General features: G+C 43.0%; 1 protein-coding gene across 1 annotated transcript; it reads left to right on the top strand.

The window, feature by feature from the left end:
- Positions 1 to 15,186: 15,186 nt before the first annotated feature.
- LOC137374513 (vang-like protein 1) lies at positions 15,187 to 64,783 on the top strand. The gene is made up of 8 exons (XM_068040708.1): positions 15,187 to 15,354; positions 31,062 to 31,332; positions 40,730 to 40,862; positions 46,738 to 47,342; positions 55,772 to 55,905; positions 58,195 to 58,327; positions 59,908 to 60,142; positions 60,873 to 64,783. Exons 2-8 carry the CDS (start codon positions 31,262 to 31,264, stop codon positions 61,131 to 61,133), a joined length of 1,572 nt encoding a protein of 523 aa, XP_067896809.1. The 5' UTR covers positions 15,187 to 15,354; positions 31,062 to 31,261; the 3' UTR covers positions 61,134 to 64,783.
- Positions 64,784 to 72,089: the final 7,306 nt, after the last annotated feature.

Raw genomic sequence — 72,089 nt, 5'->3', positions numbered from 1 at the left:
GCATCACTTGCAATGGCTTATCTTCCTGCTTCCACACTGTTATCGTCTTATGTCCCCCAAGAATCTATCCTTGGTCCCCTCCTATTTCTCATCTACATGCTGCCCATTGGTGACATCATCTGAAAGCAGTGTTAGTTTTCACATGTACGCTGATGACACCCAGCTCTACCTCACCACCACCTCTCTCAGCTCTTCCACTGTTGCTAAATTATCCGGCTGGCTTTCCAACATCCAGTACTGAATGAGAAGAAATTTCCTCCAATTAAATATTGCGAAGACTGAAACCATTGTTTTCAGTCCCTGATCTAAACTCCATTCCCTAGCTACCGATTCCATCCCTCTCCCCAGCATCAGTCTGAGACTAAACCAGTCTGTTCACAGTCTTGGTGTCATATTTGACCCCCAGATGAGCTTCCGACACAAATCTGCGCAATCATAAAGATCACCTATTTCCACCTCTGTAACATCGTCCGACTTCACCACTGCCTCAGTTCATCTGCTGCTGAAACCTTCATCCATGCCTTTGTTACCTCAACACTTGACTACTCAAACGAAGTCCTGGCTGGCCTCCCAAATTCTACCCTCTGTAAACTTCATCCAAAACATTGCTGCCCATGTTCTTACTCACATAAAGTCCCATTCACCCATTACCCTTGTGCCCACAGACCTACATTGGCTTCTGGTTAAGCAAGACCTTGATTTTAAAATTCTCATCTTCATTTTCAAATGCATTGCCTCATCCCCTCCCTATTTCTGTAACTCCTCCAGCCCTACAACCCTCCGAGATATCTGTGCTCTTCCAATTCCAGCCTCTGGAGTATTCCGATTTTAATCACTCCACCATTGGTGGCTGTGCCTTCAGCTGCCAAGGCCACAAGCTCTGGATTCCCTCCCTAAATGTCTTCACTTATCTTCCTCTCTTTCCTTTTTTAAGATGCTCCTTAAAACCTACCTCTTTGTCCAAGCTTTTTGTCATTAGCTCTATCTCCTTATGTGACTCGGTGTCAAATTTTGTTTGATAAAGTTCCCATGCAACACCTTGAGATCTTTTACTATGTTAAAGGCACTATATAAATACAAGCTGTTGTTGGTAATACACCAAATTCTTCATTGCTTACTAACCAGAGAGAAAACTCAAGTGCAAATGAGCTTACAGGACTTACTGCTGACTGTGGCACCACCAACTGAATGGCCCACAAGTCTGTTGTGTACGGGTGGCAGGTGTAACAAATCCTTCTCTTGTTCATTTCTTCCAATTTTGACATCAGCAATCCCAAGAAGCATAAAAGGGGATCTAGAAAACTAACAAAAGCTGACTAACAGCTTCAATGAAACTGGCACAACCTCCAAAATACTGACAACTCAAGAATAGGCTCTGATTACAGGCCTCTGATATAACAAAACAAAATAGCTTTGTAACTTAAGCTGCAAGTTATATGAAAGCATAAGAACATGAAAGCTTAAATGAGGAAATCCATATGTGGAAGGCACAAAATTGCAGAAAATTCCTACAGAAGGATCATAATTTTTTTTACATTAAAATGTTGCCAATCTGGGCCATTTTGAACACGTCTATATTTCACAATTGATAGATTTTTAATCTAATTAAAAAGGGAAAACAAATCAGATGATCTCTTTCCCAATAGTTAACTCAATAGTCTCTCTTCCAAATCCACATCCCAAACCCAGTTCCAAGAGATATGGGGTGGAATCTTCTGCTGGGGTCAGAGGTGTGCCGACATAGTGCATCTTGTGGGAGGTGGCCAATTACGAGGCCGCCTCCAGGTTCGCTGTCCAATTAAGGATGGCAGGTAGGAGCAGTGGGCGGGACATGAAAGTCGGGTAGCCTACTTAAAAAGCGCCCACCAATCTGAAGTTGTATTGCATGTAGTTTTCCACTGCTGACTGAGTGGATCGAAAGAGAGGAGCAGAATGGAGGACCGGCATGGAAGAGCAGCCCCAGGATTCACCAACAACATGAGATCATGGTGGAGGTGGTGACAGCCTGCAGCCAAATATTGTTTCCAGAGAGCAGAAGGAGGAGGCCAGCTGCTATGATGAAGCAGGCATGGCTGGAGGTGCATCAGGAGGTCTCCAGTTGCAGAACCATTAGATGGACCTGGATTCAGTGCTGCAAGTGGTTCAATGACCTGTTGACGTCTGGCAAGTTGAGTGGCAAGAGCGTCACAGGTGCCAAACATGAAGGATTTTTGAGCGCAGCTGGCCTCAGGCAACAGGTGCAACCAATTCTGAGCCTTGTGCGTCCTGGTCCACTCAGTGACCAAAGGAGGGTGTAGCAGCACTGCAACCCATGGAAGAAGTGAGGATGGAACCATGTCAGAAGTATTGTTTGGCGCAATGCCTTCTCAGGTGCTGATGGGAACCCTAGCATTCATGGTATTCCTGTCCTTCGCCTTGTGGGAAAAGAGAGTATGCAAGGTCTGGAAGAGGGGGCACACCAGGGTGGAGTTGCCGTCATCTCAGTCCTGACACCAACGGAAATGGAGGCCCTGGTGATTGGAAGACTATCAACAGGGCGTGCCATAGCCAACAGCAAGGTGGGGGTGCGCCTGAAACATGGCACTGTTTTGGACCAGATACCGCAGATTTGTTATTATATCCAGTGTTACGGCCACGGCGGGACCAATGCACTGTCAATTCAGTCCTGTCATTCCACAGGTCGCAGCATATTATTTTAGTTGTCACACGCAATCAGAAAAATAGCCAAATTAAACACTCTAGTAACCCCAAAATGAAACAGACCAAACCAGATATCTTTAGACAACAACAAATTAGCTATTTATTAAAAAAAACTAAATCTTAAACACTATTAAGATAAACCTATGTCAAAAGACCTTATAACTTCTTATTTTAATCTAACTCCCCCATTCACACACACATATTCAAAAACTAACAGTTAACTGGTTTTAGAAGTGGAGTTTTTAAAAATTAGCTGTCTCTTAAGAATAAATAAAATAAGAAAGTCTTCGTAGGTTACGTTCCTGATGGATGAGGTCGTCTAATGTGGATTTGATGAAAATAGTCCTTCAGAAGATAGGCATTCAACTCTTCGGCTGCAGCAAGCAATTAAACAGTTCTTTGAATGATGAGCACAGGAATTGAAACGGTGCCTTGGAAAAAAAGGCTTTTCTTCTTTACTCAGGGAATTAACTTGGCTTGTAGCTCGCTGTAGAATTTCTGCTGAGATAGAATAAAATAGCTCCATTTTTCTTCAGTTCGCCTCGCTGGAAAGTCTCTCCAAATGAACTGGTTTCAGTCGGCTTCTGCCAGTTTCACACAAAGCCAAGTGGAAACATTGCCTCATGTGAGCTCTCTCTCTTGCTGTTGCCCAGGGTAACAAAATGCAGCTGGTACACTGTGTCTCCAGAAATTCCAGAAATTTCTCCTTTAAAGGTGCACTGTTTTTAACAAAGTCTTAAAGGCACAAAAACTATTTTTATTCTGAGGAGAAAAAAGAATTACAGGTGCGTGAAGCCAGACTTTGAAAATTGTTACAATTTCACAACTCTGCAGATGCAGGCACAGAAAGATGATACCTTCATTATTAGTTGAGTCCACTATCAGATCAACCATGATCTTATAGAATGGCAAAGCAGGCTCGAGGGATCGAATGGCCTACTCTTGCTCCTAGTTCGCATGTTCGAATGTTTATGTTTACTTTAAACTGCAGCGGCTATGCTGGAGGAAGAGCAGGAGGTGGCAGCACAGGCCTCAGAGGATGAACAGCGCTCTAAGGATGCACTGTCACGCGACTTAAGTATATCGTCCACCAGCGCAGATACGAGCACCTCGATGGGACTTCCACCCCACACATAGAATGTTTGTCACAGGGTGAGGAGCACGTCACAAGTGAGCAGGTGACGGAGGTAGTGGAGGCTGGTTGCAGTCCCCATCAGGGGGCAGAGGATAGCACCAGCCTAGCTCAGCTCACTGGAGATGCTGAGTCTCAGAGATCATTCACAAAGAGGGTGCTAGAGAGCAGCAAAGGGACATGTGTGAACATCTAGCAGAGGTCCCTGAGGCGGTGTGCACCATTAGGCAGAGGATGGAGGAGTCCATCCACCCTATGAGTGCCACCATTTTAGTCATAGAGTTATACAGCACAATGGTGCAGTGGTTAGCACTGCTGCCTCACAGTTCAGTTCTGGGTACTGCCTGTGCGGAGTTTGCAAGTTCTCCCTGTGACCGCTTGGGTTTCCGCCGGGTGCTCCGGTTTCCTCCCACAGCCAAAGACTTGCAGGTTGTTAGGTAAATTGGCCATTGTAAATTGTCCCTAGTGTAGGTAGGTGGTAGGAGAATGGTGGGGATGTGGTAGGGAATATGGGGTTAATGTAGGATTAGTATAAATGGGTGGTTGTTGGTCAGCACAGACTCGGTGGGCCGAAGGGCCTGTTTCAGTGCTGCATCTCTAAATAAATAAAAAATGAAAGCACATAAACAGGCCCTTCAGTCCAATGAGTGCATTAGTACCGCCACTGAAAGAGTGATCACCCTCACGGAGATTCATATACGCCAGGTAAATGAACGGACACAGATACAGCAAAGTGGCCTTCACAATGTGGCTGCAATGTTCAATAGCCATGATAGTTCAGTTGCGGTGATGGAACACAGATGCACGGAAGCGCTGCCAAGTGCTCTCCCACTACTGCACAGCATCCCGCTCCAGTTGTGCCCTAAAAAGGCTCAGGCAGGCAGGCCTACTGGTGATGGGGTTCTTCCTCAAGGCACCCCACGGTCACCAGCCACCCCCATAGCTCCTTTGACAGAGACATACACGCTCTTTCCTGCCTCTATGACCAAAGCTTCCCCTACACAGACACAGGTGTGGCAGTCTATTGTTGAGCCCTCATGGGCACAGCAACCCAGAGAACAGTGACCATGGGCATCTCCTTTGCCAGAGCAGGGAAAGGAGCAGGCTGCCTCCACATTGGCCTCAGCCACAGCGGGAGGATCACGTAGAAGTTCATGGAGGAGAGCATATAAATTGCTTTAGTGTCACTAAGGGGAACATATGGGTAACTTTTTGAATGTATGTGTAAGTTGCATATGCTTAAAATGAATGAAGGATCCTATGCTGACAAGCTCATAAGGGTAATGTAGTTAATTTTGCATCGGTGAATACACAGGAGTGCAAGTAAGTTAAAGTTGTGGGATTAGGTCTGGCCGTGAGTCTGGTGTAGGCAATGGGAAATGTGTTTCCAGGTGAACTGGTCATTTTGAAGGAGTCTTGGCAGAAAGCAATTAAGGTGTCAAATGGGGTAAGTATGAAAACATCCAATGCCGCTGGAGCCTTTCTCATGAAAGCCTGACACGAATGAGGGCACCCCATGCGTCCCTGCCAGGCAGATCTATCTGCTGGTGCCTTAGATGCACCTAAACATGGGCCACCTGCTCCGAATGCTTGTGCTCCTCATTCGCCTCTTCCTCCTCCGAGGATGGCCAGTGCTCCTGTCCTTCAGGTGTCTCTGGTTTCTCTCTTTGCTGCATCGCCATACTGTGCAAGGTGCAGCACACCAGCACTATGTGCGATACCACTGAAGGTCTGTATTGGAGGGCACCTCCAGAGTGATCAAGGCACCGGAACCATATTTTCTGAAGACCGCTGACCTGCACAAAGGTTGCCCTGGTGGAGCCATAGCAGCTGTTGTACTGTTTCTCTGCATTTGTCTTCGGGTTTCACATTGGCATCATGAACCATGCCTCCAAAGGATATTCCTTTCTACACAGGATCCAACCCCAAAAGCTATGTGGTGGAGTGAACAGTTGAGGCACCTGAGACTGTGGAAGAACGAATGAGTTGTGGCAGCTGCCAAGGTACCTTGTGCACACTTGCATGAAGCGTTTACAGTCGTTGCAGATGAGCTGTACACTGAGGGAATGGAAGCCGTTCCTATTAATGTGTGTCCCGTCTGCTCCGACAATCTCTTAATGGCCACATGGGTGCAGTCTACCGCCACCTGAACCTGAGGCAATCCTGCCATTGAGGCAAAACCAACAGCCCTCTTAGCCTGATTAGATGCACCATGGAAAAGTCAGATGCCCTCGCGCATCTGTCACCTGTGTTATGCAGACATGGGTGACCGATTGAGAAATTCTACAAATGTCTCCAGCCAATGGAATAGAAATTCAGGGTGACTATCACCTTCACGGTCACAGGCACTGGATATCTGCCTGCTCCTTGGGGTCTGAGGTCCTCGTCCAGAAATGCGCAGATGTCCGCAACCACCTGCCATGAGAGATGCAGCTTTCTACAGCACTGCTGCTCACTAGGTCTATGAAGCTCAGCCTTTGCCTATGAATAACAACAACTTATATTTATGCAGCACCTTTAACGCAATAAAACATCCCAAGGTGCTTCACAGGAGCATTATAAAACAAAATATGACACCAAACCACTTAAGGAGATATTAGGTCAGATGACCAAATGTTTAGTCAAAGGGGTAGGTTTTAAGGCATGTCTTAAAGATGGAAAATGAATTAGAGAGGCGGAGAGGTCTAGGGAGGGAATTCCAGATCTTAGGGCCTAGTCAACTGAAAGCACGGCCACCAACAGTGCAGCGATTAAAATCAGGGATCCTCAGGAGACCAGAATTAGATGAGTGCAGAAATCTTGGAGGGTTGTGGGGCTGGAGGAAACTACAGAGATAGGGAGAGGTGAGGCCATAGGGAGATTTGTAAACAAGGATGAAAATTTTGAAATCAAGATGTTGCTTGACCCAAAGCCAATATAGGTCAGTGAGCACAGGGGTGATAGGTGAACGAGACTTGGTGTGAGTTAGGATATGCAAAGCAGAGTTTTAAATGAACTCAAATTTACAGAGCGTAGAATGTAGGAGACCAGCCAGGAATGTGTTGGAACAGTCAACCCTAGAGGCAACAGAGAAATGAATGAGGGTTTCAGTAGCTGATGAGCTGAGATAGGGGTGAAGTCAGTTGATGTTACAGAGATGGAAAAAGCCGGCTTAGTGACGGTGCAAAAATGCGGTCGGAAGCTCATCTCGAGATCAAATATGACACCAAGGTTGCAAACCATCTGGTTTAGTCTCAGAGTGTTGCCAGAAAAAGGGATGGAGTCGGTTCCTAGAGAACCGAGTTTGGAGCAGGGACCAAAAACGATGGCTTCAGTCTTCCCAATATTTAATTGGAGGAAATTGCTGCTGATCCAGTATTGGATGTTGGATAAGTTTGATAACTTAGCAACATTGGAGGAGTCAAGAGTGCTGGTGGTGAGGTAGAGCTGGGTGTCATTAGCGTACATATAAAAACTAATGTTATGCTTCCAGATGATGCCGCTGAGGGGCAGCATGTCGATGAGAAATAGGAGGGAGCCAAGGATAAATCCTATGGGGACACCAAAGTAACGGTTCAGGAGCAGGAAGAGAAGCCGTTACAAGTGATATTCCAGCTACAGTTAGATAATGAGAATGGAATCAGTCGAGAGCAGTCTCACCAAGCTGGATGACAGTGGAGAGACCTCTGCTGAGTGTTGCGCCCTGTTCTATGTCCTGGCCCCCAACCCGTCTGTGGCACGCTGCTGCCTGTGGCTGCCTCTGCCGCTCTCCAGGCTGCTCCTCTTCCGTGATCCAGCCGACTACTGAATAAGTGGCCCCCATGTCTGCTAGCACAATTCAGCACTGTGGTCTGCTGACCCCAGTTTTCCTGTCAGATTATGTTGGCCCAAGACTACCTAACTCATCTGCTCCAACAATTGTTATAGCAGCAGCATCAGAACGATCATTCCTCCATGGCAGGTCTCTTCCAATGCAACAGGTGATCCCTGCTGCCTCTCCTCTTTATAGTGAGGACTGCATGTAACTTTCATTGAACAATGACTTCCCGCTGTGCAGCCGCCTCTGCTGAGCTGCCGAGATGCTGACATAGCGTGGGACCCCATGCAAAGTTTGCAAGATCTCATTGCATTCTTTATGCTGCCTAATTGCCACTTTATTAATCCTAATTACCTACCCACTGGTGCCAGGCGGGTAGACGCTGCCATGTCGACCCCGCCTCCAGCAAGATGGCTCAGAGGTGGGAACATGTCGGGGAGCCGACCCATTGTGCAATTTTCAAATTTTTCTCCTGGTCACGCCTCCAAAGTCGCCTCCACAGGGCTGAGAAGATTTTTCTCACGGTCTCCAATTGAATTCCGCACCCTTGCACAGAAACACTCTCCTCTTCCGATCCTTCCAGTTCAAGTTGGCATTTTTTCTCTCCCCACCCCCTCAGTTCCTGGCAGTTTTCTTCCATCCCACATTCAAGCTGAGATTGTTCTCACTTCCAACCCAGTTCAAACTAGCTCTCTTCTTCCACACCCCCACCCTCAATCGAACTGGCATTATTCAAGATGGTACTGTTCACGCTCCACAACGACTGCTGGCTTCCACTCTCTCTCCCTGCTTCATTTCAGTTAATGCAGGCACGCTCCTTCATCCATCCCCCAAGCATACACTAAGCTTCTCCTTTCTTCTCCCCCAAAGCACCATTTTGAACACCAGCCTCCTACCCTCTCCTATTCATTGCCATCTATTTTATTCAGTCCCTCTTTTCTCACAGCTGTTGATATCACACTGGACATAAATAAGCCCTTGACACCTCACCACATTTTCCCAAATTGACCAGCCCCTAATAGACCAGCTCCGATCATCTCAGTGTTGCCATTAGTGGAAGAAGTGAAATGGACAACAAATGGTTATTTATTGAGTTGGTTGAATGTGGGGAGTGGGAGCTGGCCTAGTGACCATCTAATGAAAATTCTGTTGACCACTAATCTCCATGATCAGATTCCCGATATTCACTTCCAGCAAGCAAAGCAGCACACAACGGGTGCAAATTTGAACAATTTGCCCTGTTATTCCTCTATTGGAATGGTAGCATTAACAGATACGTTGTGCATTCACTTAAATTACTACGTTGTCTTTTAGTGTAAGATTCTACTCTTAGCACCAGTGGAAATAATTACACATAAACTTGTTACCTTTGCAGTTTATTAGGGTAACACTTTAATGGCGATTCTGACTTGCATTTTCACTTGCAACATAATTTTGGTCTGAGGCTTGCAGAATATCTTTTCCACAATTTATAAGGTGTTACTTCATAAATCTGGAACATCTTTTCTCTCCAGACGTTAGGTTAATCACTTCAAAGTGTGATTAATAATTGCTTCACATTTCTACTGTACAGTGTCGGAAAAAATACGTAACAGCAGAATTTGATTGGGTCAGGATAAATCATCCCAGTGTGTATTTCTGGAGTAGTCACAGGTCTTAAATAGATGGCATTTTAGCAATTATATAATAGCTGATCTGTATGAGGAGCTCCAAGAGGAGTCCTTCAGCTAGGGGCTGTGGATAACCTGCAGCGATCAAGATGCCCTCATATTCTTAGCACATGCAACTTTCTGACTCCAACTGGTAACGTATCTGGAATATGCTGTTCCTGCAATGTCCAAATGTGTCACTCAGATTATTAGTCATAAAACCAATATGTTACATCTGCTTTCAAATGTCTCAAGCACAGTAGCAGCATTTCAAGCAGGAGTTTTCTGTGGTGGCCAGAATCCCCCATTATCCTGGCAGCATTCTGCATTTGAACACATTCACTGTTACCAGAAACTTATCACTCAGTGAATGTGTGGGTTGCATGTGGTGTTAAATGCCATCTAAGCAGAAGTCATTGTCAAGTTCTCTCACACTTACCACTGACTCATATATTTCAATAAAGCTGGGCCTAACCAGTATATATAAGAACTAATTAATCTCTCACAGGGAACTTCATAAAAACTTTATAAAGTTGGCTCATTTTTATTGTAACTGCTTCACTGCTCTTCTCCCTTCTCTCACTGTTTGATTCCCGGTCTCCACCTTTCCTTCCAATCATCTGTCATCTTTGACCTCTGTCCCTTGTTGTTTTATGCCCATCACAGTCTCTGCATGTCTCTTCTGCATGTTCCTTTATTTAACTACCTCAGTTTTTATATTCTACCCTTATAAGGCATAGAGCAAGATATACTATGTTGGAGTGATTACAAAGTCTAAATGGGGAGACAGTGCAGAAGCTGCGGCAGCATGCATAGATACAAACTTGCTGGAGCTTGGAGCCTAGGCTGGGAGGGAGAAGGAGGTTCAGGTCATGAGGAAGTAGGGGCTGAGTTCTGGTCTAGGAGGAAATGGGTCTGAAGGATGTGAGGTATAGTGCCTGGTTTTGGAAAAGAACAGAGTGCAAGCACCGAACGATTTGTTTATTTTGTAATAGTTTTGTGGTGGCTGAGACATGCTCTTTCTTTTTAATCTTAATTTTTTGTTGTGTTTTGCTTTGGTTTTCATTTATTCTGGTCATGGAAGATGGGCACAGAGCTGTTTTATGATGCTGGGATAAAAAGGGAAAGTGGCAGCAAAAAATAGTGCCAACTGAGGAATGCAAAATGATAACAAGCAAAAAAAATGAAACAGGTTGCCAGAAATAAAAAACAGATTGGGGAGAATCTCTTGGGTCTTTGTCATGTGCATTGAAACACCTGAGCAGCATATTGGAAGACTGGTCAACTTGGAGTGCATGTCTATAAAAGATCCACCAACTTTTCCTCCATTAAATAGTAGAAAATCATATGGGTTTGTTTATCTGCATGCACTCTGACCCACATGGATACAGGCCCAAGAAAATCTCACCTTATATAATAAAGTTCAAGCCAAAAGGTGAAAAAATATAAGAAAAGCAGAGCTACACATGGTAGGCCCAAGAATGAGGCAGGGAGGAAGCTGGAAAAGAAATCAACAATGAGAAGAACGCTGTGGCAAGACAAGAAAAACATTGCTAGCTGCAGGCAGGGTAACGAAGTCAGACAATTACATAGAAGCATTAAAACACACAACAACCTACGAACACACAGTAATAGACTCAGACAGTATATAAAATATCTCATTCATAGGAACATAGGAAATAGGAGCAGGAGAAGGCCATAAATAAATTAAATAAACAGACACTGCCGCACCTACCCTCTGCCTTTACCAATCTGACACTTTACTCCTCTGCCCAAGTTCAGAGACATTGGTTGCGAAATTGGATGGGGCCTAAAAACTGCTGCCAGTTAATTTAAATGAATGTAGCGTACAGATGATGTAAGCATGTACTTCTTTCTTTACTCCCCCCTCCCTTACGGCGGCGCAGTGATTAGCACCGCAGCCTCACAGCTCCAGGGACCCGGGTTCGATTCCGGGTACTGCCTGTGTGGAGTTTGCAAGTTCTCCCTGTGTCTGCGTGGGTTTTCTCCGGGTGCTCCGGTTTCCTCCCACAAGCCAAAAGACTTGCAGGTTGATAGGTAAATTGGCCATTATAAATTGTCACTAGTGTAGGTAGGTGGTAGGGAAATATAGGGATAGGTGGGGATGTTTGGTAGGAATATGGGGTTAGTGTAGGATTAGTATAAATGGGTGGTTGATGTTCGGCACAGACTCGGTGGGCCGAAGGGCCTGTTTCAGTGCTGTATCTCTAATCTCTTACCATCCCCTCACCACAACCCAACGCTTGTGCCTTTCTCTTTCAGATACCCAAGAACTGCAACTTGCCCAGGCAGTGCAAGAAGAACAAGAGGCGGAAGAGTAGAAACACCATCACTTTCACACTTGCAGCCACCAGCTTAGAAATTAACTGCACGCCCTTTAGAAGATAGCTTAAAGGTGGGATCTACACATAGTGACATAGTGAGACACCGGGCACAAGTGGCCTGCAGCCAGGGGAGGGCACAAAAGTAGCGCATGTATTAGCTTGCCGGAGGGCGAGGCCACACACGAGTTCTGCAGAGGACCCAGATGAGGACTTTCATGGAACAGCTACAGAAGAGGGCTGGTAGGCATGCACAATGAAATGCTTGCTAGACCACCTGCGGTCACTTTGAAGGAATATGGAGGAGTCCAGCACTAGCCTGGCATAGGGCATTGCACACAGATTGAAGCCCATACTTTCCAGTGTGGAAGTGACGGTCAACTCTGTTAGAAAACTTGTGGGCCCAACCATGATGCAATGGCTGATGACTGATGTCTCGGTTTCCATTACAGCATAAGCAGAAGCCACCCAATGTCTATATGCTCCAGAGGAAGCTCAAACTGAAGTCGTGCAAGATCAGATTGCTGCCATGGAAGCTCAGACTGCTCTCATGCAAGCTCAGCTTGCAGCCACTCAAACTTGGAATTGTCCATGCAAAATCGTTGAAACCAGGACAAAGTCCTTCAGCATATGCCGCACCAATCCCTGTAGACTTTAGCAACTTTAAAGAATACGAGAAACCACCAAACATTTCTAAAATCACAATAACAGCCAGTAGAAATCAATCAGCATTTAACCTGCAAGTATTTGATAATCCTTTTACATTGTTCACCCTCTGGGTGAAATATCTTTTCCTCATCTCCCTTCTAATCTTTCTACCAATTACTTTAAATGTATGGCCCCTAGTCACTCACCTCTCTGCTAAGGTAAACAGGGTCTTCACCTCTACTCTATCCAGGCCCCTCAAAATTTTGTACATTTCAATCAGATCTCCCCTCAGCCTTCTCTCTTCCAAGGAGAACAACCCCAGCCTATCCAACCTTTCCTCTTGGCTGCATTTTTCCAGTCCCAGCAACATCCTTGTAAATCTCCCCTGTACTCTCTCTAGTGCAATTACATCCATTCTGTAATGAGACGGACAGAACTGCACACAGTACAAAAGTTGTGGCCTAAACAATGATTTATACAGTACCAGTATAACCTCCCTGCTCCTATATTCTATACCTCAGCTAATAAAGGAAAGGATTCCATATGCCTTCTTAACCACCTTATCGACCTGTCCTGCTACCTTCAGGGATCTGTGGACATTCACTCCAAGATCCCTCACGTCCTCTAAACTTCTCAGTATTTTCCCATTAATCGTGTATTCCATGCCTTGTATGACTTCCCCAAATGCATCACCTCACACTTCTCTGAGTTGAATTCCATTTTGCCACTTTTCTGCCCATCTGACCAGACCATCAATATCTTCCTGCAGCCTACAGCTATCCTCCCCGCTATCTACCACACGGCCAATCTTTATGTCGTCTGTATGCTTCTTAATCATGCCCTCTACATTTACATCCAAATCATTAATATACCACAAAAAGCAGGAGACCCAGTACTGAGCCCTGCGGAACACCACTGGGAATAGCCCTCCAGTCGCAAAAACACCCGCCAACAATCACCCATTGTTTCCTGCCACAATTTTGTATCCAGCTTGGTACATTTCCCTGGATCATATGGGATTCTGTTTTTTTGACCAGTCTGCCATGTGGGACCTTGTCAAAAAGCCTTGCTAAAATCCATGTAGACCACATCAACTGTACTACCCTCATTTATCTTGTTAATTCTTCAAAAAATTCAATCAAGTTTGTCAGACAAGATCTTCCTTTAACAAATCCATGCTGACTGTCCTTGATTAATCTGTGCCTTTCTAAGTGACAGTTTATCCTCTCTCAGAATTGCTCCAATAATTTGCCCACTATTGAGGATAGACTGCCTGGCCTGTAATTATTCGGTCTATCCTCGCTTCCTTTTTAAACAAAGGTACAACGTTAGCAGTTCTCTAATGCTCTGGCACCACACCTGGATCCAGTAAGGACTGGAAAATGATGGTCAGACCTCCGCTATTTCCTCTCTTGCTTCTTTTAACAGCCTGGGGTACATTTCATCCAGCTCTGGTGATTTATCAACTTTCAAGGATGCTAATCCCATTAATACTTACTCTCTCCCTATGTTTATCACATCCAATACTTCACACCTCTCTTCCTGAACTACAATATCTGCATCATCCCCCTCTTTTGTGAAGACAGACACAAAGTATTCATTAATAACAATACCAACATCTTCCACCCCTACACATAGGATACCTTTTTGGTCTTTTATGGGCCCTACTCTTTCCTTAGTTATTCTCTTGCTCTTAATGTATTGATAAAACATCTTTGGGTTCACCTTGATTTTGCTTGCCAACATTCTTTCATGCTCTCTTAGTTTTCCTCATTTCCTTTTTGATTTCACCCCTCTAATTTCTATACTCCTCTTAGCTTTCTGTAGTATTGAGTTCTTGGTGTCGGACCTTTTCTGCCCTGTAAGCTCCGTGACATCCATGGGGTTCTAGATTTGGCTATCCCACCCATTTTCTTTGTGGGAACATGTTTACTCTAAACCCCTTGAATCTCCCCTTTGAATGCCTCCCACTGCTCTGACACTGATGTACCTTCAAGTAGCTGTTTCCTGTTCACTTTCACTAAATCACTCCTCAGTTTAGTAAAATTGGCCTTTCCCCAAATGAGAACTCTAACTCCTGTTCTATCCTTGTCCTTTTCCATAATTATGTTAAAACTGACTGAATTATGATCACTACCACCAAAATGCTCTCCCACTGCCACTCCTTCCACCTGCCCATTTTTTCCCAACACTAAGTCTAAAACTGCACCCTCTCTTGTTGGACTTGCTACATACTGGGCAAAAAAGTTCTCCTGAATGCACCTCAAGAATTCAGCTCCCTCAATTCCTTTCACACTAAAACTATCCCAGTTAATATTGGGGGAGTTAAAATCCCCTACTATTACTTCCCTATTGTTCTTGCACTTCTCAGAGATTTGCCTACATATCTGCTCTTCTATCTCCCTCTGACTGGGGGTCTATAGTACACTTCCCAGCAGTGTGATTGCCCTTTTTTGCTCCTTAGTTCAATCCGTATGGCTTCATTTGATGAACCTTCCAACACATCATCCCTCCTCACAGATGTAATAGTTTCTTTGATCAAAATTGCCACTCCCTCTCCTTTCTTATCGCCCTCTCTATCGCATCTGAAAACCCTGTAACCAAGAATGTGCAGCTGCCATTCCTGTCCCTCCTTAAGTCATGTTTCCGTTACAGCTATATCATGTTGGTAGATAAATGCAATTTCTTCTTGTATACGCGACACGCCTTCCAGTACACCCGGAGTTTGGGCACTGTGCGGTGAAATGAGATATCAAACAGACCACCCCACCCGTTTCCTCCGCTGACAGAAAATGACTCGGCCCCTCCCTCACAGGCGGCGCCGCAGAGGAAAAGTGCGGGAGAGGAGGCATAAGCCCAGACACGTGACAGGAGACAGTCCACCCAGGCTCAGCTGCACGTCCTGCGCATGCGTGGTATGGTCTACGGCGGCCGACTGGGCCAGCGTTTTGACGGGAGTGATTTTTTTCCCCCCTCTTGGATTTGTTTCCATCTCGATGCCGATTCCCCCCTCCCCCCGTCCCTGAATCCGGGTGTTTTGCGATTGCTGGCGAGGAGCGAGATCGTTTCCATAGGACCCCGGGCCAGGTTAGTGTGTGTGATCAGTGTGCTGCTCCTTGCGCTTCGGTTACTGTGGGAGCTCGGGGATCAGTGGGTGATTTCACTGGCGGTTATCCGAGATCGGGGCAGCCAGGAGAAAGCGCCCATCGCCGCGGCCTAGCGCGCAGGCTCGGATCCCGCGGCTCTGTTCGGCCCGCGCGCTCGGGCAATACGCGGGCACAGGGGAGGGGAACGGCCGCTGCTTCCTGGGCTCCTGCATCCGCCAAAAGAGAACTGGGGAGGGAGAAGCCGCAGCAATCCGCAGACCTCCATACCCGGGGCTGTCGACCCCCACCTGGGAGTCAGCCCAGGGCCCCCGCCCCGCTAAACCGGCCGGAGTGTGTGTTCCTTCCCACAAAACAATAATGTTAGATCGAGAAAAAGTTTCAGGTTCTCAACATCCAGCGCAACTCCCTGGGCGGGGATGGGGTTCGGCAGGAAGCTCAGTGGTGAGTGGGGTGGGGGGACAGACAGGAGGAGTCCCTCACTGGGGGAGGGGGAACAGGAAGGTGCCCCTCACTGGGGGAGGGAGTCAGACTGGAGGATTTCCCTCACTGGGGGAGGGGGAACAGGAGGATTTCCCTCACTGGGGGAGGGGGAACAGGAGGATTTCCCTCACTGGGGGAGGGGGAACAGGAGGGTGCTCTTCACTGAGGGAGGGGGTCAGACAGGAGGATGCTCCTCACTGGGGGGGGGGAACAGGAGGATGCTCTTCACTGAGGGAGGGGGTCAGACAGGAGGATGCTCCTCACTGGGGGGAGGGGGAACGGGAGGATGTTCCTCACTTTGGGAGGGAGTCAGACAAGATGTCCCTCACTGGGGGAGGGGGGAACAGAAGGATGTCCCTCACTGGGGGAAGGAGTCAGACAAGATGCCCCTCACTGGGGGAGGGGGTCTGACAGGAGGAGTTGCTCACTGGGGAGGGGGTGTGAATGATACACATTTAAAAAGAAAAAAAAATTACAGTCCTGTGGAGGGTGGGGAGAAAACAAGGGAACAAACTGAATTGGATTATTCTTTGAAAGAGCAGGCACAGTAGGCATGATTCTATGTGGTTTGGTTAAATATTGATTCTGGTGCCTAAATTCAGTATCGTCCCAACCTGCGTCCATGTTGGTGACAACATTGTAGTAAAGTAGCTGCAAAGGAGATGAGACTCAAGGTCTTCATACCAGTAAGAAATGTCATTTTTGCTAAAACATAAAAGAAAATATGCTCATCTTCTATAATAAAATGGGGAAATGTTTTGAAGGTAAGATTCTTCCTCTCCCACACACCCACTCTCCCTCCTCTCTCACTATAAACCTGGTGAAGCTACAACACAGGACTGCAAACATGCTAAACAGAAGAAGCAGCATGCTATAGACAGAGCTGAGCGATCCCACAACCAAGGGATCAAATCACACAAGTGCCAGGCAATGACCATCTCCAATAAGAGAGAGTCTAACCATCTTACCTTGACATTCAATGGAATTATCACCGCTAAATCCCTCCGCATCAAAGCCTTGCAGTCCTGTCACATCCAGTTGTGAACGGTGATGGACGAACAACTAACAGGAGGAGGCTCCACAAATAGCACCATCCTCAATGATGGTGGACCCCAGCCCGTTAGTGCAAAAGACAAGGCTGAAGTGTTTGTAGCCATCTTCAGCCAGAAGTGCCAAGTGGATGATCCATCTTGGTCTCCTCCCAAGGTCTCCAGCAGCACAGATGCCAGTCTTCAGCCAATTCGATTCATTCCCTGTGATATCAGGAAACTGCACTGGACATAGCAAAGGCTATGGGTCCCAACAACATTCTGGCTGTAGTACTGAAGATTTGTGCTCCACTGCACTTAACAGCTGCACTGTTAAGCTGTTGCAGTACACCTACAGCACTGGGATCTACCTGACAATGTGGAAATTGCCCAGGTATGTCCTGTCCACAAAAGCAGGACAGATCCGATCCAGTCAATTAGCGCCCCTTCCCTCAATCATCAGCAAAATGATGGAAGGTGTCGTTGACGGCACTCACTTGCCAATAACCTGCTCAACCATGCCATTTTGGGTTCCACCAGGATCATTGGGTTCCAGATCTCATTATGGCCTTGGTGCAGACATGGAAAAAAGAGTTGAATTCCAGAGGTGAGGTGAGACTATCTGCTGTTAACATCAAGACAGCATTTGACCAAGGGTGGCACCAAGGAGTCCTCGTAAAATTGAAGTCAATGGGAATCAGGTAGAAAACTCTTCACTGGTTGGAGTTTTACCAAGCACATGGGAAGATGGTTATGATTGTTGAAGGAGTTCCTCAGGATAGTGTCCCAGGCCGAACCATCTTCAGCTGCTTCATTAATGACCTTCCCTCCAACATAAGATCAGAAGTGGGGATGTTCACTGATGATTGCATAGTGTTCAATACCATTCACAACTCCTCAGATACTGAAGCAGCCCGTGTCTACATGCAGCTTGGGCTGAAAAGTGACAAGTAATATTCACCTACACAAATGACAGGCAATGACCTTCTCCAACAAAAGAGAATTTAACCATCTCCCGTAGACATTCAAAAATATTACCATCGTTGAATATCCCACCATCAACATCTTGGGGATTACCATTGACCAGAAACTTAACTGGGCTAGCCATATAAATACTGTGTCTGCAGGAGCAGGTCAGAGACTGGGAATTCTGCGGCGAGTAACTCATCTCCTGACTCCCCAAAGCCTGTCCACCATCTACAAGGCACAAGTCAGGAGTGTGATAGAATACTCTCCAAATGCTTGGATGAGTGCAGCTCCAACTATACTCAAGATGCTGAACACTATCCAGGACAAAGCAGCCTATTTGATTGGCTGAATCAACCATCCACCACCTTCAACATTCAGTCCCTGGACCACTGGCGCTCAGTGCCAGCAGTGTGTACCATCTACAAGATGCACTGCAGCAACTCGCCAAGACTTCTTCAACAGTCCCTTCCAAACCCATGACCTCTACCACCAAGATGATCAAAGGCAGCGGACACATGGGAACACCACAAACTGCAATTTCCCCTCCAAGCTACACACCATCCTGACTTGGAACTATATTGCCGTTCCTTGACTGTTGCTGGGTCAAAATCTTGGAACCTCTTTCCTAACAGCACTGTGGTCTACCTATACCACAAGGACTGCAGCAGTTCAAGAAGACGGCTCACCACCATCTGGTAAACCATGAACGATAAAAAAACTCACTGCTTTCTGTTAAATCTGCTGTTTCACTGCAGTTAATTATTACCTAAAAGTCACTGCTGACCAGTGTGTTTGAGCATACCTTTTTAAAAAAAATCACAATCCTGCCTACTTGAGAACACTTTTTTATATATATTTGACATAATATCAAATCCAGGACTGTTGCAAACAGTGCAAGTCATTGTGGCCTATGACCCCTGGGGTGCCTGCCTGTCATGTCACTAATGCAGGTTTAGTTGGCCGCGATGACTGAAAGTCACTGATGCAGTTTAAAATTTTTGTGTTGCTATACGTGTCTTTGGATGTATTGGACTTTATATTTCTCATGTCTGGAGCAATGAATTATTCCATAAACTGGAATTTATCTTTAATCTGAACTAGCATGTTTCAAAAAAAATGCCTTGGGTTTTCATTCTTTATGCTGAACTCTATCTCACTTCTGTTACTGTCTGGAAAAGCCAAGCTGAGGGCTAGATGCTTCCCCAGAGGCAAGGAATATCACGCTAGTGTCATCTATAGAAATTCCAGTTCCTAGTGCCTATGTTCAACCTACCATTGCTAGACACCTGAAAGTAAACTCATTACCCTCCTGGCTGCAATGTTGCGAATTGCATAGTATTTCAGTTGAGGAAAATAAATTAACTTTCTTACTAAAAGAGTGAGTTACCTTCTCTGCAAATATGCATGCTTTTTAACTGTATATTGTTTAAGCAATAATGACATAAGGGTGCATGGAAAATTAACCATATGAAATTAGACCTTTGTAAGTACACTCAGGCTCACTCAGCTTCCCAGTCCCATTTGGTGAAATTTTGATTTTGTGTTTCAGTTGCTGTTATTTACTGTACTGTTGTAGTTTACTGAGATTTTCCTCAATTATTCTCGCTCCAGTTTTTTCTTCTGTTTTTCTGTTTAAATATATGCATTGGGTGTGTCAGGATTTCTAACGCATCTGTTGGGGAACTGGAGATATTTTTCATACTTCACTCATGGGCTCTCATTAAGAACATTAGAGGCTTACAATGACATTGTAATTTGTGAATGTGTGCTGGTGCGATGTAAGTTTTAAGATTGAGCCTTTGACTATTTTGCAGCTAGCCTTTATATGCCATAAACTGACCCTATTATTTTCTGGTAATTAAATATTGTTCCCTAATAAACTTATGACAGTTACATGATATTAATCCTTCAATGTGGATGTCATGCATCAGCTGCCATGGATTGAACAGGGTGATAGATTGTTGGTGCCTGATACGTCATCTGCTTGTATATTTCACAGACCCAAAACAAAGTAAAAAATCAATCCCACAACTCTATAGCATCTATGTATTAATTTAAAAAATGACTGGATGAGATAACATTTTGAGGTTCAAACAATGTCTTGTTTCTTCTTTCATTCCTGTAGTTTGATGTTTGGACTCAGCAATGAGGTACCCAACATATCTTGGACTTCATAAACTGCGACAGGCTGCTTTTCTGTTGAGGCTACAATCATATTGTAGAATTTAATTCTCTTCCGCGAATGTCACCCAAACTCAGGGACATTAGTGCACTATTATGCTCATGGCACAAAAACTGACGGAAAGCAGACTTGAAAATCCACATAGAAATGGGCACAGTTTCAATTAGTATAATAAACCATAGTGATTTTACAGCTGTAATTTCATCTTGAGTTCAGATTATTGTAAACTGCAGGAGGTTCACCCTTGAGGTTATTTGTGATATCCCAATCCCTTTAATTATTAAAAATAAAAACAATATGCTACAAATATTCAGTGGTATCTGTGGAGAGAGAAACAGCATTAACATTTGAGGTCAATGGCTGTTCATTATTTTCTGGTGATTGTTCATGGTGTATAAGAATTTATTCCGTACTGATGTGTATTATAGTACTTAAGACTTTAGAAGGACTTTCAGAATTTGTTTCTGCAGTTCTAAATGGTTCATATAACAGCAAACATATACTTATGGAAGGTAAAAGATTGAATTTCAGAACAAGTATATTTTTGCTGTCTTAAACTGATTGTTAGATTCTGCTTTCTTATCTGATGTGAGGTGGACTGGACTGGCTCCTATTTATACCAAGTGCCCTGTTTATACTTTTAAACGGAAGAAAATCTGCCAAGATTTTTGTTGGACCAGTGATAGTTCATCCATTTATCTTGAACACCACAGGTGCGATTGGCATGATTGGCCAATGACAAGATTTGCCCTCTTTGTCATCTTAGTCTCATTTGTGAGGATAGAAATTTACTGAAGTTCCATTCCTCTGGTTCTTGCTTTGTGTTGATACTCTACTACTAATGTACTATCCTTTGAATTACTGGATTTACTTTGACGTGAAAAGTCCAAAATTTATGACTACTATAACCAAATTGGACTCAAAGGTTTTTGAGTGTTTTTGATATCAAGGAATGGAACAAGAGACGAGCTTCTGAGGTGGACTGAATATTGACTAAACCAGAAAAATTAAAGGGTGGTTGTGAATGCAGCTGTGTCAACAAGGGAAGGAGTCACTTGCTGGGTGCAAAGAGATCAGAATAGATTGGGAAGGTAGACTCATGAGTGGCAGATGGCATTTTACTGGGAAGCGAAATAAATAGTAATACTAAAATAAATGACCCTGAGCTACAAGACATAGCACAGCAGAGGGATCTGGGAGTATTGTGGAAACCTCACTGAAACTGAACAGTGTAGCATGAGATAGCAGTAAGGAAAGCTCACAAAATCTTGGAATGAAATGTCAGATTACTGTTTATTTGCAGAGGGAGTGCAACAAAGGTTCACTAGACTGGTTCCTAGGCTGAGGGGATTAGCCTATGAGGGGAGATAGAGTAGACTGGGCCTATGATTCCCTGGAGTTTAGAAGAATGAGAGGTGATCTCTTAGAAACATATTCAATTCTTAAGGGGCTTGACAGGGTATACTCTGAAAAAATGTTTCCCCAGGATGAGGAATCTAGCATAAGGGGTTACACTCTCAAAATAAGTGCTCGGCTATTTAGGACTGACATTAGGAGAAATTTCTTCACTCAAAGGGTTGTGAATCTTTGGAATTCTCTACCCCAGAGAGGATTGGATGCTCAGTCATTGAGTATATTCAAGACAGAGGTCGATAGATTTTTAGGTACTAAGGAAATTAAGGGATATGGAGATAGTGCAGGAAAGTGGAGTTTAGATAGATCAGCCATAATCTTGTTGAATTGTGAAGCAAGCTTGAAGGGCCAAATGGTCTACTCCAGCTCCTATTAATGTACTTCCAAGTTTGGTGACAAAATTATATCCAGAATTTCAAGGCATAGGAGGCAGTGCAGAAAAGGCCAATTTAGCTGGTAACCTAGCTTAAGGGATCTGAGTAATGAAAAGATGGTGAAGAGTATGTGATTGTCAACACCGAAGAGAAGGCTCAGGGGAAAAAATTCAAGATCCTCTAGGGAATAGATAGTACAATGTGTCTAGTTACAAATTGTGTAGTAAGATATTATCTTAGTTGCCGCAAGTTCTAGAACCTGGAGAAATTGGCTCAAAGTTGGAAGAGGGAAGTTGCATGTTGGGCTGGTTTTGGGGGGGGGCGGTGGGGGTCTGTAAAATGGGAGTGGAGTGCCTATCACCTTCACATCGCCATGGCATTGCATCAGCAGAAGGAAAAGCAAAGACAGCTCTCCCGCTCGGAGGCCAATTGTGCCACTTAAGTGGCTAATTAAGGACCTCTTCCAGCATTTTACCAGTAGCGGGTAGGCCACCTGCCGTGTTGGGAGATTGCCTAGTAAACCCTGACAGTCTCCCTGCGGGTTCGGGGCGGGGGGATTGTGGGGGGCTTCTAATCAGGTGCTTTGTGGCCCATGGAGGGGCCCCCAGCAGCAATGGCTGCTTCGCAGCAACATCCCCCTGCCCTCATCAATCCTTTCCTTCACCGGGGCCTGCCTGTTTGGCCCAGCATCCCCGACCCCGCTCACCTTATTGCGAGGGTGCGTCCATTGCTGCATTCTTTCAGCTGGGTGCCGTCCTAGCAGTGGCCTCTGTTCCTGATGACCTCTTTGCAACAGTCTTTCCCGTACAGCCTGAGAAGGAGGATGAGAAGTTTGTTCCTATAATTATTTAGTATTGGATTTATGAACAGCTTATCTGCGTGTCGCTGGCAAGGCCCGTCCCTAATTGCCCTTGAGAAGGCGGTGGTATGCCAGCTACTTGAACCGTCACAGTCCACATAGTCTAGGTACACCTACAGTGCTGTTAGGGAGGGAGTTCCAGGATTTTGATCCAGCAACACCGAAGGAACGGCGATATATTTTCAAGTGAAGATGGTATGTAGCTTGGAGGGAAACTTGCAGATGGTGGTGTTCCCATGCATCTAGGTGGAAGAGGCTGCAGGTTTGGAAGGTGCTGTCGAAGGAAGTGTGGAGAATTGCTGCAGTGCACACTAGATGGTACACACTGCTGCCACTGTGTGCTGGTGGTGGAGGGAGTGAATGTTCAAAATGGTGGGTGGGGCCCCAATCAAGTGGTATGGATGATGTCGAGCTTCCTGAGTGGTGTTGAAGCTGCACTCATCTAGGTAAGTGGCAAGTATTCCATCACACTCCTAACCTCTGCCTTGTGGATGGTGGACAAGCACTGGGGAGTCAGGGGGTGAGTTACTCACCGCAGAATTCCCAGTCTCTAACCTCTTGCAGCCGTAGTATTTATCTGGCTGCTCCAGTTCAGTTTCTGATCAATGGTAACCCCCAGGGTGATGTTAGTGGGGGATTCAGTGATGGTAATGCCGTTGAATGTCTAGGGGAGATGGTTAGATTCTCTCATGTTGGAGATGGTTATTGCCCGGCACTTGTGTGGTGTGAATGTTACTTGCCATTCTACCAGCCCAAGCCTGAATGTTGTCCAGGTCTTGCTGCATGTGGGCACGAACTGCTTCAGTATCTGAGAAGTAGTTGCGAATGGTACTGGACATCAATCATCAGCGAACATCCCCACGTCTGACCTTATGATGGAGGGAAGGTTATTGGTGATGCAGCTGGAGATGGTTGGGCCTAAAACATTACCCTGAGGAACTCCTACAGAAATGTCCTGGGGCTGAGATCATTGGCCTCCAACAACCACAATCATCATCTTTTGTGCTAGGTTTGGCTCCAACCAGAGGAGAGTTTTCCCCGATTCCCATTGACTTAAAAATGCTGGTTTCCTGAATGATGTTGATGTTTACATTTCTCAATTATAATCTTGGCAATTTTCAGCTCTAGACCTACATTGTTTGTCGAAATATGCATTGTAATGAAAATAGGATCTCATAACTACATTTTATACCTACCTATAATTTATGTAAATAAAAGCAAAATACTGCAGATGCTGAAAATCAGAAACCCTGGTCCACTCCTCTATCACCCCAGACATCTCGTCCCCTTCCCACGGTACCTTCCGATGCAATCGCAGGTGGTATAATACCTGCCCTTTTACCTCCTCTTTCCTCATCATCCAAAGCCTCAAACACTCCTACCAGGTGAAGCAGCGATTTACTTGTACTTCCTTCAATTTAATATACTGTATTCGCCACTCAAAATGCGGTCGCCTCTACATTGGGGAGACCAAATCCAGATTGGGTGACCGCTTTGCGGAACACCTCCGCTCAGTCCGAAAGCATGACCCCAGGCTTCTGGTTGCTTGCCATTTCAATACACCACCCTGCTCTCATGCTCACATTTCTATCCTTGGCCAGCTGTAGTGTTCCAGTGAACATCAATGCAAGCTCAAGGAGCAGCATCTGATCTTTCGATTAGGCATTCTACAGCCTTGCGAACGCCACCTTGAGTTGAACAATTTCAGAGCATGTCTGGCCTTTTTTTATATTTTTCAATTTTTTAAAAATTGTTTAACCATGTACCTGTTTTTCATGTGGATAGAGATGCTCATCATTCTGCCATTAACATTCTCTCTGGACTAATGCTTTGTCTTTCATCACAAGCATTAACATGCTCTTTGCCTTTGCCCCATGATAGCTTTGTTATTTAATCTCTCCTGCCCTCTGCTCTATCACACACGTTCTCTTTTGTTTTCTTCCCCACCAAACCCCTGCCCCCCCCCCCGCCTTCATTTGCTTAACATCTAATTCTTTTCTAACCTTTGCCAGTTCTGATGAAAGGTCACAGACCTGAAACGTTAACTCTGCTTCGGTCTCCACAGATGCTGCCTGACCTGCTGAGTATTTCCAGCATTTTCTGTTTTTATTTATAATTTATGTAATGTTGAGGTCAGGCATTTCAGAAATTTCTTGTCTTTTTCAGCACCAAGAAAATGCCACAATAATATTTGATAGTTAATACCTTGTACAGAATAGAGTTGTTAATGTTACTTTTGTAGAAAAGTGGATTCACACAGTTAGTTAACCATATGCAACATAATGTTTTAGTCTAAAATGTTATCTAGTATTAGTGCTAATATATTTTTACAGTTCAGTGACTCCTTTAGTATGCCCTTAAAAAAAATTCTATGGGGCTTGATGTGGTTTCTTATTGCCAATGTCTACTTCTGTAATGTTCTTCTGTCAAAAGATGACATTTGAAGTTTGCTGCATGGTCTTATTTTGTGCTATGTGAATCCAACCTTAATACTCAGTAAAAATCTACTCATGATGCCCATATTTTTTCTAAAGCTTTTGGAGTATTTAGCAGGAATTTGTTGAATATATATTGATGCCATTGAAATTGCATTGTGATTTTCAAATCCATCCTGGGTATAGGGTTGAGTAATAAAGGTCATAACTCAAGGAGGAGATCCTACAGACAGCCAGCCTGTGTCCAGTATGCTGATGAATTTTCTTCTTGCATGGCTATTACCAGGAGGCTGAAGATCAACTTCAGGGTTCACAGATTTAGGTTCCCCCATATCTGAAACAGCACTTTGGAAAGTTTTTTTACAAATTAAAATGCTGCATTTAATGTGTATGTTGCTAACATAAACACAACTAATGCTTTCTGTGATTGAAAATACAATTGTTCTGAAAATGAACAATGCGGAAAGCATCTTTGACAAAAGCTTTATTGAACTCAGACTAGCCCTCCCACCTCAGTTACCCCAGCTACAAATTAGAATGGATGAGATTGGAGAGAATGTGCTAAATGAGGTTGTTGCTAATGTTACAGACACTTGAATGGAAATAACATTTAGCAGCAGTGGGCGTTGATTTATTAACCACTGAATTTCTTTTGGGAACTCCTTGCAATGGATGTATGTAATATACAATGTCTTTTTTTTAAAGTGTGTTTTTAGATGTGGATGGGAAGGAATTGCCAATACTGCATGGAAATTAAAGAAATATGTTTGCAGCTGCTGCGTATGAGAAGTAACCAAGTAGCCACTCTAATCATACGTACTTGTTTTCCCCCTTGTGCATTGACAGTCTAAGGTATCTGTTGGTCATTGTTACTAGTAATTTCATAAGCATATTAATAACTACTAACCTTGCAGTAACAGTAGTTTTGTTATTTAGTAACTAATGGGTATTTAGCTGGTACTAACTTATTTCATGTCTACCAAGTTCTCAGCAAGTATTGAGTTATTTAGGGACTGACAAGGAACTCCACAGTATACAGTACGTAGCTGAACTGACTTATTTAAAGGGAAATGTTACATCAGCACTTAAAATCAGCAGCAGTCCATAACTAACATTCAGAGAGGTTGATGTGGGAAATGGAAATATTCACACTGGTGCTATCAGAGGTGATGTCTGAAGTTGGGACAAAGTATCTAGTGCTGTATTCTGTATCAGACTATGCTGCAGACAATGTAAGTTTTCAATATCAAGTGCCAAAAATTGTGAGGGGGTAAGTTCCACTTGCCAGAAAATCCATAAACAAATCAACATTTAAAAAGGACAAATTGCATTTGGGTTGCATCGTGGTGAAGTCAGTGAAGCACTGTCACTGAACAGTAGAAGGTAAATTTGTATCCAGAATTCACAATCCCAACCATACCTTTCTAGAGAGAGAAAATCAGACAATCAATTATCCTGCTGTGGTGGGAAGCAAATCTCGCACCTTGTGTTCCAAAAATTTAATATGGAGAGTACATTTTGAAATAAACATTGGAGTGAAGTATTGTTAGTCACAGGTCTGTCCCTCAACCAGTGCCACTAAAATAGATTATCTAGTCATTTACATCATTGCTGCTTGTAAGATCTTGCTATGTGCAAATTGACTGCCACCACCTTTCCCTACAATAACAACTTGTACTGGGGAGAGGTGGTAGTGAGGTAGAGCTGGGTGTCATCAGCATACATGTGGAACTTGACATGTTTCTGGATGATGTCACCAAGGGACAGCATGTAGATGAGAAATAGGAGAAGGCCAAGGATCGATCCTGTGAGATAAAGGTACAAGGATGAGAAGAGAAACCATTGCAAGAGATTCTCTGACTACAACTGTATAGATCAGAATGGAACCAGGTAAGGGCCGGTCACTCAGCTGGACAGCAGAGGAGGATGGTGCAATTACTCTCAATAGCTCCAAATAGATCACGAGGGATGAGGAGTGATAATAGTGCACCACTGTCATACTCGTGCAAGATGTCATTTGTGACTCTGATGAGCTCCAATTCAGTACTGTGATGGGCAGAAATCTTGACTGGAGTAGTTCAAATATGGAATTGCAGATACTGATGTGGGATCCAACAGCATGTTCAAGGGCTTTGGAAAGAAAAGGGAGGTTGGAGACGGGGATGGTAGTTTGCAAGGACTGAGGAGTTAAGGGTGCATTGTTTGAGGAGGGAGCACATTTGAAAGAGACTGGGACAGTACCAAGGGAACTGTTTACAAAATGAGTTAGCCTGGAAACCAGAAAGGGAATATGACAACCGTGACTACACTTCAAAAGTGCTCCATTAACTGTGAAGTGCTTTGGGATCTCCTGAAATTGTGAATGTTTGGTTCTTTCTTATTAATTATTGTACCAATACTTTGATTTTATTGTGTTACTACATAGATTTCACTTTTAGGTCAGCAGGCAAGTTCGAAATAGGATCTTGGGTGGCAACAATTTCCAACAAAATAAAACTCCGTTTAATTGCCTGAAATTTAGCATGCTTCACTATAAAGAACTGCAAGTGTGGTTTTGACATTCTTTTTGTTTGCTTATAGAATACATATTTGTTGAACAAGTCCCACCTTTTCTTTGTTGAGTTGAAAAGTTACAATTGAAAGGCCTATAGATGGTTGTCATTTCATTTGTAATACAATATAAACACAGAAAATGCTGGAAATACTCATCAGATCTGGCAGCATCTGTAGACGGAGAAACAGAGCTGTGTTTCAGGTCATTTCATTCGGTAGTTTTATTTCTTTCTAAACCTGCAATGTTATTACTTTTTTTAAAAATCTTAACGTTTGTTCCTACCATTATCACCCACATTAACACAACAGACCTCCAATAATTTTTTTTACCATACTCTTTTCATTTTACTACGGAATCGGTTTAAAATGCTTCAGCTGAACCATTGCTAGGGAAGTTAAAAGATTTTTATCTAAAGTCTTTAAATAGTCATTTAGCAGTACAGAACTGGAGTATTGCTGAAAATAGAGACATGGTGTCGAAGCTTTTCATCTTGCATTCATCAGGACAATCGCAAGAATAACCAATGTAAGGGAAAACAACTACTACTGCATGAGAAGAGAGTGCTGATTGGTTGGCAAGCAAACTCTGGTAGTGGCATTGCCATGGCGAATGCACCAGTTTACGATGACTGTCAGTTAACTGCCAAGCTTTGTTTAAAATTTAAACCAAGCCTCTACCAATCAGTTCACTTACCAACCAATCTCTTCGCATGCAGTATAAGTTGTTGTTTTCCCTTGCATTGGTTATTCTTATGATTATCTTGATGAGTGCAAGACGAAAAATTTCATGTCTCTATTTTCAGCAATACTAAAGTCTTTAAGCTTATCATGAGCTTCTGTTAGGTGTCCTAGTTTTAGAAACGTTTAAAAAGTCACTTGTTTCGATGGTAATGCTGCCTCTTTCAATTTAATATTTAGAATTACATTTACACAGAAGCAAAGGAAACATAGTAAGATACTGCTAATATGAATATTCATAAAATAACAAGAAGGCTCTTAAAATAACAACCCACAAGACCAAAAATATTTCTTATAAGTCCAGTAAACATCTAAACTTACAAAGGGCACTGACTAGTAAACTAGTGAGACATTTGTAAATGAATATGTTGACATCGTCTTCGCACAGAGTCCAGTTAGTGTAAAAGCAATCCAATTACCCAATATATTGCTAAACCCATAAAGAATATCCATATAACACTGAAATTATAATTTGAAGCAGGATGGAGCTCTGCTTCTGTCATTGCTATATTGATTTGATTAATGTTGTGGCAGCTACTAAAAGCTGAATTGCCTATATGAATAAATCTATGTGTAGTTGGAACACAATATTATTACTGATTTGATTTGATCAGTACTATGAATAATTTTAGTTCAGCACCATCTACAGTAGTAAAGGGGTAGTGAAGTTTCAGGGTTTATTTTAAGTTATATCTGACAACCTGATATTTTGCTATAATGTATTAGATCTTGATAGGTTTTGAATGCCAGTGGCAGCATACTTTATTTTTCCTTTCTAATATTTATACCTAGGATTTTCTACAATTTTCTGATACCGTATCATTTAAATCTACAAAAGTTCGTCAAAGGATGCATTCAGTTTCTATCAAAGATAATATAGGTCATTCAAACTGAGCAATAGGCCTCCACTGATGAATATAACTATTATTCTGCTTGTGCAATCCTAGTTACAAATATAATCTTACCATTAATTCAGGCCATGAATTTAATATAGCACATATTGTTTCTTATCATTCATTTGCTGTTTCACCAAAGACTCCTTGTATGATTGCTCTAACATTACAATGAGATACATGTTCACAACCCCATAATCTGATACTTTGTTGCAATTTTAGCCTTGCTGACAACAGTGGTACTGTTGCCATGTTACTTGTCACTCTCAAACAAATTGGTTTTGACATTGCATGCAATATAACTCCAATATGGTGTCAAACTCGGTTTAAAAGGTAATCACGGGCTCCATTAGAGCCCGGAACACTTGTTGAACTTAACTGAGGTCAGTTTAAATGTTTTAAATTCTCTTCCGTATAGTGCCAAAACGTTTAGATTTTATTCACTGCCATAGTAGCACTGTGGTTGCATGGCAGTCCACACATGCAGTGTTCTCTTGGAGAATTCTAATCATTACTGGCACTAAAAGTGAGGGACTGGCATGCTGGAAGCAATGCTGTAAATGTCTGATGTTTCAGACTGGTAGCTGCTATATAAATAGATACTATATAAATGTACAATTAAATTTTAGGGGCTCTGTAACCAAGGGAATGTGACTTAGTACTTTAGCTGAACAGTTCACGTCAATTTGGTGTAAACACATCAACGAGCAATATTTTGGATATTTTCAATTTTATGGTAACCACAAAATAGGGGTGACTTGTACAACAGAGGGCTGGATTTTACCAAGCCCATGGATGCGGGCTTCACGGTGAGAGGCGCCAGAAGATGGTTGCAGCAGAGGCCGACACCGTGAGGGCCTGGCCCAATCCTCCCAGCAGCAGCGAGGCTCCATGGTGGCTTCCCCCCTCCCCCCGGCCGGTGGGCGACGGGACCTGGATTTAAATATTTAAATTAGTGAGATGAATAAATTTAAATCAACTTAGCTTGAATCTTCCAGGCCTGCCACGATCTTCAGCGCAGCGGCCGGAACTCTTGCGCCTTCAATTTCCCATCTGGGGAAAGCAGGCGTGACGCTGGTGGGGAAGGGGGAGGAGCTAAGATTTTACTGCGGGTGGGAAGGGTCAAATAAGCATCAGTGTAGGGGATGGTGGGAAGGGGTGCACTTTCAACTTTGTCCAGTCTGAGGGGGTGGGGGAAGGGCAAAATCTTACTGTAATTTTTATTGGGGGGTTGGAAAGGGGCGTTACAATGTTAAAAATTCAAATTTGCCAGAAGGGCTGGCTGCCCTTTAAAAACGGTGCCAGCGCACAGCCAGCTGACGCCATTGCCGGGGTTGGACAGCTCTTCCCCTCCACGTAATTGGGAGGATGGGGGAGGGGCGGGCCGCCTGGGCCATTTATATGAGCCACCACGCAGTCATATTTTGAGCACGACAGCAGGTTCTTAAAATCCAGCCCAAAATGTATGGTCTGTAGTTCTGATCTAAACTGAATCCCTGTCTGTGGTTTCTGGTTTGCTCTCTGTTCAGAGAATGTTTCCTGCTGTGCCCAGTAAGACTTAAGTATGGATGTGTTTTTGTTTAATAGTTAGGTTTAAACCTTCATTTACAAAAGTAATTGGTCTCCTTATTACTCTGCAGCAAAATATATGTAATTAACAAATATTTGTCAGTGGGTTACCTGCAGTGCAGTAATCACTTAAGTAGGAGTGTGAAATATTCTGCTTGAAAAGTATTTTACATATGTGTGTGTTCTTGCTGCAGGTTAATGTTTCTTCACAAAAGACCCCTGATTTGCTTCCAAAATAGACCAGTTAAAGAACCATGCTGCCGACCTACTGACCATCTCATCTAGCCTGGACAAGACCATTCACAAACCACTGTTTGGCTCCCAGAAAGCCAGACCAAAAACCATTAACTGTTGGAAATCAATCTATCTTCCAGTCAGCAAGGAATCTGCAACAATGGACACAGAATCCACATACTCTGGATATTCCTATTATTCAGGCCGCTCCAAGAGCTCTCACAGACATGGGTAGGTGCTGAGGTTTTTTTTTAAGAGTAATTTGTATTATCCTCAATGTAATTGCAGCTTAGATAGTAACTAAGAGGTGAACCAATGTAGATTCATCTGAAAAAGAGTTGGAGGGAGGAGAAAGAGCTGTTCTTTGGAACTTCTCTGACCTTGTTCAAAGTTCAGTGCCAAGTTTTTCTGCTCCAAAGATTTCCACTGAGATAAATACACTATAAATTTGGTAATTCAACATTCAGACCCTGTGTGAACAATTGAAGCTTATTTTAAAAACTTAAACATAATAAAGAAAATCTTGTAGTCAAGCAATAACAACTAATTCATGTTAAAAAATGTACAATTTGTCCCCTTACACAAATCCAATCCCCAATAAGAGAAACTCCACAAAATTTGTAAACTCATATATCTTAGTGGATTCCTGCCACATGTCTCCTTACTTGTGCAGAAAATTCATTGTCTTCTCATTTGCACTCTGCTGTTTGTTTGCGTTCCTCCTCCTCCTAATGCTCTGTACTGTTTGTTTCTTGGCTACTTCCTCTTGGTGACAATGTATCGCATGTGTTTTCTACCTAATCTAATGCTCTTAGTACCAGCTCAGTGTGTGGAGTGAAGTTGGAGCAGTCTGCTGCTTGTTTATGGAGATTTTGGAGATTCCTGTGACTATATCCCTTTTAGTACAGAGTCATGAATGGCCCTACAAGTACTGCTGCACTTAACTAGCTGCTGCTAGCCAGTCACACTTTTCAAATCTCTCAAGGGGTCTGACTGGGTTGGACAATGTGATACAGTCCTTAGAGGTAGCCTCTCACCATGCCTCCTGCTGCTGTGCCCTGTCATCTTGCAAGCCCCCTATATACGGAGAAAAAGAGTACGTGTTACCAGGTGGCTGTACACAGAGTTCTAAAGCAAATGCATTCACTGCCTTGCTGCTGTTATGCAAACTGAGCCTGTATCTTAATGAGTGAACTTTTAAGAGATGGCCGGATGATAAAATAAAAGGACATGCTTTTTTGGGCTGGTGCGAAGCTGCCAAATGCTTTCCAACGCACATACCCAAACACCTTCACTCACAACTATTGACAGAGCTGTTTCCTCATCATGTCAAAGAAGTCTTTAGGGTGGCAGGAACCACTGATCCTTCTTGTCTCCCCCTTGCTTTGGACATTCTCCTTTAAAACAAACAAAACATACCTCTTTGCATGTTGATGACCAGGATGTGTCACCACAGTCTCCACCCTGCATCCCGTCTTGTAGGAATGCTTGACCAAGCAACAAAGGTAATTATTTTCATGTTCCAGTTTGATTTGATACACAATCAATGCTGTCTTCATCGGCTTAGCTCCCGACAAACCACGTAGTGCATTTAGCAAATAAGTAATACAATTTGAGCATTTGGCATTGAGAAACATTAGCAATATGTGTTTTTCATGAGAGGATGTGGTATGTTACATCAATTTAGCAGCAATGACACTTTAGCATTCTGAAGCTGTTCTGTTTCATAGCTAACTTTAATGCCAGAATGCTGTCATTATGGATGTAGATGGGAGTGTCACTGGCAAGGCAGCATTTGCTGCCCATCCCTAATTGCCCTTCAGAAGGTGGTGGTGAGCTGGCTTCTTGAACAGCTGAAGTCTATGTGGTGTACATACATCCACAATGCTGTTCAGGAGGGAGTTCCAGGATTTTGGCCCAGCGACTGAAGGAGCAGCAGTATAGTTCCAAGTCAGGATGGTGTGTGACTTGGAGGGGAACTTGCAGGCGGTGGTGTTCCCATGCGTCTGCTGCCTTGTTCTTCTAGGTGGTCGAGGTCGTGGAATTGGAAGGTGCTGTCGAAGGAGCCTTGGCGAGTTGCTGTATTGCATCCTGTAGATGGTACACACTGCTGCCACTGTGTGCCTGTGGATGGGGGGTGGATGGTCAAATGTCTTGTCTTGAATGGTGTCGAGCTTCTTGAATGTTGGTGCTGCGCTCATCCAGGTAAGTGGCGAGTATTATATCACACTCCTGACTTGTGCCTTGTAGATGGTGGGCAGTCTTTGGGGAGTCAGGATGTGAGTTACTCGCTTCAGAATTTCCAATCTCTGAGCTGCTCTTCGAGCCACAGTATTTATATGGCTGGTCATGTTCAGTTTCTGGTCAATGGTGACCCCAAGGATGTTGATGTTGGGGGGCTCAACGATGGTTATGCGATTGAATGGTTACCGGAGATGGTTAGAATCTTTCTTATTAGAGATGGTCATTACCCGGCACTTGTGTGGCGTGGATGTCATTTGCCATTTATCAGCCCAAGCCTGAATCCTGCCCATGTTTTGCTGTATGTGGGCACTGAATGCTTCAGTTTCTGAGGAGTTTGAGTTGTACTCATAGAAACATAGAAAATAGGAGCAGGAGTAGGCCATTCGGCCCTTCAAGCCTGCTCCGCTATTCATTATGATCATGGCTGATCATCCAACTCAGTAACCTGTTCCCGCTTTCCCCCCAAATCCTTTGGTCCCTTTTGCCCCAAGAGCTATTATCTAACTCCTTGAAAACATGCAATGTTTTGGCCTCAACTGCTTTCTGTGGTAGCGAATTCCACAGGCTCACCACTCTCTGGGTGAAGAAATTTCTTCTCATCTCAGTCCTGAAAAGTTTACCTCGTATCCTTAGACTATGACTCCTGGTTCTGGACTCCCCCACCATAGGGAGCATCCTTCCTGCATCTACCCTGTCAAGTCCTGTTAGAATTTTATAGGTTTCTATGAAATTACCCCCCTCACTCTTCAGCACTCCAGCGAATATAATCCTAACCGACTCAATCTCTCCTCATACGTCAGTTCTGCCATCCCAGGAATCAGTCTGGTAAACCTTTGCTGCACTCCCTCTATAGCAAGAACATCCTCCTCAGATAAGGAGACCAAAACTGCACACAATATTCCAGATGTGGCCTCACCAAGGCTCTGTATAATTGCAGCAAGACATCCCTGCTCCTGAACTTGAATCCTCTCGCTACGAAGGCCAACATACCATTTGCCCTTTTTACCGCCTGTTGCACCTGCATGCTTACCTTCAGCGACTTGTGTACGAGAACACCCAGGTCTCGTTGCGTATTCCCCTCTCTCAGTTTATAGCCATTCAGATAATAATCTGCCTTCCTGTTTTTGCTACCGAAGTGGATAACCTCACATTTATCCACATTATACTGCATCTGCCATGCATTTGCCCACTCACTCAAGTTGTCCAAATCGCCCTGAAGCCTCTCTGCATCCTCCTCACAACTTGCCCCCTCACCCAGTTTTGTGTCATCTGCAAATTTGGAGATTTTACATTTAGTTCCCTCGTCTAACTCATTAATATATATTGTAATAGCTGGGGTCCGAGCACCGATCCCTGCGGTACCCCACTAGTTACTGCCTGCCGTTCGGAAAAAGATCCGTTTATTCCTACTCTTTGTTTCCTGTCTGCCAACCAATTTTCTATCCATCACAATACACTACCCCCAATCCCATGCGCTTTAATTTTACATGCTAATCTCTTGTGTGGGACTTTGTCGAAAGCCTTCTGAAAGTCCAAATAAACTACATCCACTGGCTCCCCCTCATCAACTCTACTAGTTACATCCTCGAAGAATTCTAGTAGATTTGTCAAGCATGATTTCCCTCTTGTAAATCCATGCTGACTTTGCCCAATTCTACCACAGTTCTCCAAGTGCTCTGCTATAAAATCTTTGATAATGGACTCTAGAATTTTCCCCACTACCGACGTCAGGCTGACTGGTCTATAATTCCCTGTTTTCTCTCTACCTCCCTTTTTAAATAGTGGGGTTACATTAGCTACCCTCCAATCTGTAGGAGTTGTTCCAGAGTCTATAGAATCTTGAAAGCTGACCACCAATGCATCCACTATTTCTAGGGCCACTTCCTTAAGTACTCTGGGATGTAGATTATCAGGCCCTGGGGATTTATCGGCCTTCAATCCCATCAATTTCCCCAACACCATTTCTCGACTAATAGTGATTTCCTTCAGTTCCTCCCTCTCACTAAACCCTGTGTTCCCTAACATGTCTGGTATGTTATTTGTGTCCTCCTTTGTGAAGACAGAACCAAAGTATGCATTTAGTTGGTCAGCCATTTCTTTGTTCCCCATAATAAATTCCCTTGTCTCTGACTGTAAAGGACGTACATTTGTTTTCACCAATCTTTCTCTCTTCACATACCTATAGAAACTTTTACAGTCAGTTTTTATACTCCCCGCAAGCTTGCTCTCATACTCTATTTTCCCCTTCTTAATCAATCCCTTGGTCCTCCTTTACTGAGTTCTAAACTCCTCCCAATCCTCAGGTTTGTTGTTTTTTCTGGTGAATCTGTATGCCTCTTCCTTGGATCTAATGCTATCTCTAATTTCCCTTGTAAGCCATGGTTTGGCTACCTTTCCCGTTTCACTTTTGCGCCAGACAGGAATGAATAATTAAAACAAGAAATGCTGGAAATACTCAGCAGGTCTGGCAGCATCTGTGGAGAGCGAAGCAGAGTTAACGTTTTGGGTCAGTCACCCTTCTTCGGAACGGTCACTGACCCGAAACGTTAACTCTGCTTCTCTCTCTACAGATGCTGCCAGACCTGCTGAGTATTTCCAGCATTTCTTGTTTTTATTTCAGATTTCCAGCATCTGCAGTATTTTGCTTTTATTATAGGAATGAACAATTGTTGCAGTTCATCCATGCGCTCTTTGAATGTTTGCCATTGCCTATCCATGGTCATCCCTTTAAGTAACGTTTCCCAATCCATCGTAACCAACACGCGCCTCATACCTTCGTAGTTTCTTTTATTAAGATTCAGGACCCTAGTCTCAGAATCAACTACGTCACTCTCCATCTTGATGAAGAATTCTGTCATATTATGGTTCCTTATCCGCAAGGGGTCTCGCACAACTAGATTGCCAATTATTCCTCTATCATTACACAATTCCCAGTCTAGGATGGCCTGTTCTCTAGTTGGTTCCTCAGTTGGTCCTGGAAACCATCCCGTATACACTCCATGAATTCCTCCTCTACGGTATTGTGACTAATTTGATTTGCCCATTCTATATACAGATTAAATTTACCCATAATTACAGATGTTCCTTTATCGCATGCGTCTCTAATTTCCTGTGTAATACCATTCCCAACATCACCACTACAGTTTGGGGGTCTATATACAACCCCCACTAACGTTTTTTGCCCCTTAGTGTTTCTCAGCTCTACCCATAACAGATTCCACATCGTCAGAGCTAATATCCTTCCTCACTATTGCATTAATTTCCTCTTTATCCAGCAATGAAACTCCACCGCCTTTTGCTTTTTGTCTGTCCTTCCTAAATACTGAATGCCCCTGAATGTTCATTTCCCATCCCTGGTCACCCTGCAGCCATGTCTCCGTAATCCCGACTATATCATACCCATTTACATCTATTTGCATGATTAATTCATCCACTTTATTACGACTGCTCCACACGTTAAGGCACGAAGCCTTAAGGCTTGCCCTTTTAACATTACCTTCCCACTATTTTTCACTGTGGCCCTGTTTGATTCAGGCCCTTGATTTCTCTGTCTATCACTTCTCTTATTCCCCTTGCTGTCTTTTGTTCTTGTCTTTGATCTCCCCCCCCTTCCTCTGACTCCTTGCAAAGGTTCCCATCCCCCTGCCATTTTAGTTTAAACCCTCCCCAACCACTGCAGCAAATACTCCTGCTAGGACATCAGTCCCGGTCCTGCCCAGGTATAACACGTCCAGTTTGTTCAGGTCCCACCTCCCCTAGAACCGGTGCCAATGTCCCAGGAATCTAAAACCCTTCCTCTCACACCATCTCTTCAGCCACGTGTTCATCCGATCTATCCTGCTATTTCTGCTCTGACTAGCACATGGCACTGGTAGTAATCCTGAGATCACTACCTTTGAGGTCCTACTTTTCAATTTAATTCCTATCTGCCTGCATTCTGCTTTTCGGACCTCATCCCTTTTTTTTTTTACCTACGTCGTTTGTATCAATGTGTACCACGACCACTGGCTGTTCACCCTCCCCCTTCAGAATGTCCTGTAACTGCTCTGAGACATCCTTGACCCTAGCACCAGGGAGACAACACACCAATCCTGGTGTCTCGTTTGCGGCCACAGAAATGCCTCTCTATTCCCTTAACAATTGACTCCCCCATAACTATTGCATTCCTACACTTTTTACTCCTCCCCTGTGCAGCAGAGCCAACAGTGGTGCAACGAATTGGGCTGTTGCTGCTTTCCCCTGAGAGGCCAGTCCCCCGAAAAGTATCCAGAGCAGTATATCTGTTTTTTTAGGAAAATAGATACTGGAGATTCCAGCACTGCCTGCCTAGTCCTCTTGCTCTGCCTGGTGGTCACCCATTCCCTTCCTGCCTGTGGAGTCTGAGCCTGCGGTGTGACCACCTCTCTATACGTGCAATCCACGATACTCTCCGCCTTACGGATGCTCCACAGAATCCCCAGCTCCAGCCTCAATTCTGTGCAATCATCAGTGAGCATTCCCGCTTATGATGGAGGGAAGGTCATTGATGTAGCAGCTGAAGATGGTTGTGCCTAAAACACTGCTCTGAAGAACTCCTGCAGTGATGTCCTGGGCTGAGATGATTGGCCTCCAGCAACCACAACCATCTTGCTTTGTGCAAGGTATGAATAACCAGTGAACAGTTTCCCCCAGTTCCCATTGACTTCAATTTTGTGAGGGCTCCTTGATGTCACACTCGGTCAAGTGCTACCTTGATGTTGAGTGCAGTCACTCTTGCCTCACATCTGGAATTCAGTTCTTTTGTCCATGTTTGGACAAAGGCTATAATGAGGTCTGGAGCCCAGTGGCCCTGGCAGAAGCCAAGCTGAGCAGGTTATTGCTAAGTAGTGGACGACAACCACTTCCATCACTTTGCTGGTGATTGCGAGTAGACTGATGGGGCAGTAATTAGCCAGATTCGATCTGCTCCTTTTCTTTTGTGCGCAGGGCGTACCTGGACAATTTTCCACATTGTCGGGTTGATGCCAGTGTTGTAGCTGTGCTGCAACGAGTTGGCTGGGGGTGTTCTAGAGCATAAGTCTTCAGTTTTTGGGCCGGGATGTTGTTAGGGCTCATAGCCTTTGCTATGTCCAGTGCCTTCAGCTGTTTCTTGATATCGCATCAAGTGAATCAAATTGGCTGAAGTCTGGCATCTGTGATGGTGGGGTTCTCAGGAGGAGACTGAGATGGATCATCCACTTGGCACTTCTGGCTGAAGATGGTTGCAAGTGCTTCAGCCTTGTCTTTTGTACTGATGTGCTGGGCTCCCCCATCTTTGGGGGGTGGGGATGTTTGTGGCGCCTCTTCTTCGATGTGATTGTTTAATTGTTACTCCACCATTCACAACTGGATGTTGCAGGACTGCAGAGCTTAGATCTGATCCGTTGGTTGTGGGATTGCTTAGTCCTATCTGCTTTTGCTTCTTAGCACACATTTGGTCCTGTGTTCTAGCTTCATCAGGTTGGCTCCTCATTTTTAGGCATGCCTGGTGCTGCCCCTGGCATGCTCTGGTAAATTTCTTATTGAACCAGGATTGGTCCCATGACTTGATAGTAATAGTAGAATCAGAGATATCTTGGGCCATGAGCTTACAGATTGTGGTTGAATACAATTCTGCTGCTGCTGATGGCCCACAGTGTCTCGTGGATGCCCAGTTTTAATGTGCTAGATCTGTTCAGAATCTATCCTATTTAACATGGTGGTACTGCCACACAACATGATGGAGCATGTCCTCAGTGTAAAGATGGGACTTCGTCTCCACAAGGACAGTGTGGTGGTCACTCCTACCAATACTATCATGGACAGATGCATCTGCGACAGGTAGACTGGTGAGGACGAAGTCAAGTAGGTTTTCTTCTTCTTATTGGTTCTCTCACCACCTACTGCAGGCCCAATCTGGACTGAATGACTGGATTTGGGCAAGATTAACACCATTGTTTTTCCCAGTCTTAGAAATACAAAATAAAGCATTTTTGGTGGCATGATGCATTGGATCAACAAATTTCATGGTAGTAGAACTTGGGTGTGTGCTCATAATTGCCATTGTTGAGGATTCAGTCAATATGAGCATAAGCACATAAGAAATAGGAGCAGGAGTAGGCCATTCAGCCCTTCCAGCCTGCTCCACCATTCAGTGAGATCATGGCTGATCTCCTTTAACACCATTCCCCTGCACTATCCCATATCCCTTGATGTTTTTAATATGTAGAAATCTGTCAATCTTAGCCTTGAACTTGCTCAACGACTGAGCCTCCACAGCCCTCTGGGACAGAGAATTCCAAAGTTCACCATCCTCTGAGTGAAGAAATTCCTCCTCATCTCAGTCCTAAATGGCCTACCTCTTATCCTGAGACTGTGTCCCTGGTTCTAGATTCCCCAGCCGAGGAAAACACCCTTCCTGCATCTACCCTGCCGAGCCCCGTAAGAAATTTGTATGTTTGAATGAGATCACCTCTCATTCTTCTAAACTCCAGAGAATAAAGGTCCAGTCTATTTAATCTTTCCTCATAGGACAATCTCTCCATCCCAGGAATTAGTTTATTGAACTTTTGTTGCACTTCCTCTATGGCAAGTATATATTTCCTTAGGTAAGGAGACCAAACCTGTACACAATACTCCAGCTGCCGTCTCACCAAGGCTGTATATAATTGCAGCAAGATGGTGACTAGAGTTAAATACCACTATCAACATGTGTAGGGTAGAGGGAAAGGGGAAGTTGAGATAGAAGAGGGACGAAAATCACTATTCTTACCCTCTCTTGTGCTGATTACTAGAATACACAGACTAATTTCCTATATATTCCACTGGACATTGTGTCGGAGACCTAGAAAAAGGAAAAGCAAAATATAAAATAACTTGATTTGAAAAAAAAACTAATCCTACTCTTTCCTTTCATTCATGTATGTTATTTTTTTAACTGTGTTTCTCTCATTACTTTACCTTTACTGAAGTTTTTACTTATTGCTTATGTTCCAAATTGATTGTCTCATTTACATTCTGTTGTGCTGCATCTGGCCACTCTGTCAGTCTGTCTAACTCGAAACTTGGTTCACAAGATAGAAAGTAGTATACTTTTTAACGCTTGCTTAAAACCCCCTCTGTCCCAACTTTGGAGGAATTTTTGAGTGCAAATTGCTTTTGTAGTTCAATTTATTGCATTAAAATGGGAGATGGGCCTAATGTCCACACGTGTTTAAGAGCATGAGTTTCAGATCGGGAGAACACATTGCTATTTTAGCAGAATTGTATTCTGCACTTCATTTGAATTGTAGTACATTGGTGTAGATTGTGATCTGAAGTTGTCTAATATAGATTCTGTAGCAGCATTCCCTGAGAATGAATAAATCCCTGTTTTTGCCTCTTTCAGTGAAAGGAGCCGGGATCGGCAAAGATCCAGGAACAAAGACAGCAGCCGGTCCGAGAAATCTGTTACCATCCAGACACCACCAGCAGAACCACTGCTTGGCAATGAGTCAACTCGTGGAGATGAGACAGTCCAGGTGAGGGCTTGAACATATTTATCAAATTTCAAAATGAGGACTACACCATTGGACATTGCTGGTAGAAGATTATTAAGATTATACTGTAACTATTTTATTCTTGAATTAGGGCTGTGAAACCAGGCACCAGAAAGGCAACAAACATTGATATTTGTATTTCGAAAATTCTAGAAGTCAGAAGTGTATCTGATGTAGCCCCGTTTGTTAATTTGCTTTATTCGATAGCTTTACAGCAGCTAACTTGCCATTTTGCTAGCCCTAAAAGTTTTCTCATTTGTCTTTTTTCCTTTTGCTCTATATATGAGAGAAAACTGAGGTGAATTGATACAGCAAAGGCAATGGGCCCTGACAACATCCCAGCTGTTGTACTGAATACTTGTGCTCCAGAGCTAGCCTTGCACCTAGCCAAGCATGTCCAGTACAGCTACAACACTGGGATCTACCTGACAATGTTGAAAATTGCCCAGCTATATCTTGTCCACAAAAGGCAGGACAAATCCCATCTGGCCAATTAGTGCCCCTTCAGTCTAATCTCAATCATCACCACAGTGATGGAAGGGGTCATCAAAAGTGCTATCAAACGCAGTTACTCAGCAATAACCTACTCACCGATGCTCAGCTTAGCTTCTGCCAGGACCACTCTGCTGCAGGCCCCATTACAACCTTTGTCCAAACACGGACAAAAGAGATGAATTCCAGAGGTGAGGTGAGAGGGACTGCCCTCGACATCGAGGCCACATTTGCCCAAGTGTGGCATCAATGGAAATCAGGCAAAAAATACTCTCCAGTGGTTGGAGTCATACCTAGCACAAAGGAAGATGGTTGTGGTTGTTGGAGGTCAATCATCTCCGCTCCAGGACATCACAGCAAGAGTTCCTCAGGGTAGTGTCCTAGGCCCAACCATCTTCAGCTGCTTCATCAATGACCTCCCTTCTATCATAAGGTCAGAAGTGGTGATGTTCGCTGATAGTTGCATAGAATTCAGTACCATTTGCAACTCCTCAGAAACTGAAGTAGTCCATGTCCTCATGCAACAAGACCTGCACAACTTTCAGGCTTGGGCTGATAAGTGTTGAGTAATATTCATGCCATGCAAGTGCCAAGCAATGACCATCTTCAACAAGAGAGAATCTAACCATCTCCCCATGACATTCAACGGCATTACCATCGCTGGATCCCTTACCGTCCATATTCTGGGCTTTACTGCTTGGACCAGGAGCCTGGTGACCGAGATTCGGTCGCCGCCTTAACAGCATTAGTTCGCAGATTTTCAAGTTAGAAAACTTACTTTAACAGGAGGACCACCTGAAGGTTGCTGTCTCCCCCAGGGAAGAACTTCACGTCCAGTTCTGCGGCTGACCATTTACCCATGACCCAACACCAAAATACCTTGGCATCACTCTTGCCCGTACATTGACCTACTGGCAACACCTCCAGAACACCAGAACCAAGGACGAGAGTGAATCTCATAACGAAACTGACAGGTACCGCCTGGGGCAGCAGAGCCAACACACTACGCACTGCTTCACTCGCCCTGGTCTACTCAACAGCAGAGTACTGCTGCTCAACCTGGATCAGAAGCCGCCACACAAACCTAGATATACACGTCTGGGCAATCATGAAGATTATTTCTGGAACATTAAGACCGACTCAACTTGAGTGGCTTCCTCTGTTAGCATACACTGAACCTCCTGATGTCCGCAGAGAAAATATACTCCTCAAAGAACACCATTGGCTGTCAACTAACGAAGCACTCCCATTGATACAGGACCTCAAAAAAAATGCCACGCACTCGCCTGAAATCTCGTAGCCCCTACTGAAACACATTGCACACCCTACAAACCGATGACAGCCCCACCTCTCGATGGCGCACCTTCTGATTGACTGCTAATTTCGCCTGCCGCAACCTGGTAACTGACCCGAGTGGTGAAATCCCAGGTTTCAACCTCCCGCGGAAAGTCTGAACAACCCTCAACTGCTTGAGAATGAGCCAGGGAAGATGTGGCCACTTGCTGCACAAGTGGAACATGAGGACCAGCTCAAATTGTGACTGTGCATCCAGATCAGACCATCACCCACATGTTGAACTGAGAGATCCATTCTTGGTGGCATCACAACCATTCACACTGCATCAGTTAAAGTCGTTGAATGGATTGTTGACCTCAACATCGAGCTGTAACTGCTTCACCAGCCATTCGTATAAAACATCCTGGGGGTTACCATTGACCAGAAGCTTAACTGGACCAGCCATATAAATACTGCGGCTACAAGAGCAGGTCAGAGGCTAGGAATTCTGTGGTTAGTAACTCATCTCCTGACTCCTCAAAGCCTGTCCACCATCTGCAAGGCACAAGTCAAGAGTGTAATGAAATATTCTCCATTTGCCTGGATGAGTGCAGCTCTAACAACACTCAACAAGCACGACACCTTCCGGAATAAAGTAGCCTGCTTAATCGGCACGCCATTCACCACCGTAAGCATTCACTCCCTCCAGCACTGGCGCACAGTGAAAGCAGTGTGTACCATGTACAAGATCCACTGCAGCAACTCACCAAGGCTCCTTCTGCAGCAGCTTTCAAACCCATAACCTCTACCACCTAGAAGGACAAGGGCAGCAGACGCTGGGAACACCACCACCTGCAAGGTCCCCTCCAAGTCACATCATCCTGACTTGGAACTATACCGCTGTTCCTTCACTGTCACTGAGTCAAAATCCTGTAACTCCCTCCCCAGCAGCACTGTGAGTATACCTACACCACATGGACTGCAGTGGTTCAAGAAGATGGCTCACTACCACCTTCTCGGGGATAGATTTGCTGTCAGGTATGCTGCGTAGGGAATTGTTGCATGCACCTGTGACATAGAAACAAGAGTAGGCATTCAGCCTCTCAAGCCTTTGCTGCATTTCAGTTAGATCGTGGCTGATCTATACCTAATTCCATTTACCCATCTTTGATCTATATCCCTTAATTTAGTTTAGTTTAGAGATACAGCACTGAAACAGGCCCTTCGGCCCACCGAGTCTGTGCCGACCATCAACCACCCACTTACACTAACCCTACACTAATTCCATATTCTTACCACATCCCCACCTGTCCCTGTACTTCCCTACCACCTACCTATACTAGGGGCAATTTATAATGGCCAATTAACCTATCAACCTGCAAGTCTTTGGCATGTGGGAGGAAACCGGAGCACCCGGAGGAAACCCACGCAGACACAGAGAGAACTTGCAAACTCCACACAGGCTGTACCCAGAATTGAACCCGGGTCACTGGAGCTGTGAGGCTGCAGTGCTAACCACTGCGCCGCCTAATATCCTTACCTAATAAACAAAAAAGACTGTTGATCTTAGTCTTGAGGATTTAAATTGGTCCAGCATTCACAGCCTTCTGGGGGACTGAATTCCAGATATCCTGTACCCATTGTGTGAAAAACTGCTTCCTGATTTCACTTCTAAATGTCCTAACTCTAATTTTACCATTCTACTAGTTCTAATTTTTCCTTTGTGTCTGCTTGTTCTGGATTCCCCCACCAGAGGAAATAGCTTATCTGTATCTACTCTGTTGAATCCTTTTATCATTTCAAACCCACAGTGACACAGCACTGGAACTTCCCTAGCTTTGTAGCATTGTAATGTTCTGTTTTTTAATAATGAATATATTTGCTATGTATAATTGTCACTTTGTAAGATTCATTAAATAGTAGCAGTTCCATTCCACATGTAATTACTGTGGCATACATGTGCCCTTGTCCACATTGCTCAAAACTCAATGGCCTATGATGCACTAGGTCTTAGTTGCCCATTAACCCTGTACTTGATGACCTACACTTAGTCCTTACCCTATATACATTAAACTTAGAATCCTTTCCCTTGTCTTCCAATGTCTACATGGCCTCGCCCATCTTGTGTTTGCAATTTCCTCTCCTTACTCTTAAAAGCCCTTTTGCTTCCTTTGATCCTCCAACTCTTAGCCTTATGTAGACCATCTCCTCCCTTCACTCAATTGTTGGTGGCAGAGTCATCGCCTCAGCTCAATTCTCCAGTCATTCTTCCATCTCTTTACTTTTAAAAATCTAATTAATAATCATCATCTTGGTTACCTCTCCGAACTCCAAAGTATGCCTCAGTGCCCTTTCCTTTATCTATTCCTATTATGTTTTCTTTCCCTGTTTAAAACGCCTTGGGGATTTTATAGATTATATTAATGCAAATTGTTCTTATCAGTGGTTGAAGTAGAATTTGTTAGGACAGGCAGTTTATGCGTGCACTGCGGGTCTGTGTAACCTTTGCTCCACCCTGTAACCTTTTCTGCCTACAACTTTTTTGTCTCAGTTTTAGTCTCTGTGTTCAATCGTATTGTTTGTCATCGTGGGAGTTCTTTTTTTAATGGAATAAGAATGTATTCGCTAAAGTTCATGGCTGCAGTCATTTTTTAAAAAAGAACTGTATTTGTTCGGTAAATTTTATGATGTTTTTAAAAGGCAATTGGTGAGCTTGTGTAAATTTCCTCAGTGAGGAGGTAACAAAAATGCCAAGCAATCCTGTACCGTACTTATCTACCACAAATTAGCTAAATGTTATCGAGCCCAGAGTAACTTGCACACCCATTGCAGCACTGAAGGTTTGGACTTTGGTTAATCAGGCCACGGGTTTAGCAAATCAATGCGATTCAGTCCTGTTGCAGTTCAACAGTTTGGGCAGCTGAGGGGAGTTAAGAGGATGACTTGGAACTGTGTACAATGCCATTTACGTAGAGTTATTGTACAGAGATTCGTTTCTGCTAGTGTCCTCTGAGGTAGAGCACCGCGGATAGAGCATGTGCGAGGCAGGAAAGGTATTGGTTACAACAGTGATAGATTTAACAGAAAATTCTATTAGCCAGGATCTACACCTTTTCAGATGTGCTGAAATCCATTCTCCTCTTCATCCTGAGGTCTTTGCACGATGTCCAAGCATAAAAGCAAAACTGTAGTGTGTGTTCAAGGTGGAAAGGCAGCAAGGACATTCTTTAAAAAGCTGTTGCAGCAGCTGCCTCAGAATCTCACCTGGTTAAAAAAGGGATTTGATTTCAATTATTCCTCGAAGCTGGATTAAATTACTGACCTGTTTGTGGTAGCATATGTGAGAAAGACCATCTGAAGAATATGAGCAGTGGTGGAAGTGGCAGACTAACCACACACATGAGGCAATCAAGATGCAAATCTTGATAAAGGAAAGAGGAGGTTCAATAAAATAATTATAGGGATGATTTCCTTTTGTCACTGTCTAAGGGCAATGTAAACAAGTGTGGAAATATTCCCCTAACTGCTAGTTATGGAAAAGGTATGTACTTTTAGAAAAAAAATCATGGCTAAATTAAGCCATGTATCCTCCTACTCTGCAGAATTAGATACTGGGATTCACACACTTGCTGAATAATTAAACCATGTTATTGTAGTTTCTGTGGTAGATTTGATTAAAATATTCCCATTGAAGGTGTAATTTTTGGTCTCAAAAATGGTAGCTTTAAATAATTAGTTCACAAAATTATGAAGGGTTGCAGAATCAAAAGTATTGTAATAGCATAGATATTAAAAAATTGAATAGTCATTTGATTTTAGTAGATCTTGAGCTTATTTTGGTGGTCTTGTGCTTCTTAACGCAGAACTATATTTCACTGCTGGTTTGGGGAGTTGTTGAAAATTTGGTACGCTTACTGATTTGATATGAAACTGATATAATATTGGGATTTAATTAGAAAATATATCAAAACTCTCTTTGGGCAGGTTAAAAGCTTCAAAAATAAATCATTGGATTCGTCTTCATTTAGTTGCTGATCTCAGTAAAAGGTTTGTAAAGTGCAAATCTGTTTATTAGCATTTTACCTTGCAGGATGATAACTGGGGGGAAACCACAACAGCCATCACTGGGACTTCAGAACACAGTATATCGCAGGAAGACATTGCGAGGATCACAAAGGATGTGGATGACACAGGGCTGGACTGTACTCGGCATTTAGGGATAGCCATTGCTGCTGTACTTGGAGTATTGGTCTTTTTAACTCCCATTGCCTTTATGGTACTGCCTCAAGTTCTGTGGCGGGAAGTACTTGAACCCTGCGGTACTGTATGCGAAGGGCTATTCATCTCTGTCGCCTTCAAGCTTCTCATCCTTCTCATTGGAACCTGGGCACTCTTCTTCCGCAAACCAAAGGCTCAGATGCCACGAGTCTTCGTGTTCCGGGCACTCCTGATGGTGCTGATCTTTGTGTTTGTGGTTTCCTATTGGCTGTTCTATGGAGTACGTATTCTGGACTCAAGAGATCCAAATTACCAAGGCATTGTTCAGTACGCAGTTTCGCTGGTGGATGCCCTCTTGTTTATCCACTACCTGGCAATCGTTCTGCTGGAATTACGCCAGCTGCAGCCCATGTTCACTGTGAAAGTGACCCGGTCAACTGATGGGGAATCCCATTTCTACAGTCTGGGCCTACTGAGGTATGTGACATGTAGCAATACTGTAAGGAACACTAAATACAGTATGCCACTGTAGTTTTTCATCTGCATTTTTTTATTCCTATTATCTTCCAACACTTTTATGCATGCCCGTTAAGAAAGCTTACAGCTCAGGATAAAATTGAAATGTCCAAGAGAAAATGAGCATTAGTTTGTGATGTATGAGTTAGTTTTATACGTGTAAATTAATATTGAATGTGGATTTGCTCAGAATTGTAATGCCCAAGTATAAATGGCTGCAGTTATTACTCCTTTCTTTAATATACAAAATCATTGTACAAGCTTTGCAGAGCAGTTTCAACTGTAGTAACACAGTTGAGAACGGCAACCATTATGGGATGTCAAGAAAGAAAAGGAACAGAAAAACTGATGTTTGGTAGAGTCAAAGCAGCTGCCATCAGTGGGTGAAGTGTTTATCTTGCTGTGAAAAACACTCTAGCTCCTGCTATGTACAGTTGACTTGTATCTCTACACTTTTACAGAGCACCATTTCAGTTTTGGTGAGTGATATTGTGTATGCCAGTTTGCATCTATCTTCTCTATTATGGTGGTGTGTTAGTGCTAATTACCTTTGACAGAATCTCAAGTTTAGTACTTCAGGTTCATTGTCCAATTACAGTAAAAATGGCATATACTTTTAATTGGTGTTGCTGAATTTAAAATATAAAGCTTTTGAAGTTAGATAAAACATTTACCATAGATCTATGTTCTATCCTACTGACCTGCTGAATAAGGTAATTTGCAATACAATTTGTGCTTCACACTCCTGAGGTTGATGACTGTCAACTGTGGAGCAGCTTATTTCATATTGGATGTTGCAACATGCATGAGTCCTGTAATCTCTATCCCATGATCAGGTGGCATGAATTCATCCCTTTTCCACTTTCTTTATTGTTTTGCAATACTAGCTAGAAGAAATTGCTTCCATTTTGAACATTTAAGATGTAAAGTTGCTAATTTAGCTTCAATGGATGAAAAGAACTGCTACATGCACTGTCCCTGTGATTGCTCTTTTTGTTGACTGCACCAGCTGCATTACATGAAGATTAACCAATGCAAGCACAACCAAATGTAGCCAGTTGTCTCTCCCAGTCTCAGTAAATTTCTGAACGAGGAGCACCTCTGGTTTCAAAAGTGCAAGCTTGTTACCTTCTGGTTGCTGTAATGATACTGGGAATATTATCAAATGAGCCCAGCAGAACACTGAACATGACATGAGTATTTTCACATCATCTGGTCTAACCACTTTAATTTTACCTGTCTCTCATTCTTTTTCATGTTTCTTTATTTTTATCTTTATCGTTCCTTTGATTATTTTCTTCCCAGTTTGTATGAATTATTGTAAATTCAAGATTCTTGAAGAATTTTCTTTGAACTGTGAGGGGTTAAGGCCCATCGGATATAACACACTGATGTTGTAAAGAGTTATAGTAAATCTAGAAGTAGTGATTCAGTCAATCTTGAGTTTTAAGAGCTAGAAGAATTTAGGAAGATCGTAGTGATTTACAGGAAAGAATGAAATTCTTCTCTACAGGTTTTTGAATGGCATCCAGCTCCAAGCTCATCTGCAATTCTTTGTTTGAATTCCTTTAGTCTCACTTCAACACTGTCTGTAACACTGAGACTGCTCTGGTCAAAGTCACATTCTATATAATGGAAAAACATTGTTTTGTCCAACTTAAATTTTTTGCAGTGTTTGACACAGTAAACCACTCCATCTTCCTCCACAGCCTTTCCTTTCCGTAATGCAGCCCCACACAATTGCCTTTTTGTGGTTTCACTCTTATCCCAGCTGTGGCATCTCTCCCTGCCTCGCCATGATCTGGGGTGATGTACACCCTTGGTGTTGATCTTTGTTTCCATCAGACTTCCAGGTCACTGGAGCCTGCTCCCTCTGGCTGGTTTATTATGCTTTCCTTTACTATTTACACACACTCTATATTACATAGGTCTTTATTTATTTGTTTCCTCTCATTATGCCTTCTTTTGTCTCCTGCTGATATCACTACTGCTAATTAACCATCTCCTGATCTCCACCCAAACACTTCACAGGCCATTCTGTTTTTTTTTCCTGTGTGTTTTTCCTCTTTCTCATTTCTGTTTTAAATGCTGTATATCTGTAATATTCCATCCCTGAGGAAGGATCTTCAGACCTGTTCATAATGATTTCTGGTGATGTTTACTGGTTGTGCCAGTTGATCAGTATTTCTGACTTGCACTGCTACAGACATAAAATCAGTGTGAAAATTAAACCAAAGGATGTACTCAATCTGAGGTTTCACTGTTAATAGGGCTCCAGCATTTAAACACTTCACTGGGGGCCTCTGCTGGCAGAGATGTGGCATTGCAATGCAACTGTACTATTAGATGGGCCCATGGTAAAATGCTTTTTAAACTCAGGCGTTTTGAGTATTGTTATCTTCTGACAAATTGATGCTCAAGGCACAAGATGAAACCATTTGGATGTTTAGAACCAGTGGCTGAATGCATTTATACTGTGCAATCTTGGATAATTAACGTTCTCTTGTTTTAAAATGGCCATAAATGAGAGTTTGAGATAGCTAAGACTTGGCCAAAATCCTGGATTTGTTTGATCACTGATTATCTTTATGAATTTCCTCCTCCTGTACATCTTTTAATTACAGTAGTGACGAGCTCTGACCAATAACAGTAAATGTTAAGCAGTGGCTGAATGTCGAGACAGCTCTGCCCATCATCAGTGGATTCTTGACTCTTAATAAAAATTCTTATCTTGTACTTCTAACCTCTTTAAACATGTTGTGTTAATCTGAAAGCTGATTTCCAATAATGTCAGTGAATCTTGCTTCCCACGGGGATGGGAGGGGTTTGCCAGTACCTAATTCATTTCATCAGTTCTGTCCTGAAGGCTATAAGTGCTACTGCGGCACTCCATTTGATGGATGACTGAAGCCCTCCTGTGCTTCACCTATTCTTTGTGTGCGGCTAATCAGTGTTACTCCTGTTTCTGGCTTCACATAACCTTTATATACTTTCTAGCACAAGTTGCTCATAGCAGTCAGGAGCAGGACACTTTTTAAAATTCTTTCATAGGATCTGGGCATCGCTGGCAAGGCCAGCATTTGTTGTCCATCCCTAAACTAGAGTGGCTTGCTAGGCCATTTCAAAGGGCAGTTAAGAGTCATCCACATTGTTGTGGGTCTGGAGTCACATGTAGGCCAGACCAGCTGGATGGCAGATTTCCTTCCCTAATGCCATTAGTAAACCACAATCGATGATAGTTCCATGGCACCGTTACTGAGACTAGCTTTCAATTCCAGATTTTTATTAATTACATTTCTTAATTAATGAATTTGCATTCCACCAGATGTCGTGGTCCCAGGGCATTAGCATGAACCTGTGGATTACTAGTCCAGTGACATTACCACTACACCACCATCTACCCCCGAATATTATACTACCCTGACCAAGGAGCACTGAGACCAGTTGTGTCGCACTTAATTATGCTGTGGCTGGCCCAACCTGAAATCAAACTTCAGGTCATCAGTGAGATCATGGGCATATTTAATAAACTAAAAGAAAGGCTATGATTATCCACTGTTATTTTGTGTCTTTTATAATCTTTCAGTGAGGTGTTCTTTATGATTTATAGGATCTCATTAGCGCACGGTGTACATTATAAATGATCTTCTCCCAAATTCATGCCTATGTTTCCTGCAGCTTCAAGTTTGATCCTCTCCAATCAGTCAGATTGACATTCATGTGATGGGCGATGGTCCACAATCTTCTCCTCCCCCTCCTCAACCTCACTGTGATATTTAACATGGTCAACCACACCATCCTCCTTCGATGTCTCATCTCCATTGTCCAACTCAGTGGGACTGTTCTCACTTGCCTCCAGTTATATTTATCCATTTCTAGTCAGAGAACCTCCTCCAGCAGCTTCTCTTTCCATTCCGACAGCATCACCTCAGGAATCCCTCCAACAATCCACCTTGACTCCCCACCCTGCCCCCGCCCCCCTCTCTCCCCCCCCCCACCCCCCCCACCCGCCACGTCTACATTGATGCCTAGCTGTCTTCCTCTGTCATCTCTTTCAATCCCTCTGCTGGCTCTTTGCTGTCAGACTATTTGTCCAATATCCAGTCCTGTATGAGGCTCAGTTTTCTCCAGCTTAACTTTGGAAAGACTGAAGCTATTGTCCTCTGCCCCTGCCATAGCTCAATATCCTTGCCACAAACTCCAGCCTCCTCCCTGGCTACTGTTTCACACTGAGTCAGACCGTTTACAGCCTCTGCATCATATTTGACCCCGAAGTTGAGCTTCCAACCCTAGAGCCTTTCCAGCAGAAAGACTGTCTTGTTTTCACCTCTAACATTCTATAATCCACCTTCCATAAACTAGTTCATCCAAAACTCTGCTGCCCGTATCCTGTTAATCCATCACCCCTATCCTTGCTGATCTACATAGGCTTCCAGTTCCCAATGTCTCAAGATTGAAGTTCTCGTCTTTGTGCTTAAATTCCTTCATCACTTCGCTTGTCATATCTCTCTAATTTTCTTCCCCGGAACTCTTTCACTGACTCTGACCACTTGTGCATCCCGTGTGCCTTTGCTGCACTGTTAGCAGCTGCGTCTTCAGCTGCCTCAGCTCCCAAACTCTGGAGTTCCTTCCTTAAACTCCTTAATCTCTTTACCCTGTTCTACTCCTTTAATACCCTCCTTAAAATCCAGCCCTTTGATCAAGCTTTTGGGCACACCTTCTAATATCTCCTCCTTTCTGCCGTGGCATTTTTTGTAATGCCTCCATAAACACCACAGGTCTGTCTTATACATTATATGAATGTATCAATACAACTTATTTACATTGATTTTGGGGATAGATTCAGCATTTACCCCGGATACAGCAAGTTGTCATTCCTTATTTGTGAATCATTGCCAAATATAAAATGCAAACATTGAGAGATATTTTCATATCTACACAAGTTACGGCTTATTCTCTTTCTCTGTCCCATCCTCTCAAAAAGCACAGATGGTGATTATGCTTTACTGGCAATAAGTGCATAGAAACATAGAAAATAGGAGCAGGAGTAGGCCATTCAGGCCTTCGAGCCTGCTGCGCCATTCTTTATGGTCAAGGCTGATCATCCAACTCAGTAACCTGTTCCCACTTTCCCATATCCTTTGATCCCTTTCGCCCCAAGAATTATATGTAACTCCTTCTTGAAAACGTACAATGTTTTGACCTCAAGTGCTTTCTGTGGTTTAGTTTAGTTTAGAGATACAACACCGAACCAGGCCCTTCGGCCCACCGAGTCTGTGCCGCCCATCAACCACCCATTTATATTAATCCTACACTAATTCCATATTCCTACCACATCCCCACCTGTCCCTATATTTCCTTACCACCTACCTACACTAGGGGCAATTTATAATGGACAATTAACCTATCACCCTGCAAGTCTTTGGCATGTGGGAGGAACCCGGAGGAAACCCACGCAGACACAAGGAGAACTTGCAAACTCCACACAGGCAGTACCCAGAATTGAACCCGGGTCGCTGGAGCTGTGAGGCCACTGTGCCGCAGTGAATTCTACAGGCTGACCACTCTCTGGGTGAAGAAATTTCTCCTCATCTGAGTCCTGAAAGGTTTACCCCGTATCCTTAGGCGATGACCCCTGGTTCTGGACTCCCCCGCCATCGGGAACATCCTTCCTGCATCTACCCTGTCAAGTTCTGTTAGAATTTTATAGGGTTCTATGAGATCCCCCCTCACTCTTCAGAACTCCAGCGAATATAATCCTAACCGACTCAATCTCTCCTCATACGTCAGTCCCACCATCCCAGGAATCAGTCCGGTAAACCTCTGCTGCACTCCCTCTATAGCAAGAACATCCTTCCTCAGATAAGGAGAGCAAAATTGCACACAATATTGCAGTTGTGGCCTCACCAAGGCCCTGTACAATTGCAGCAAGACCATCCCTGCTCCTGTAGTCGAATCCTCTCGCTATGAAGGCCAACATACCATTTGCTTTTTTTTTACTGCCTGTTGCACCTGCATGCTTACCTTCAGCGACTTCTGTACGAGAACACCCAGGTCTCGCTGCATGTTCCCTCTCTCTGTTTATAGCCATTCAGATAATAATCTGCCTTCCTGTTTTTGCAACCAAAGTGGATAATCTCACATTTATCCACATTATACTGCATCTGCCATGCATTTGCCCACTCACTCAACTTGTCCAAATCACCCTGAAGCCTCTCTGCATCCTCTTTACAACTCGGCTCCCACCCAGTTTTGTGTCATCTGCAAATTTGGAGATTTTACATTTAGTTCCCTTGTCCCTTAATATAAGTTCCCTTAATATATATTGTAATAGCTGGGGTCCTAGCACCGATCCCTGCGGTACCCCACTAGTTGCTGCCTGCCGTTCGGAAAAAGATCAGTTTATTCCTACTCTTTGTTTCCTGTCTACCAACCAATTTTCTATCCATCACAATACACTACCCCAATCCCATGCGCTTTAATTCTATACGCTAATCTCTTGTGTGGGACTTTGTCGAAAGCCTTCTGAAAGTCCAAATAAACTACATCCACTGGCTCCCCCTCATCAACTCTACTAGTTACATCCTCGAAGAATTCTAGTAGATTTGTCAAGCATGATTTCCCTTTTGTAAATCCATGCTGACTCTATTCGATTCTACCACTGTTCTCCAAGTGCTCTGCTATAAAATCTTTGATAATAGACTCTAGAATTTTCCCCACTACCGACGTCAGGCTGACTGGTCTATAATTCCCTGTTTTCTCTCTACCTCCCTATTTAAATAGTGGGGTTACATTAGCTACCCTCCAATCTGTAGGAATTGTTCCAGAGTCTATAGAATCTTGAAAGATAACCACCAATGCATCCACTATTTCTAGGGCCACTTCCTTAAGTACTCTGGGATGTAGATTATCAGGCCCTGGGGATTTATCGGCCTTCAATCCCATCAATTTCCCCAACACCATTTCTCGACTAATAGTGATTTCCTTCAGTTCCTCCCTCTCACTAAACCCTGTGTTCCCCAACATGTCTGGTATGATATTTGTGTCCTCCTTTGTGAAGACAGAACCAAAGTATGCATTTAGTTGGTCAGCCATTTCTTTATTCCCCATAATACATTCCCCTGTTTCTGACTGTAAGGGACCTACATTTGTCTTCAATCTTTTTCTCTTCACATACCTATAGAAACTTTTAGAGTCAGTTTTTATGTTCCCCGCAAGCTTACTCTCGTACTCTATTTTCCCCTTCTTAATCAATCCCTTGGTCCTCCTTTGTTGAATTCTAAACTGCTCCCAATCCTCAGGTCTGTTGTTTTTCCTGGCAAATTTATATGCCTCTTCCTTGGATCTAATGCTATCTCTAATTTCCCTTGTAAGCCATGGTTTGGCTACCTTTCCCGTTTTACTTTTGCGCCAGACAGGAATAAACAATTGTTGCAGTTCATCCATGCGCTCTTTGAATGTTTGCCATTGCCTATCCACCATCATCCCTTTAAGTAACGTTTCCCAATCCGTCTATAAAATTGCATACCATGGGTTCAGAGAAACTACAATAAATTTTGGCTTTGATCTGCACTTAACTACAGTGGACAGAACAGTTGTTCTAATGAGTAAATCCTAACTCCTTCATTAGTACAATTAAGCCATTGCTTAGCTTAGGTGGATGGTAGATGGCTATGTGGGTGGAGGACTGATGGAAAGTTGAGTACATTGGAAAGGCTTGAAAGAAACAGAATCTAAATATTTGTAAACTGACTAGACATTATTTGAGACAAAACTCTTTCATCACCAAGACTGATGTTAGAAAATGTTGTTTATCCAAGCTGTATTCAACCTACTCTGAAATATTCTACCCCCAATTATACAAAACAGTTTGACTACTAGTTAAAAGGTTTGATTCCTAAAATCTGAATGTAAGCTGAAGTCTGTTCTAGAAGTCTTGATTCTGTCCTCTTCAGTACAATCTAGATAGAACAAAGGGCTAATAGCTCCTGTTCTAATATATACTAAACTGTGATGTGTTACCCCAACTCTCCTTGTTCCTGAGAACTTCAGAATTTTGTTTCAATACATGAAGTTTATTCACCATAATTGGATGTGTCACAAGCAATCATACAGCTGAAGTCCAAAGAAAAGTTCCAGCATTTGTTCAGATGTTAATCTTTGATGATCTAATTAAAATTTATGCCATGGATCAAACAGTTTAAATTGCCCAGAAAGTGCTAAATCCATGTCTAACTCTGACTCCTAAGCAATGTAAGCAAGAACAAGTTTTTAAAAACAAAAAAATCCATTTGGAAAAATCTTTAGTTAGTGACATCTGAGGTAGGATCGGATGAGTTGTTTCGCTGTTCTGTAAATATACGTTCATAAATGTTATCCTGTGATTGCAGTATCCAGCGAGCCGCTCTTGTCATTCTGGAGAATTACTACAAGGATTTTACTGTCCACAACCCAGCGCTCTTGACTGCTGCAAAATCCCGTGCTGCCAAACACATGGCTGGACTGAAAGTCTACAACGTGGATGGTAAGTACATGCAGAAGTAATCCAGCCAGGATATGACCCTCAAAAAATGTTCCCCACTTCATGCGAGTTCAGCTTTATATTTTAAGGACTTGCTAAATGACCATCGTAGAATGGGTTTTGAAATGCCAGAGAAAAATATAGATGATAGAATTCTTACTATTGTGCATCATCAACAGAATTTCACGCATGTGAACCCACAAAACTTGGAAATACGGAAGGACAGCTTCAAATCAACAATGTTCAACTGATAAACAGTCCTGAATTAAGGCCTGTGACCAAAGCCAAAAAGTTAAATTCCCTGGGTGATGCAAAGTGTAGTTTCTGGTGCCTGTAGGGCATCCCTCCTCCTCTCCCAAGAAATTTTGATTCTTGGTACAATTGATATGTGAGAAAAATGGACCCTTGTGAAAAGATTCAATGCTGTCAAAGGCCCACCACCTCCCAGGTAAGTCTTACTCGCCTGTATACCAGAAATATGCACTGCTTTCTCCTTGGCACTGCTGTTAGAATTCCAGTTGAGTTAGAGCCTGTAAACATGTCTTCCCAGCTGGAACCCCCACAGCAGTAGACCTCAAGCTGCAGTGTAAGTGACCCCTGAATATTGCTGAGAAGGACACACTGCAGCAAAATCCCATGTTTAAATAGATGAGAGAGAATCTTGCTTTGATGATAGCCTAAGGGGTTGGGGTTTGGTTACTCTCTTCAAAAGTACACTTCTCCAGCTTCTCCTTCAGCTTGGTGAAGAGCCACCGTACCAGGTCTTTACGAGGGCCTCATTCACACTTATTTCTTGTGGATAACATGTTTGGTAATGTTGCATTGAACTGGCTGGCAAGCAACATACAAAAGTGGATCAAGAAAGATACTCTAAATGAAAGCTAATTGTTCACAAATCTTTAAAAATAGTAAAAGAATTGTGATTTTTTATTGTCTTTAGGAAATTTAAACTCAAAGCTGCAAAATGAGTCAGGCTCATGTTAGACATGATGATCCATAGACTTGATTTCATGCTTTTCTGAGTTCCCAATCTTGGCCACATTTCTGTGATGAACTGAAGCTTGGTGACTCCTCACAGGTGTGAGGATGTAGCTGAGGGTATATTTCCCTTATTCTGTTTCATACCTTTTTCTAAGACATTCAATCTAACACACTTCTCATGTAAAGACCAAAGATGCTGTATGCCCTCAAGTAGTGATTGGGGGAGACTGTGTCATAGTGGTAATGTCACAGTAATCCAGAGGCCCAGGCTAATGTCCTGGGGACACGAGTTCAAATTCCACTATGGCAGCTGGTGAAATTTAAATTCAATCAATTAATTAATTCAATTAATTAATAAAGTTCTGGATTTGAAAGCTCGGCTCATAATTGTATCATGAAGCTATCATTGATTGTCGTAAAAACCCATCTGGTTCACTAATGCTCTTTAGGGAAGGAAATCTGCTATCCTTACCTGGTCTGGCCTACATGTGATTCCAGATCCATAGCAATGTGGTTGACTCTTAACTGCCCTTTGAAATGACCTAGCAAGCCATCATGGGCAACAAATGTGATGCCTACATCCCATGAAAGAATTTTTTTAAAACTCATTCATTATCAGAATTTATTAAGAGATTTCTGACAGTTTTCATAAATGTAAAATTGAAAATTGAATCTTCTTGCTGTCAATAGAAATTATATTGTATGTGATTTACATCGGATTAGGAGAGATTTTGTAAGTACATGTGAGGGGACATGAAGTTATTGAAAAGCTGTCTTTATTCTACAAGCAAAGAAGACAAACAATTAAGGTGGAAGTAAACTGATGCAGGTCTGCTTCATGAGTGGAATGAACGTGGTATTCAGAGACTTCATATGCTGTATTCTGTTTACCGGTATAGAGTCTGATTTAGGAAACTGAGACTATACTGTTGTCCCATTGATGCTGTGCCCTATTTACTTTTCCATGCATCACTGCTCTCCATCAATTGCAGAAGTACATCTGGCAGCAGCTCGCAAGACCCTTGAAATTGTGTGTCCATGCTGCTGCTGGAGCAAGGCAAGACCAAGTCATTTACATTTTTAACTGAAGCCAATGGCAAAAGACTCATATGTTTGTTTTCAGCTGCAATTTTATAATCCTTAAAAATTATTTTGTGAGACATGATTTAAAAATTGGGTTACATATCATGAATTAACTATTAGACTGCTCAGGTATAGCTGTGGCGAGCACCACAGGTGCTTGCTGATGGTCAGTTTAGTTTCTTAACAGTAGCAGCGTTTATTCATCCCTTACAATTTAATTACTCATAGGTCCTGGAAACAATGCAGCTGGACAGTCTCGTGCAATGATTGCCGCAGCAGCAAGAAGACGTGATTCAAGTCACAATGAGCTGTACTATGAAGAAGCAGAACATGATCGTAGGGTGAGGAAGCGGCGTGCAAGGTAATGGAAATATCTGAATATGTCAAATAACAGGCTCACTCAACATGGGGAAGTCTGGAAATATATTGTAAGGAACATACTTTTAAGTTGTCATTCTCTGTCATTCTATAAAGAATAGGGCTTTCCCATTTGGGAGGTGGAAGTGAGAGTGTCATAGCTACTTTTAGTTCAGTTTAAAGAGAATGTTAATTTAGTGTGAATGAATGGTATTGTGATAACAGTGTGGACAGTAAGACCAAGGCTTTCCGGCCTAATCCAGACAGGTTTGCAACAGATCTGGGGTGGTTGGGGTTGGAAATGTGCTTGAGGATATGCTTGGCCATGTACTAGTCTCTCCCTCCCATTTTCTAGTAGGTGGGCCTGGTGGCCTAAAGTGTGTAGTCAGACACATACTGATGAAATTAAAATGAGGGAAACATGACCTCCCATGTTCAGTAGTAGCAGAGGGAGCCTCAAAGGTATAATTGTATGAAGACCTGTGCAAGAGTACAGCTGTGCATGAGTATAGTAGAAATGCAAAAATTTTAACAAAAAAAATTCTTTGCACAGCTGCTGCTGCCTTCAAGTTACATTAGTTCCTCCACAGCAAATTCTGTCCTGCTCTGGTGCAGAAATACAGCCCGTAACATCTTTGGCAGACAGAGATCCTAACCCAACAATGATGTCCTCTTCCGCAGCCCACCTCAGACAGAATAGGTCATAGTGCCATCTAGTCTACTAGTACCTACGTTCAAAAATACGGTTGTCAAAGGAGAGAGAGAACTGACTCAATGGCCTGTCCCAGTTGGACACATGAATGTTAGTGTGGTCTTTTTGAAAAAAATTATTTGCAGGTGTATTTCATTCGGTTTTCATAGCCTGGCTGCATTTGAGGTTATTTTCCACAGCAGTCAGCACAAAGAGACTCCTGGCAATGCGCAAAATAGTTTTTGCTCAAGGAGGGTAAATTTTAACTTCAGTGGGCATCATAAAACTGGAGATAGTGGGTTGGCCACCCATTATACAACTCCTCTGATTTCCCTTTCGGATGGGGTGTATAATGGGCAGTGCATTATATCACACCCGTTTTGAGTCCCATCATAGTTGAATTTTACTTCAAGGTTTTTAATTCCTTTTTTTGTCCAGAGACACAGATAATTTTGGTCACTGTTGCAAGAAGTAATAAATAAATTATAACGAAGATGACCTATTTTTGTTTTAAATTGCCAGTTGTGGAAGGATTGGGAGCAGAATAGTGTTCAAATTAACCTGACTAAATAGCTTAAAATATTATGAAGCATTCTACTTCCATTGATAAAAGGGACTCTACACAGCATTTAACTAAAACTACTTTGCATGTAACCTAATTATTTCTTACTGTGTTTGCTATTGGGCAGTACACCACAGCTATTTTAACCAGCATCCCTGCGATTAAACCTGATATTCTGAACATAATTTCTAATGTGGATATGAGACATGGTTGATATTCATTCTGTTACATTTCACTCCAAGGAATAAAGCATGGAAGGAGACAGGTATTTAATTGGAAAAGTTGAGGAAACTGATCATTTCTGCTTTCTCTCTGGCTTGTGTTTCTCCAGGTTGGTGGTTGCAGTTGAAGAGGCTTTTACTCACATTAGGCGACTTCAGGATGACGAGCAACAGAAAGCTCCTGGAGAGGTGATGGACCCTTTGAATGCAGCACAGTCTATCTTTCCTTCAATGGCGAGAGCTTTACAGAAATATCTCCGAACTACCAGACAACAGCACTACCACACCATGGAGAGTATCCTACAGCACCTGGCATTCTGTGTTACCAACAACATGACACCAAAGGTATTTCAAAATCTGTTAAAATAAGGTACTGATGCAAAATGATTGCTGATCAGAACAAGATTGGCATACCCAGAAAAACCTGCTTATAATGCAGATCCTACACCAGAAATTCATAATTCGACCAAAATGTAAATTGCTTCTAGACTGTATAGTTTTAAATGGAGAAGCTTGTAAACCAAGTAGTCACTTTCCAGACTGTACTGTGGAATCTGTTAGTTACCTGTCAAACCTGGCTTTCTAGCTATAGCTTAAGAACTGTGTGGCTGGGGAGAAACTCGAGATGGAATAACTGGCTTTTGTGTGGGATTAACCCAATAAAGGGAATGAAGGAGAAAATCGTACTTAAGAGGATTCCTCCCTTATTTTAACATTATTCAGCAGAATAATCTATATAATAAAAATGTATGAAATAGATTGCATTAAAATATTGACTAATTAACATCTGCCCATAAACTAAATTACTAACCATAAATTTTAAATTGTTTATTTTGCTATTCCCTTTCTCATGTTCTAATGAGATTTCTGATATCTGAAAATTTATCAGAACTAGGGAATTAATGAGAATTGACTTGGTGAGCTATCTTGAAAACTCCTCAGATGTACATGTTCTGCTTTTTATTGAGACTTGGGGCATATAATTTCACTTTTCCTCTGATTTATTGTGTGGCAAAGGTTTCTTTTGTGTGTTTCAAAGCTTTCTCCCCTTCCACATGTTTTATTTTATTTATAGGCCTTTTTGGAACGTTATCTGAACCCAGGACCCACCCTTCAGTATGATAAGAACAGATGGTTGGCCAGTCAGTGGACACTGAGTAGTGAAGAGGCGGTGACCAATGGCCTGAAGGATGGTTTGGTTTTCACTCTGAAATGTCTTGACTTCAGTCTGATAGTGGTAGTGAAAAAAATCCCTTTCATCAAACTCTCTGAAGAGTTCATCGACCCAAAATCTCACAAGTTCGTGTTGCGTCTTCAGTCCGAGACATCAGTGTAAGCTGTTAATACCAAGGACACGTGGCAGATCAGTCAGATAATCCAACTGCACTTTGGATGGGGTCGGGTGTTATCTTTTGACCATGTTTAGATTTTTTTTTCCCTAAATACTGGTGACCTAAATTTTCTGGTATTAATCTTCAAGAAAAAGTACTCCACCTATCATGGGCTTGCCTGTTTTGCTCCGATTGATGAGGACTGTTATCAGCCTGCTTCCAGATACCAGCATTCTAGCAATGGACCTCTAGAAACCTGAACATTTTCCATATTGAGAGAAATGCACTGTCTTTCTACTTGTTTCTAGAGACTCTATTCTTTTGTATGTTGACCATCTTGCCCTCTGGAGAAAGTTCTTCGGAAGCCCTCAATTGTATTTCTAGAGATTTGGGCCTTCGTTTGAAAAGACTTGTGACACTGGCTGTCGATGGCGATTTCTAGAAACCTGTTCTGCAAATGAAGATGTAGATAGATCCCATCTTTCCAGTCCTAGTGTTCTAGAGAACCGGCCTTTCCAAGAAAATGTGCTTGGAAAATTTGGTTCACAAATGTAGACTTGCACAGTGTAAGCATTGTTACAATATAGATAGTGTTTTATCCAATATGTGGAGTTTATGTAGATGTATTACCTTAGGCAGGTAATGTAAAGATAGGGAAGAACTTCCCTTTCCAACCCACCCCCAACACTAACACAAAATTGGAAGTAATTTCAGTTATATCACTTTAAGAGGGCTTGGGAAGTGCTTGAATAAACACTAAGATATGTGTTTGGGACACTAGAGCACATTTGTACAGCAAAGAAAGAGCATTAATTTTATCTTTCATGTGTTTTTAAATCATGCACACTAAAAATCAGTGACGCATGTATTTCTGAAAGGTTCAGGCATGTAAAATACTTCATATTTCATTTTGTTTAATATCTTGGGATCTGCCCAGTAGGAACTGCATTCTTTAACTGAGGACTCTGTAACTCATTTTCTTCACACTTTTACCTCTGGTAGTGCAATGCAGAATGTGCCCTGCTGGCTCACCTCTTGCCCACAATGCACTGCACTCCCACTTAAGGAATTTTTATACAGAAATATTTGCTGTCAAAATTCTGAGAAATAATTTACTCTTTTTTACTTTTTTTAACGGTTGTGGCCTTTGAATCTTTTATTTTTTAACAGATAACTTTGTTTTAAGCAATTTTTTAAATTGACATTTCTTGTAAAGAATGTTTTATCAGATCAGGAGCAGAGTACCATATTTGTCCTTTGTGTATGTCAGACCGAGCCGAGCAACCATCTAAATATTTGTCAAACTGGTTCCAACAGAAAATGATTTTGGCTTGTTTTTACCTGAAGTCAAATATTCTATGACAGCGAATTTACTAATTGATCTTACAGCAAGGTTTGATTTCTGTTGCTAAATTTTAGTATCTTTTGACTTTGCCCGAAAGTTAATTGGTACATTAGAGATTTTTATGCATTGATTGATGGGATGTGTCGTGTCAGGACATCTTTCTCTGTCTCCTCGTTCAGTTTTCTTTAATATTTAATTGCAGAATAAATAGTACCACAGAGAATGGCAATGTGCAAAGTAAAACCACAAGTCTGGTAACCCAGTAGCTTGAGGGGTACAATATCAGGGCTGCCTGCCATTTGGTTGAACTCTGTGAGCTTTCAGCTGGGCCACTGGATGAGGCATCACATGAAAGCTGGATACTTTGGGATGAAAATTAGATCTGACATTGATTCATGCTTCTGCTATGTAGTCAATTGCAAAGTACTGTTGACAGTGAGCTTGAAGAAGTTTATGGCAGCTGTGTGGAGAAAGGTGTGGTCATACTAGTACATTTTAAAGTCCCAACTTGCACAGTTGGAGTGAAAATGGAGGACAAAATAACATGGGTGGAAAAAAAACTGGGAAAATGGCCTATAAAGTTGATGCAATGTCTTGGTACATCACTTGCCTAGAATGTAGTAGCACTGAATCTTCATTGCCTGGGACCAAAAGATCTCTCTGTAGGAGCTAGGCACAGTGTCATTGAAACAGGTACAGACTGATCTTATTATAGCAGAAAAGGACTTGTCTGCCAGTTGTAGCCGTAAAGAATTGTTGAATCACCTTCTGTTCCCTCTAGTGGAATACAGTATGACTGGAACAACCTTTGCACACAAAGGCTCTTAACAAACTTTAAATACAGAAGCTGTGTAATTACTGAATCAAGAGTAGCTGTTCTGTTACAGGCAGATAGGAAATGCATTTCTTTATGCATTATCTCTGCCACCACTACCTCAAATTTCATGTAGCATTCCTCCGAACAGGTTGTTGATTAAATTGGCCTTATACCTGTCACTTGAAATGTAACCACAAATGCTAACTAACTATATGGGTCCAACTGGCTTAATTTAAAGGGTTTTGTGTGCATTTTAAGAAAGTAAACTTTTATAGTTGTTTAGACCTATGTGGCACAATATAAAAATGTCTGAGTTCTGCTGGAAATCTTTAGGTGCCACATAGCATTAACGATCTTCAGGCATACAGGTCCCTCTCTGAGTGCTGAAAATCCAGCGTGATCCCTGAAGGAACACACTCTGCATAGAACAGTCTCTGATGCCTGTGATACTGCCTTTTCTTTCATTTCCTGTTGTGCTGTTCATTTACTAATGACTGCTTCACCCCTGAGAATTCTTGGGTGCCACTTACTCAAACCACTGCACCATTGCCAAAGATAGTCCTACTGCACCCCACCCTGTGAATCAGTGGGTAGGAGAGGTCATATTAAATATTTATAATTTCCTCTGAAGAGAAATAAACAATACTTAATGGAAAACGTCATCTATAATTTGTTGAATAGTTGGGCAGGTGACCTGTATAAGTCTCAAAATCTCAATCCTACCTGATATTTTTTTCTTGAGAGTAAAGCTCCTGTTTTCAGTAGGAATTTACTAACAGTACCTGGGACTGGCAGATTGCAGAACTAAATCATCTTGCATTCTATATCATACAAAGCAATTAGAATCTGCTGTATACAGTTCTCCATTCTGTTTATAATCTGCAAAAGTCAGAATGTTTTATGACTAAGAAGCTGGCCTCCTTGATTAACAGGGATATCCCACAAATGTTTGTGTTATGCAGCTTGATTCCATTGTGGTCTCTGTGAATGTAAAATGCAACATATACGCAACAGTGTCACTGTAAAGCAAAAAGAAAGGTGGAAATGAGATCCTATAGGATTCTGGCAGCCAAAGCCATTGCTATAAGATTGATTGGTAAACTCACTTGTGAGGTTTCTAGTCTTGTGAAAGTGTTATTGAAGTGTCACTATGTAACTACTGTACACACTTAATTTTATACAGGAACTAATTTTTAAATGATTTCTATTGAATATCCTTGTAACAGAGCCAAGGACTAACCATCAGCTTCTGCACCTTGTACAGAAACAAAATTTGCAGATTTTAGGGTCATTATTTGGAGTTACTGAATTTTTAATCTACTTCAATTGAATAGGTGCATGATAGACACTAACAATTGTGTGTGTATGTAGCCTTAGTAATTTATTTCTTTTTGGAATCATTCTCTAAATTTTACATTTTTGTAACAAACTGCAAAATGTTTTTTCCACATCAGGTTTTGTACATGGAGTCTCCTGAAAAATAAAGAGGAAAACTAGAGTTGGCCTGCCTCTGTTTCAGTAAATTGCTTTTATTTAATTTGTTTTCAGGGGTTGGCAATGTTGACCAGGCTGCAATTATTGATAGTCCTTGTGATAGTCCCATGATTTGTTAGGTAGGGAAAATCTTGGCATCCAACTCAACCTATAACTGAACTTCAAACACTATATCCTATTTGTTAGCAGCATTGCTTACTTTCACCTCCTAGAACACCAGCAGCTCTGCCCTTAGCTTACCTATCACCAGTGAAATCCTTATTCATGCTTTTGCCACCTCTAAGATCTATCTAGTTGCACAGTGAATGTCAGTGAACATCAACAATGGGAAATAATACTGTAGAGTATTGGAGTTCCAGTGCATTATGATAGAGTAGTATGTTGCAGGTCTGTACTGGTCCTTAAATGGTGAGACTGGAAACACATGATGACATTGTGAGGTAATATCATGCAAAGATTAGGCATTTCCTACGTCAGACACAGTACTCAGAGGCAATTATCCCAGCCCACTGGTGAAGCTCTTTAAAAGTAGGAAAGTACAGTGACATAAGTAAATTGGCAAACATTTTACTCAAGGTCCCACAACAGCTGCCTCATAGAAAATGAAGGACTAGTATTGCAAATTAGGACATGTTGCTTCTATCACATAGTTAAAGAAAGGGAAAGCCTTTGTTTCCTTAAGCACATCAAGCGTGCCATGCGCTTCAGGAGCACGTATTGTAATTCCATTGCATCAGGCAAGAGACCATCCACATTTGTAACACAAAACCAAAATACTACAGTGCTGGAAATTTGAAATAAAAAGAGAAAATGCTCAATACTTTAATCAGAACTGGGAAAAGTTAAAAATATAATAGAATTTGAGCAAGTGAGGCAGGAGGGTAGGAAAAACAAAAGGGAAGATCTGTGATCGGGTGGAGGGCAGGAGAGATTAAATGGCAAAAGGCTTTATGGTACAAGGCCAAAGGGAGTGGTCATGGGACAAGTAAAGAAACAAGATGTGTCTAGAGGAATAAAAACACAAAATGTTGGAAATGCGCAGCAGGTCCAGCAGCATCTGGAGAGTGAGTTAACATTTCAGCTCTGACCTTTCATCAGAACAAGATTTTCTGTTTTTATTTCAGATTTCCAGCATCTGCAATATTTTGCTTTTGTATACATGTCTCGAGGAGATGTGAACAGCTGCCATCCGATAGCAAAGGAAATGAGAAAAAAAAACAGCAGAGAAAAACAAGACAAAATGGGGGCGGGGGATACAATCTAAAATTGTTGAATGCAATGTCGAGTCCAGAAGACTAAAGTGCCAAGTTGAAAGATGAGGTGCTGTTCCACAAGCTTGTGTTGAGCTTCATTGGAACACAGCAGCAGGCGAAGAGCAATCAGAGTGGGAGCAAGGTGGAGAATTAAAATGATAGGTGACTGGAGGCTCGGGGTCATGCTGTTGGACTGAATGGACATGTTCCACAAAGCAGTCACCCAGTCTGCGTTTAGTCTCCCAGATGTAAAGGAGACCGTATTGTGAGCAGTAAATACATTATACTAAATTAAAAGAGGTACAAGTAAATTGCTGTTTCATCTGGAAGGACCATTTGGGAGCTTGGATGCGAGAAAGGAGGAGATAAGAGGGCAGGTGTTTCATCTCCTGCGCTTGTATGGACAGGGATGATGTATTGGGATGACTGAGGAATGAACCAGGGTACTGTAGATGAAACAGTCCTTTCATAATGCTGAAAGGGGAGGAGAAGATATGTTTAGTGGTGGCATCATGCTGGAGGTGGCAGAAATGTTAGAGGATGATCTGTTGAATACAGAGGCTGGTGGGGTGGAAGGGTGGGAGCAGAAGTGGGGAGGGGAAAGGAAGAAGGGAATAACGTGAATTTTTGGTGGTAGCTGAAGAGAATCTTGTCAAGATTACGTTGATGCTTCTCTAAAACTTGTTGATGTAATAATAATCCTATGGTGGTTCTGGGAGGGAGAGGAAAGGGTGAGAGCAGAAGTGCATGAAATAAAATGGACACAAATGAGCGCCCGTCAATCACGGTGCAGAGGAATTCTTACTTGAGGAATAGGAAGATGTATTGGAAACACTTGCATAGAGGTTTGTATGATAACAGATGGAGAAACTGGGAGAATGGAATAGAATCCCTACAGGAAGCAGTGTGTGAGGAAGTGCAATCAAGATAACTGGGAGTCAGTGGGCTTATAGTCAATATTTTTAGCCTATCCCCAGAAATGGAGACAAAGAAGTCAAGGAAGGGAAGGAAAGAGTCAGAGTTGGGAAATGTGAAAGTGTCAGAAGAGTGGAAATTGGAAGCAAAATCAAAAATTTTCCAGTTCAAGACGAGAACAAGAAACTGCACCGATATGGTCATCAAAGTACCTGAAAAAGATGGAGGGGGCCTGAGTAGGACTGGGAACAAAGAATGTGGCACATATACCACAAAAAGGCAGGCATAGGTAGGACCCATGTGGGTACCATTAGCCACAACTTATTTGGAGGAAGGAGGTGGAGTTGAAGGGGAAGTTGTTCAATGTGATGACAAGCCCAGTAGAGGTGAGCCCGAATTCCGGACCTGGAAGCCCGACCCGCCCCAAACCAACACACATCGTCAGGACCCGTCAGGTCGGTTGGTAGGCCTTAACTTTAGTACATGGGTAAAGGCCTGCTATCTGACCTGACCTCGACAGGATTCGACGGCATGTGTCGGGTTGGGGTCGGGCTTCCGGGTCCAGCATTCAGACTTGGGCCGGGTTTCCTTTGCACACCTCTAAAATCCAGCTAGGCAGAGGAGGGTGATGGATGGAGACTGGTTGTTCAAGGAAGAAGTGGAGAGCTCTCTGACCATCCTGGTGGGGGATGGAGGTGTAGAGGGATTGGAAGTCCATGGTGAATCGGCGATGGTTAGGGCCAGGAAACTGGAAACTGTCGGATTGCATCTAAACTGGAGGGGGACCAATATCCTTGCGGGGAGGTTTGCTAGTACTACTCAGGAGGGTTTAAACTAGCAGGGGGGTGGGACCCAAAGTAGTAATCTCTCAGATGAGATAGTTGAGGAAAATGTAAAGGTTAAAGCAAGCAAGTCCAGTAGGAAGGCCCGGGCAGAGGCAGGACAGAGAGCATAGAAGGTCTGATAGGCTAAACTGCATTTACTTTAATGCAAGAAGCTTTACCGGTAAGGGAGATGAACTCAGAGCATGGATCGGTACATGGGATTGTGATATTATAGCTATTACGGAAACGTGGTTGAGGGATGGGCAGGACTGGCAGCTCAATGTTCTGGGGTACTGATCCTTCCGGCGTGACAGGTGGAGGTAAGAGAGGAGGGGGAGTTGCACTATTGAATAGGGAGGACATCACGGCAGTACTTAGCGAGGATATCCTGGGGGGAATGTCCAAAAAGGCCATATGGGTAGAACTTAGAAATAAGAAAGGGGTGATCACTTTGATGGGATTATACTATAGGCCTCCCAATAGTCAGAGGGAAGTGGAGGAGCATATATTTAAGGAAATCAGATAGGTGTAGGAATTATAGGGTTGTAATAGGAGGTGATTTTAACTTCCCTAATATTGACTGGGACTGCCTTAGTGCTAAGGGATCAGATGGGGAAGAATTTGTTAAGTCTGTCTAGGATAGTTTTCTGAAGGAGTATGTGGATGGCCCTACTAGAGAAGGAGAGAAGGGGCTACACACAACCTCCTCTTGGGAAATGAGGCTGGGCAGGTGGTTGATGTGTCAGTGGGGGAGCACTTTGGGACCAGTGACCATATCTCTATTAGCTTCAAGATAGTTATGGAAAAGGATAGGACTGGTCCTCAGGTGGAAGGCTAATTTTGATGGCATCAGACAGGAACTCTCAAAAGTTGAATGAGGGAGGCTGTTTACAGGTAAAGGGACGTCTGGCAAGTGAGAGGCTTTTAAAAGTGAGATAGGAAGAGTTCAGGGCTGGCATCTTCCTGTTGGATGGAAGGACAAGGCTGGCAAGTTTAGGGAACCTTGGTTGACAAGGGATATTGAGGGTCTGGTCAGGACAAAGAAGGAGGCATATGTCAGGTATAGGCAGCTGGGATCGAGCGAGTCCCTCAAGGAGTATAGGGGATGTGGGACTACACTTAAGAAGGAAATTAAGAGGGCAAAAAGGGGCCATGAGATTTCCCTGATATAGAATCTTTTCAGATTCTCCTTTATCTTATCTAAGTATGTTAAGAGTAAAAGTGTAGCTAGGGAGAGAGTCGGTCCCCTTAAGGATCAGTGTGGCAATCTATGTGTGGAGCCACAGGAAATGGGCGAGGTCTTAAATGAATATTTCTCGTCCGTATTTACCGTGGAGAAGGTCATGGAAGCTAGTGAGTTCAAGGGAGGGAACACCGATATCCTGCAGCATATCAACATTACAAAGGAGGAGGTGTTGGAGGTTTTGAAGCGCATTAAGGTGGATAAATCCCCAGGGCCTGACCAGGTGTATCCTAGGATGCTATGGGAAGCAAGGGAGGAGATTGCTGGGGCCCTGGCAGAGATTTTTGTATCATCAGCCACGGGTGAGATACTGGACTTTAGCAAGGCCTTTGACAAGGTCCCGCATGTTAGGCTGGTCCAGAAGGTTCAAACACATGGGATCCAGGGTGAGCTAGCAAATTGGATACAAAATTGGCTTGGCGATAGGAGGCAGAGGGTGATAGTGGAGGGTTGTTTTTCAGATTGGAGGCTGGTGACCAGTGGTGTGCCGCAGGGATTGGTGTTGGGCCCTCTGTTGTTTGTCATGTATATTCGTGACTTGGATGTGAATGTAAGGGGCATGATTAGTAAGTTTGCAGATGACACCAAAATTGGTGGTATAATGGACAATGAAGAAGGTTGTCAGGATACAACAGGATATAGATCAACTGGGAAAGTGGGTAAGGGAGTGGCAAATGGAATTTAATGCTGACAAGTGTGAAGTGATGCATTTTGGGAAGTTAAACCAGGGCAGGACATATACAGTGAATGGCAGGGCCCTGGGGAGTGTTGTTGAGCAGAGACCTTGGGATGAAAGTACATAGTTCCCTGAAAGTGGCAACACAGGTAGACAGGGTGGTGAAGAAGGCGCATGGCATGCTTACCTTCATCGGCCGAGGCATTGAGTACAAGAGTTGGGACGTCATGTTACAGTTGTACATAAAGTTGGTTAGTCTGCATTTGGAGTACTGTGTGCAGTTCTGGTCGCCGCACTACAGGAAAGATGTGATTAAGCTAGAGAGGGTGCAGAAATGATTCACAAGGATGTTGCCTGGTTTGGAGGGCTTGAGTTATATAGAGAAATTGGATAGGCTGGGTCTGTTTTCCTTGGAGCAAAGGAAGCTGAGAGGGGACATGATAGAGGTATATAAAATTATGAGAGGCATAGATAGGGTAGATAGCCAGAGTCTGTTTCCCATGGTAGGGTGACTAAAACTAGAGGGCGTAGATTTAAGGTGAGAGGGAGGAGGTTTAAAGGGGATCAAAGGAGTACATTTTTCACACAAAGAATAGTGGGTATCTGGAATGAGCTGCCTGAGGAGGTGGTGGAGGCAGGAACAGTAGCGACATTTAAGAGGCATCTGGACAGGTACTTGAATGAGCATAGCATAGGGGGATATGGAATTAATGCAGGCAGGTGGGATTAGTATAGATAGCCATTATGGTGGGCATGGACGCAGTGGGCCGAAGGGCCTGTTTCTACGCTGTACGACTCTATGACTCTTTGTTAAACTGATGGAGCGTGTTGGAAGAGTCTGGACGAGGGGAGGAAAGAATAGTCGAGATAGGAAGAAATCAGTTCAGTGGAGCAGGAACAGGATGAAACAATGGGTCTACCTGGGTAATCCTGTTTGTGGATTTTTGGAAGGAGGTAGAAGCGGGCTCTTCGGGGTTGGAGGCTGTGGAGGGAAGATATCCAGAGGAGATAAGGTCAGTAACAGCCATAGAAACAATGGCTTGATGTTTGGTGGTGGAGTCATCATCCAGGAGAAGGTAGGAGGAAGTGTCCGATGTTGATGTTCAACTTCTGCTAGGTAGAGGTTGGTACACCAGACAACAACAGCACCACTCTTGTCAATGGGTTTGATGATAATGCTTTGGACCTGAGAGAACAGGGTGCTGCAATTTCAAAGGGAGATAGGTTAGAGTGAGAGGGGAGCAGAGAAATTGAGATGGCCAATGTCACACTGGCAGTTCTCAATGAAAAGATCTAGAGAGGGTAAGAGGCTAGTGGGAGGAGTCCTGGTGGGGGGAGAATACCCAATACAGGTGAAAGGGTCTGCTGAGTGGGAGGAAGATTCCTGGCCAAAGAAGTGGGTGAGGAGGAGAAGGCGACAGAAGAGCTCAGTGTTGTGGCGAGCTCGAAATTCACTAAGGTGGGGGCATGGTGAGGGGATGAAGCTGAGGTCTTTTCTGAGGCCAGGTCATTCAGAGTCAGAGGGGAAGGTCGGAGAGTATACTGAATACACAGCAAGGGGTGAGATTGGAAGAAGGGATGGAAACAGAGGGAAATAAAGGGGAAGAAGGATCCAGAGAGATGTTGGTACCCATGAGTTGTTGAAGCTTGTGATCCTTCACACCTGAAAGGAAGATTAAAGTTTTTTGTTAAGACTGCAATGAGACAAAGAATGAAGTTAAACTTCAGGCCACGACATCATTTGTAAGCTTGAAATTAAAACAATTTGTTATTTAATTTTCTGAACTGTTAGTAAGCCAGGTTCACCTGACAGTCATAGGAACATTCAGGATTATGAGTGGGTCTTTGTTTCTAAGTTATCTTGCTAGTCTGAAAGTAAAGATCAATTCAGTCACAAAGTATTTTAAATTAAATGTGTATGGATAACAAAATACTGTATAATGTGTGTCGTTTTTGGGGGGGTGGGGGTGATTTTATGTATGCTTGTTTGAAAAGTGCCAAATGTTCAGAATGAAAATTTGAAAGATGAGACTAGCTTTGATTGGAGCTGATCCAGTAATGACTGATTAGAGTACATGAACTTTCAAACTGAGTGCAAGTATGGATTACATCCATCTAAACACCACTTGCTTAAATGAGCTTTAGTATAGACCAGGAATAGAACTAACATTATCAAATTTACTATTTCCTTTTGTAAACTGAGCATCTGTCTTTTTTAATAGGCTGACTTGGCTGGGACTTAATCCTTAATAAATGATTTTCTGTAACAGCCCAAAGCTTCACTCTGCACTGGATACTGACACTAAAATAAGAATAGAAAGCTGTGGCTCCAAGGCTTGGTTAAGGAATGAACTGGGATTTAAACTGGGAACTTTTCCACTCCCTGAGACTTTA

This window comes from Heterodontus francisci, chromosome 10 (assembly GCF_036365525.1).
Source record: "Heterodontus francisci isolate sHetFra1 chromosome 10, sHetFra1.hap1, whole genome shotgun sequence".
Classification (NCBI taxonomy): Eukaryota; Metazoa; Chordata; class Chondrichthyes; order Heterodontiformes; family Heterodontidae; genus Heterodontus; species Heterodontus francisci.
Note: the sequence above shows the minus strand (reverse complement) of the source record. Positions and strands in the feature narration are given on the sequence as shown.

Coding starts and splice junctions, on each gene's coding strand:
- LOC137374513 (XM_068040708.1), top strand. CDS start 31,262: ATGGACACAGAATCCACATACTCTGGATATTCCTATTATTCAGGCCGC. Junction 40,863..46,737: donor GTGGAGATGAGACAGTCCAG/GTGAGGGCTTGA, acceptor TTTACCTTGCAG/GATGATAACTGGGGGGAAAC. Junction 58,328..59,907: donor GTGAGGAAGCGGCGTGCAAG/GTAATGGAAATA, acceptor GTGTTTCTCCAG/GTTGGTGGTTGCAGTTGAAG.